A 66,390-nucleotide genomic window follows, 5' to 3' on the forward strand; every position below is an offset into this window, starting at 1 on the left:
GAGGTGATGGAAACATTTCTTGATGGCAGACCAAAGTTGGATTCCAACAAAGTTCTCCGAGGAGAACTCATAAGTTTATAGAGTGTGTATAGGTTCAATTTTCTTAACCAATATATTTTATTAACAACTCAGTCACTGAGCATACGTCACTTATAACCCAACTAACCAAAACTATAGGAAATGAAGATTAATGGACACAATAACAAAACCGTAAGGATATCAGTTCTGAGGAACGATTCTCCTGGCACAATCTGCAGGGTTTCTTCTGCTGGAACTTGGAGTAACCAGAACCCAGAACCTCAGCAGGAGCCGGAGCCCCGAAGCCTTCCCTTGAGTGGTTCTCTCTAGGAGTGTCTCGAAGTGCAGCGATGAACAGCCAGAACTATCCCAAGTCTCCAAAAAACCCCGCCTCCAGTTTTGGGCTCATTTATATATCTCCTCCCAGAGTCTGTTCACGGGATCTTTTCAGCTGGCAACAATTAAGCTCCTGCATGAAGTGGTTGCTCTTCCAGTGGATTAACCTCACCTGTTCTCTCACGAGGCCGTTCCAATCCCGCACTTGGGATCCTAAAAAACAGGTTTCTCTCTCCTTCAAGTGTGAGTGAGGAAAGGGGTCACAACGGGTGTCCCCGGAGCAACGTCTTTGGAAAGTCCTTGCCCACCAGGGAGGAACACCTCCTCACAGCCCCAAAGAAGGAGTTCCCAGTTAACCTTCCTAACCTATGGATTCTAACTCCTTCCAAGACACCCTACCCCAAGCCATGTGCAATTACAGCAGAATTGCACACAAATGGCTGAGAGGGGGATCTGGGTAGTCAGCAGAGGGCCCTCCTTCTGAGGACATATCTAGCCCACCGGCCTGATAGCAAGGGCTCTTGCAAGGAGGCACTAATGTTCTCATGAAGATGGTGGTGGTTTTGCTCAGATGACTGTGTTTTACAAGATAGAACTCAGACCGTGGTGCCTGCACAGTCAGTGCTTCACCGAGCATGTGTTGTCTCTCCCCAGCTCTGAAGAGCTCGAGAAGGCTGGCACAGACACCATTTCCCATCATGATTCATGTTCAAGGGCAACAAGGCACCAGGGACTCAGTGCTTGAAGGTTTCCACGAGGGTCACTCTAACTGCCTCGGGAGGTGTGGGGACAAGCAGCCATAGTGAGGTGGAAAGGAGACGGAGTATAGAGTGCTCCAAGGAAAAGGAGATAAATGACTTTAGATTCAACATGATAAGAAAACGATCCCTTGGACCCAGAAGGGGCCAAAGCTGCATCAGGAGATGGCTTGAACTGGCAGAACTTTGAGCTCAGGGGTAGAGTCCAGGTGGGTAATGATGGCTGTCTTCCTCCTACACGTGGGGTACGCTGGGAGGAGTCTATTCCTTGGGATTCCCAGAGTTCAACATAAAGGTCTTCTCTCTCAGTAAAGTTTACCCCTTTAAGAAAGCAGCCTAGCCAGGCAGTGGTGGCGCACGCCTTTAATCCCAGCACTCTGGAGGCAGAGGCAGGGGGATCACTGTGAGTTTGAGGCCAGCCTGGTCTACAAAGTGAGTCCAGGACAGCCAGGGCTACACAGAGAAACTCTGTCTTGAAAACCAACCAACCAACCAACCAACCAACCAACCAACCCAACCAAAACAAAGGAAAGCAGCCTAAACAATAACCCTAAAAATCCGAGTTCAATGTCTGAGACAGCTGGTTCCAAAAAGCCGTGCCCTGACTTGTGTGCAAAAGACCACATATGTGAATGCAAGTCACTATAGAGTTGGTCACAGACACAAAGGGTACTGGGAAGGGAAGTCTCAGAGAAATGACAGAGGGAAGCTTTAAGACATGGGTTTTGTTGTTGCTGCTGTTGTTGTTTTCCCAAAGAAGTTCTACAGTGTTAGGCCTGCCTAAGGGTTACTTCTTAGTAGTTAAACAGGCCTGGTGGGGCAAAGTACCCCCACCACATCCTTGACTGAGTCATGCTCCAGGCCAACCACGCTGGAAGGGACTATAAGGTCATCCGAGTGGTGACAGGCAGAGCTGGAACTCGAGACATAGGGTGCTGAGCATGGCTTGGCCAACGGGAGCCTCCTGATATTGGTACAACCCATGACATCTTGTGATACAATCTTTCAAGCACAAAGCTGTCCTGAAACTAAATGTTCACTAAGGCCTTTTGCTGCTGGCATACCAAAAGCCATTCTACAGTGTGTCACTAAGTGACTCTTGCTGTGCCCAAGTAGGTAGCTGAGAGCTAAGAGGCTCTTGATTGGAGAGTGGGTGTCCCCAGCCACGGTATCTCTCTCTACAGTCACCCTTCACTTTAGTTCTCTTGATGATCAGGCAGTTTTTAGCCCTTCCTTGCCTTATTTTTACCTCCCCCCCCCCCATTTTCTAAATCTGTGGTGGGAGTAGGAAAGATGAGCTGCTAAGAGGGTACGGCCCTTCCTCTTAGGATCCCGTGGTGGTGGGGAGTGTGGCTCCAACTTCACCAAAAGAAATCTGGGGAAATCCAAGGCTTCCAACTACCAGTCACAGCAAGAGGACTTTTTTGTTTAAAGATGGCCTTTGGCCTGGCTGCAAAACCTGAGGGGACCCATTGGGTAGGAGGCCAAGATGCTCACCTCTCAGAGCTTTGGTGGCTTTCATCATTAAAAAAAATGTATTTATTAATTATATAGTATTTTGCCTGCTGCCAGAAGAGGGTACCAGATCTCATTATAGATGCTTCTGAATCACCATGTGGTTGCTGGGAATTGAACTCAGGACCTTTGTAAAACAGGCAGTGCTCTTAACCTCTGAGCCATCTCTCCAGCCTGGGGGTGTGGAGGAGGCTCTCATCTTTAACAGGAGGCTCAAGATAAACTACAGGGCTCTTTGCTTTGCTAAATTATTTATTTATATGTATGTGTATGTGTACAACATGTGTGCAGTGACCACAAGGGCCAGAAGAGGGCATCATGTCCCCTGAAACAGGAGTTTCAGGTACTTGTAATATGCCTGGTGTGAGTGCTGGGAACCCACGGAGGTCCTCAGCAAGGGTGGTGAGTGCTCTTAACCTCTGAGGCATCTCTTTAGCTCAGGGTAAACTTCCAAAGGAAACCCTGAATTCATTTTAAGGCAGGGAAATCAACAACTCTCAGACACACAAACATGTGTGGTAAAGGCCAAGTGGCATCTCACTGTCCTTCTGGCTCACTCCATGGCCTGTGCTGCAGAGGACCGGAGAGAGGGCTCACTGCCTGGGTCTAAGTCTCCGTGTCTAACTTGGCTTTGGAGGCAGGTTACTTAACAGAAATGAGTTTCTTTTCTTTTGTTGAGATAATGGGAGAGTAGAACTGGTCTCGCCTCATTGATTTTCAGGTGGATTAAATGAAATTAAGTTTGCAATGGGTTTCTGAGCTCACGGTGAGGGCTTCAGAATGTTTAGCTAATATTCTTAAGCTGCATGCAAATTTTATGCAAATGACCAGTGACTCCCCAGACTTCTGCAGTCAGGAAAATGGCTTCTGATAAGATCTCTCTGGCTTTCAAGTGCCTGGGTGAGAGCTAAAAAGTCACACCCCCCCCTCCTATTATTAGAACACTTGGATGCTTCACAGAATGTTATCAACATCCCAATCACCTGATTGGCATAACCATGAAGAGACACAGGTGTGCTGACCAGTTCAAATTAAGTCTTGAGTCCAGCAGCCAGAAACTATCAAAAGTTTGTCTGCTTGTTTTAATATTCCTAAGCTTTTGTTTACCATGTTGTCTTAGAGAACGAGGTGGGTGGGTTTTAAGAAGAACTGAAACCACAGACATCTGCATGTGTTTGTATATGTGAGAGCTAGCAGACCAGGAAGAGAGGGCTGAGGACATTCTGAGGCAGGAAGAAGTGAAGCCTTACATGTGTTTGTGCATGTGGGAGCTAGCAGACCGGGAAGAGAGGGCTGAGAACATTCTGAGGCAGGAAGAAGTGAAGCCTTCAAGCTGGGCTTCCTGCCTGCCTGTGCCCTCTGTAATTGGGAATTTAGTTTTTGGATGTCAACCCCACATGTTCACTTTAATTCCAATCCTGGACTGTGTCTTCCAGGATCTGGCCAAACTCACTCCCTGTAAAAAGCTTCCTGAATATGGGTTGCAGCTGAGCTCCAGGAGTTGCCCCCACCAAACTATTGGAGATAATAAACACACATCCACACACACACCCCAGCTGGGCCTGACGGGTGGCTGGCTCTCTCCCACCCAGGAATGGGAGCAGCTGCCTGATTTAGGGCCATGATCCCCGTGTCTGATCAGTGGCACCACAGCAGCCTCTGCTGGCTGCCCCTGGAACTACAGGAAGTCTGGTCTGGAGTTTCTTTGGTCCATCCATTCTGGATTCTGCCCAAGTCGGCCTACCTGTGATGTCATTGCTACCTGCCACTGGGCGTGGCCCTGCCCACTTCACCTCTCTCTCTCCCTCTGCCTCTTACTGCTCTCCCTCTTACCTCTCTCTTCCTCTCTCTCTCTCTCTCTCTCTGTTCCTCTCTGGGGTACCCCCTCCTTTTCCTTATTTCCCCATGTTCATTTAATAAACTTCTGTATATCAAATCTGTTGTGTGGCACATATTTCACAAAATTGGTGGCTCATATGGAGAGAGAAGAAAAGGGGGGATGGGAGAGAGAGAGAAAGAGGCAGAGAGGGGGGCAGAGAGAGAGGCAGAGAGACAGAGACCGAGAGACAGAGAGAGGTGAGAGAGGGGTGAGAGATGGAGGGGTGAGATGGGCCTGTCCTTTTATATACTGAGCAGGGCCATGCCCAGTGGCAGATAGCAATGACATCACAGGTAAGCAGACTGGGCCAGAATCCTAACCCTGGGTCTAATTGAGGCTGAAACAGACTTTGGCAGCAGCTCTGAGGCTAGGTTGATGCACATGAAAGGCAGAGTTCTGAAATGTTGTGTTTACCCTGAGAATGCTTCTCCCATTCCAGAAGGTTGGGGAGCTGGGGAGAGGCAAGGGAGAGCATAAATACATTATGCTTGAGATGTTTTGTTTTGTTTGGGACAAGGTCTGACACTATAGCTCAGATCTCCTGGAGTTGGTTCTATAGATGAGGCTGGCCTTGAACTCAGAGATCTGCCTGCCTCTCCCTCCCAAGTGCTGGCAATAAGGCATGTGCCACTCTGCCCCAGGTGAGATGTCTTTTTTTAAGGCACAACTGAAGATGCTGACTGGGCCTCGCTCAGGGGAGGTGACCAGGCTGGATATGGAGCCCTAGGTGACAGAAGGTGTTAAAGAATTTAAAGCGAGATGAGGTCAGTTAGGAGGGAAGAAAAGAACAAACAAACAAACAAACACACAAACACACAGACTCCCCATATTTCTGAGGCAGTCCCTGGGGAACTGCACTACAGGAAGGAAGTAGTTGCCTCAGGGACCCAAGAAAAATCTGTTGCAAGAAGAAAGAGTGGTCAGAAGCTGGTCAACAAGACGGGGGAAGTCCACAGGGTTCTGTAGTGTGGAAGTGCAGGGGACCACAGTGACAGAACTGTCAGCAGATGGATGATGCAAGGGGCAGAGGTCCCTCTCAAGTGGGAGGAGGGAAACTGGAGATAGGGAGGCAGGCAGGTCTTTAACAGGAAAGAACCAGCAGGCTTGTCTCTTTGTTGGGAAGAGCCTCCAATGCTGGGGAAAGGAGCAGATATTTTAATAAGAACCAATGTTTATTAAGCGTATTTTTATACTCTCTGCACTGCATTTAATGCTGCACATGAATTATATTCCCCTCAAACACTTCTTCCTCACCACAGTCTTCTGGAAAGTTCTATCGTTGTCTATAATTTACTGACAAAGGAGTCTGAGCTATGAAGAATACATATTCATGCCCATAGATACAGCCAGAGGGATGGGAGAGGCAGAGGTCACCCTAGAGCCGAGGGCTCTAACAGAAGAGATCCTTCTCACCACGTGAAGCTCCCGACTCTGAAGCCCCTAGCCAGCATGGGGGTGCTCGGCATACACACTTGAATGCTGATGGTCCCCCAAAGGAACACAATAGCAATCAGCAATAAGTTAAAGCAAATGGCCACTGCTTTGCACAAGCTTCCCAGGATCCCCTGCACTTGTGTGGCTGTGTGCAGGACACTTACTGCCTGCACCATGCCCAGGGCTCCCATACAGGACTGCAGGGTAAAGACGCTGATTCCACGAAAAGCACCTGACTGTTCAGATGTCCTCCTCCACCCCTGACCCTGAATTGCACCCCTCTGTACCAGGCTGCAGGTCTTTCCAGGGGTGATGGGCATACTGCTGTGACAGTCTGTATCCTCAGTAGAAGGCTCGCCCATGCCTGGGTGTCATAATCAGACTTCACATTTGTGAGAGAGGACATTTCTCTTGTATTAAGACACTAAGTTTGTAGTGGTTTTTGTTGTTGTTTTTTTTCAAGACAGGGTTTCTCTGTGTAGTCCTAGCTGTCCTGGAATTCACTCTGTAAACCAGGCTAGCCTTGAACTCAGAGATCTGCCTCCTGAGCGCTGAGATTAAAGGTGTGCACTACCACTGCCTATCAAGGAAACTAGCAGAGTAACCCCCAAACCTGTCAGTAACCTGAGAAGGGTGTGTGCCCCTCCAGCCCCAATGTGAGTTAGAAAGACTGGATTGAAATTGCCATTAAGAATACACCAAGGGCGCTGGAGAGATGGCTCAGAGGTTTAAGAGCACTGTCTGCTCTTCTGAAGGTCCAGAGTTCAATTCCCAGCAAGCACATGGTGGCTCACAGCCACCTGTAATGAGATCTGGTGCCTTCTTGTGGTGGGCAGGCACACGTGTGGGCAGAATACTGTATAAATAATAAATAAATCTTTAAAAAAAAATACACCAAGGAAGCTGGGTAGGGGTGGCACGTGCTTTTAGTACACCAAGGAGAGGCCCTGCTGGGAGGCTTTCTGAGGATACTGTGATTCTGAGCTGACTTTAAAGTCAGGAAGAGTAAAGTTTGGAAAGAGCAAGGGCCAATCCCAGGTCACATGGTGAGGTGGCAGAGGTAATTGCAGGTTTTGCACCCACTTTGGGTCACATTCCTCTTGGTGTCCATCAGGGGATCAGGAAACGTTTGTTGAGTGAATAACAATCACAGTGCAAATGTTCAGCTTCTTCCCGAAGCTCTGGGCTGGCGGGATAAAGGGCAGTGCTGTTTTGTCGAGGTTGGATCTGCTTTCCTTCAGATGCTCAGGGCTATCATCTCCTGGCTGCAGTGACATTATTCTGTCAAAAATGTCAAGGATCTTTGGAGATGTGGCCAGAGGAAATTTCTAATGTTGAAGCTCTGTAGGTTCTCCTTTACCACTGAAAGAGGACTTCATGGGCAGGCAAGATGGCTCAGTCAGTAAAGGTGCTTGCTGTTACATCTCACAAACCTAGTTCCATCCTAGGATGCCACGGGGGAAGGAAAGAACTGACTCCTTCAAGTTATTCTGAGACCTCCACATGCACATTGTCGCATGTGTACCATCTCCTAGTAATACTAAATAAGTCATTTAAAAGCTAAAAAGAATGAGCTGGGTGATGGTGGCGCGTGCCTTTAACCCCAGCACCCAGAGAGGCAGGCGGATCTCTGTGAGTTTGAGGCCAGCCTGGTCTACAGAGTGAGTTTCAGGACAGCCAGGACTCTGTTATATAGAGAAACTCCGTCTTAACAAATTAACAAACAAACACACAAATAACAACAAAAGTTAAGAAAAATAGGACTTAATCAGTTGGACAGGTCTATTAGACGCATGATCATGCCCCACACCAGAGCTCAGGAGTCTACCAGCCCCTGACTCCCGTCACCATAGTCCTCCCTGGGACTCTGGCTATGCCAACTCACTGAGTACCTCTGTACCAAGGGTCCTAACTGGTTGCTGACCAAGGACACAAGCAATAAAACCAATAGTCAGCATCTATCAAAACAACTAGGGGAGGCCACATAGCCCTTAAATGCATGTTGTTATGCTACCACCAATTTTCACTATAAAAATTAATGATGTGGAAGACACCCAGCACCCTGCCCTGGCCTTGCAGCCTAGGGTGACAGAAGACACCTAGTGCTCTACCCGCACCTCACAGTGGGCGACACTACAATGAACAAATACGTGATGGAGAGGTGGGAAAGATAGAGAAACAGAGTAGTGTGTGTGCCGTGGAGAAAAGAGAAACTGGAGACATGATGACAGGTGTGTGAGAGAGAGGGCTGAGGTGGACATGCTGTCATTGCCCAGTAGGGTCAGTAGGATGGTGTACGACAGCCTGAGCTTCTGCAGAGGCAGACTCAGCTTCTGAACCTGCTACCCAGCCGCTGGATTGCCCTGGCTCTGGGTAATGACAGAGGTCACACATAAGGAAAGGTTCACTTTCTGGATTGGGCCTCCTTGAAGGACCAGCATGATTCACAATGTTATCAGAGGAGATGTTGATGTCTGTGGTCCATGTTGTGGCCCTAGGCCACAGCGAAGCCTGAGATCTATGTTGACATGTGTAGTCTGCTCCGATGCCTGATGCCTTGGAGATATCCTCGGGCTTTGCTGCCTCAGGGGGCCATGCTGATGTGAGTGACGTGTGTAGCCACCTGAGGCTGGGTTGAGGCTCATGGTCCATGTAGCCGCTGAAGGCCATGAATGGGTCAGTGACTAGGGGCTGTGTTGATGTCTGCAGTCTTTGTTACCAGCAAAGCCCATGTGAATGTCCATGGTCTGGGCTCCTACCTGAAGCCATATTGATGTCTGTGCACTCTGCAGAGCTGGCCCCACCCCTCTTGGGCTACCTGGCTCACCCTAGTTGATGGCTTCTGTGGAGGATGCAGGCAGAGAAAGACATCCTCCTTTGTGGGGCTGGCCACTTGGAATTTGACCATGTTCTAATGAGCATATGGATAACACAAAATGGACTTGTTTTTCATGTGTGTGTGTGTGTGTGTGTGTGTGTGTGTGTGTGTGATGGGGGGCATGGACATGGGAAGATTGAGAGGTGAGCATGATTTGGGTGCACGATGTGAGATTCCCAAATAATCAATAAAAATGTTAATGATAGACCCTGAGGTATTGATTGCACCTCTACTATTCAGCCACCAGCCACCAGATGAGCGTTCCTTGGAGGACCAGCAGTATCAGTGGCATGCTGGAGCAGGGCAAACATACAATATAGAATGTCCATTCAGAGTTTGAAAGTAAGAACTTACTTTACAGACAAAGTCTCTCAAATGAGCCAAGAGAATGATTTTACAAAAGTGCTTGCAAAAGCAAAAGATAGAAACATCTAGAATATACTTCTATGGAAGCTTGTTAGAGAATACCAGCTGGAGCTGGAGAGATGGCTCAGTGGTTGAGAGTAGTGACTGCTCTTCCAGGGGTCCTGGGTTCAATTACCAGCACTCACATGGCAGCTCGCACCCACCTGTAACTCCAGCTCTAGGGGATCTGACACCTTCACAAAGACATACATTTAAGAATACCAGATAGCTACTCAAAAAAATAAGGTTTATAGATACAGTTATAGAAGACATCTAAGATACAGGGTCTGGAGAGAATATACAGGAAGGAAGATGACGGGAAAGAAAGATGGGGTAACATTTGTGTAAAATAAAGACATTTTAGCGGAATAAATGTTGAAAGAAAGGAAAGGATGGAAAGGAAAATTCTGGAAGGGTGTATCAAATGCTGTTAATATATAGAGCATAAATGGGGAGCAGGAGGTGGGCAGCAAAGAATCGATTGTTTTTTCCTTAACCCAAAATCCTTCTATACAGTTGATATTTTTCAGACAATACACTTGCGTTACCTTGCATTACAATGTAAAAACTGGTAATTTAAAAAATAGAGGGTATTTGGCTTGTTATTAACACCACTGGAGTCAGTGAAGAGACCACAAAGAAACTGTGTGAGCTTATTTCCATCTGTATGCTCTGACAGCAAGGAAGGCTGAGTGTGTTAGCAGAGTTGATATGGATATATATATGCTAACACTAGTTAGGAAGGTGTTGAGAATAGATCAGAAAGAGCAACACGGCGTGTGTTCAAACCGTTAGAGGGAGGCCATTCCAGGGCCCAAATGTGGGGAAAACGGAGGTATAAGATGCCTCCCAACAGGTTCCCAACAGGTTATAATGCTTCAAAAGACACAGAAAATGGTCTATGTAGCATGAATTCCTCCTTCTCCTCCTCTTCTCTTTCCTTCCGTCCTACTCCTCAAGAGACATTCACTTCTGAATTCTTTCTCCTGCTGCAGCGGTCTAATACGCATGCTATTAGTTATTAAGCTAAAGCTTACCAAACCATTAACAAACCACTCTGATAGTCAGTGCTGGTTCTCTTTACCAGGCATGTGAGCCCTTATAACCTGGTGAGGCAGCATGCCCACAAAGAGTCAGAGAAGTCATTTATTCAAGGCCATTGGTGAGAAGGTGGAAGAGCCTCCATTCTGCCTCTTGTTGGCTAAAGCTGCGCATCTCAGCACAGGGTGTTACACAGAGGTCATGCCAAGTGGCTCTGGACCTCAGGGAGTCATGCTGAGTGCTTGTTTCCTGCTTCAACAAACCTTTCCTTAGTCTTGCATATATAGCAGGTGTCTAAAACAATAGTGACAAGGCCCACACTAAATACAGGTCCTTTCCTGATACCCGTACTCTCCACACCTGAATACACACTGTTTGGTTTTTACCCCTTTCAATCCTCAAGCACCATTAGTTCCAGTCTATGGACAGTGGGCCAAGTGGGCCAGGTACACAGTGTCATTTACCTTTCATCTCCACAGGGTGCTTGCTGGTGACTGTGCTCTCCTCCAGCCTGTTTTGAAGAGCCCCACTGATCATGTGGCTTCATGCTCTAACAGTCCACTTCCTCTCAGAGGAAAAAAAAAATGCATCCCCAGCTTTGGTTGGCAGGGGGATGGATCTGCTGCCTGGCACCAGCCCACTGGGCAGCACCATCAGAGTCAGGCTGGGCTGTTTGGTCTGCTCAAAGGCACGCAGTCTTCTTCTTTCACAGCCTTTGCTAGGGCATTGCATGAGCCAGGAAACATCCCTTTATTACCACCATCCCCGAGCCACAACTTCTTGCTTTGAATCAGCTGAAAGACTATCTTCTGCTGAGTCCCAGGTGGCCTTTGTTAGTCTGTCCTCCCTCCTTTCCTTCTTCTGTCCTTCCTCCCATCCTTCCTTCCTTCCTCTTTCTTTCTGAGACAGGGTTGCATATATCTCAGATTAGCCTTGAATTCCCTATGTAGCTGAAGATGACCTTGAACTCCTGAGCTTCCCCCAAGTACTAGGATTACAAGTCTGGGCCATCATGTCTCATTGATGTGGTGCTGCGGATTGAACCAAAGGACTTATGCACACCAATGAGGCTGCATCTGGTCCCGGCTGGTGAGCTTTTGAGACTCTTGTCACACATGTGTTTCTTGATCACAGTGTATGTTTCTCCAGAACACTCTGAGGTTTGGAAGAGCAGGGACCACACTGATCTTGTTCATCACTCACAATATAGTGATGCCTTTGCAGGCACCATGGCATGCAATAGAATCCTTTGGCTAGGCTTGGAATGCACACCTTTAATCCCAGCACTCAGGACACAGAGGCAGGTGGATCTCTGTGAGTTTGAGACCAGCCTGGTCTATAAAGTGAGTTCTAGGCCAACCAGGGTGACAAAAGACAGACCGTGTCTCAAATAAAATAAAATCCTTAGGAAAAATTCTTTCTCTGTTTTGTTACTTTGTCCACACCTTCCACTATTTCTTCCCAATACTTTCTAAAGTCTTCCGCCTTCCCATTTATCTGAATTCCTCTGTATTCTAGAAGTCAAGTAGCATATTATCTTCTCCTATCAGGTAAAGGGCAAAGATGCCAGATAATTTCCTGAAGCCCTTCCAATCAGTATTCATTTGTCAATGGAAGGGTCCAGTGAATGATTGCCAGTTTGGGGACAGGCTCTATTTCAACTGCTGGGGATGGAAAAAGGAGGTGAGATGGGTAAGGGCTCTGCTTTCACGAAGCTGGTGCTCAGGTGAAGGGACCACACAGTCCTTCTACTCTGCTTGAGACAGGGTCTCTAGTTGCTCAGTGTGTCCAGGTGTCGGGTGCGGGGGGTGGGGTGGGGGTGGGGTGGGGGCGGGGGAGGGGGCTCAGGAATGGACTGCTTGAAGTCTCCAAAAGCGCAATGAATTTTGCACAGAAACCTACCATGCAGAGAATTCTTCCAGATGCTTCCCTTCTCTTAGGGCCAAGCTGTTTCCTAGAGACCCCTTCAACTGATTCACTGGTACTCAGGACACTTGAGTGCTCCTTTTCGAATGCCTGAATGGGAGGCAAAGCAGTGAGCCCAACTGTCAGAAATAATAAGCATCCAGCAGCAACACGGGTTCCCCAGCATATGGGGTGACATATGTGTATTTGCATATATACATCGCCTGACCGATAGTTCCAGTGACAATGTGAGCACTCAAGAACACGGCTGGAATTTAAAAGGCCCTGACGGAGTTTCATTCCTTAAAGAAAATCAGCGTTAAGAAGTCTGCAGACTTCCGGAAAACCAAAACTAATAGTGCTATTGAATGTCAAATCCTCCTCTAGAAACATGCAAGCCTCCGTTTCTAGATCAGCTGCTTTTAGCAGCTCTTCTGGAAACAGCCTGGACGGGCTTGGGGATCTACTTGCATTCATAGCTCTTGCTTGCCCGCCTTTGCATGATACCTCAGGCCTATTCCTTCTTTCTCAAGTAGGCCACCTTGCTGTACCTTTCTTCTGTCTTCACGCATACTTCCAGGAGGTATGGGGTGAGTGAACTTAGTTAGCACCCTGACACATTTTGTTCCTCTAATTGATGGGGAAGTGGCCTTGCTGCATACTGCTTCTGGCCTATAGATTTCATTATTCTAAGCCTAAGAAGTGACTCAGGCTATAGGTAATGTACCTTTTAAAAATACATTTACCTCAGGTTTTATTTTTACATCTTATTGTGTGTGTGTATGTGTGTGTGTGTGTGTGTGTGTGCGCGCGCGCGTGCACGGGTGCACATATGGAGGGTAGAGGACACATTATGGAAGCCACTTCTCTCCTATTCTGTGGGCCCTGGGGATTGAACTCAGGTTGGTAAGCTTGGCAGCAAGGGCTTTAACCCACTGCATCGTCTTGCTGGCCCTCATCTCAGGCTTCTGACTGCAGTGGCAACCACTTGTGTTATTAACCTTGTCTGCTTAGCTGAGTTAGAGTCCACCCAGACTGGTGAGGCACACCTCTGCAAAGGCGTCTCCAGAGAGTCTGATGCACCCTGGATGTGGGTGGCATCATTGCATAGGTGGGGAGCTTGGATGGAATCAAGGAGGAAAAAGGAGTACACTAGCTTGGCACCACCATTCCTGCCTCTGCTTCTGTGATCTGCTCAGGTGAGTGAGCTCTTGCCTCCTCACCTTCCCCACCGTGATAGACTGCACTCTACCCCCTTCCTCCCTTAGGTGGCTTTTGTCAGGTATTTGGTCACAGTGACAAGACAGGTAATGCACCCTAACCCAGTTCTGGGTGCTGCTGGGTAGCACATGGGTACAGCTTTGGGAAGCCTATTGCTTCTTGATTAAAAAAAAGAAAAGGACTCAGCTGCTGTCTTCTGTCCTCTTTACCCTGATTGCAGAGCCCATGCTGGAGGCGGGAGGGTTGTTGTTAGTGGGTGCTGTTGGCACCCTGCCTATAAATCTCTGCCCTTCACTATCCCTTCATCACCTAAGTCCTCCTACTGACAGACTTGAGTCTCTCCCCAGCACATTCATCTGTTAAAAGACCAGGTGGACTCAAATCCCAGGGTGCTAGAGACCCGGAGAACTGCCTGTAACTAATAACAGAACTTTGGTGGGGGGGGCCGGGGGGGCAAATATCCCAGCTTGCTGGCCTTTGGGCCAGAGAACTCTAGATGGGACTGTCCTTTGAAGGCAGGTACTTACAAAGTAACCTTCTCCAAATTGTTCCTGTACTGGTTTCCTTCTCCTTCATCTCTCACATCCTCACATTTATACAATCATCTCCAAAATAAGTTTCTCTCTCTCTCTCTCTCTCTCTCTCTCTCTCTCTCTCTCTCTCTCTCTCTCGTCCTTCTAGAGCCCAACTATGACATCTTGGGACTATGAGAATGAAACCCATATGCAAAAATGGAGAGGTGTCTAGAAGTCAAGCCCTCAGCAGCAGGCCTGGGCCCTTGCACCAGCTTTGACCTGCCTGTGCTGGAATTACTTGAGAATCGGTCTGCTTTTGGTAGGCCAGCATCCTCAGGTTGCCTCAGCAACAGCCAGATGCAATTCTGAGAGGTGTGAGGAACTTGTGGCTGGCAGCACTAGTGCAGCCCTTGTACTATACACCACGCTAAACAAACCATGTTTCCTTAAGCTGCTCCAGCTGGTCCTCAGGCGGGTTTTACCACCAAGTAGGCATCAGCTCATTATCCTCAAGCATGGAGAGTAAATGCTGAAATGTGTGGTGGAATCCCCAGGCTGAATTTACATTTACTCCTCTGTAAAGCAATGAACACCAAACTCCACATACGCATCCTTGTTTACCAAGCCAGCAGTGGCAACAGGATCATGCCTTTTGCCACTGAAGTCAGCTGGATCTTCACTCCATGGAGCCTGTGGCACCTAAGTAATGAGCTTATGTCCCATCCTTGTTTTTCCCCTTCTCTGCTGGGCTCTGTCACCAGCACTAACCACACACTTCTCCCGGAGACAAGGCTCCCAGCTCCCAGCTGAAGCTCATGACCATGCACACTGGGAACACACACCAGGCCTCTGACCCCTGGGCCTTCGTTGGATCTGCTTCCAAGTCATGGAGAGTTTTACTTCACAAGAGGGAAGCTGTGCTCTTTGGGTCCAGAGTGACTGTTACCTGTTAGTTTGCTGTGGGGACAGTACCCCCACCAAAGCGTGGCTCATGGTACCACACAGATTAGGAAGAGAACACTGTATTGAAACAATCACACTGAATTCAAATCCACTCTTGTTTACAATCAAGATCAAACTTCAGGGGCTGGAGAGATGGCTAAGCACTTACAAGCACTGGCTGCTCTTGTAGAAGACCTGGCTTCAGTTCCCAGCCATCTACATGGTGGCTCGCAGCCATCTATAGCTCCAGTTCCAGGGGACCCAGCATTCTTTTCTGACCTCCTTGGGCACCAGGCATGCACGTGGTACACGGACATACACACAGGAGAAAAACCTCATACACATAAAATAAATCTGAAAAAAGATAAAACTGGATCATATATGAGCAGAAATCATCCTGTGGTCTCAAGTGAATTCTCCATTTAATGTACATCATTCAACACTAACTTTTTAAACACAAGTGCAATCAAACAACACTCATTTCCTGTCCTAAGGCAGGTCCATAAGCACCCATACGTTTTCACGAAGACTGTGGCTCTGAAAATAGGAGACACTAGAGTTACAATGGCTGGTGTGGGGATGAGGCCAGCACTGTGCTGATCTGGAATCTAGATGGCAAACATGGAGCCTCCTGGGACAGTCAGGGACCCAGCTTGGTCTGCTGTAGGGTGAAGCCACATGCAGGGCATAGAAAGCATTGGCCCAAGGGCTCCTGAGGTTGGGAACAGAGGAGCAAGTAGCAGGGGAAGGAAGGCAAAGCAGCAGCAGGGGCTTTCCTCAGAGTTGTCCCATGGTCAGGAGTTCTTACCATGTTTATATCAATACGCAGTGAACAGGAGATAGACAAGCTCACTGGGCCTGACTCAAGAATTATGCCTAAAAGCCAGGCAGAGTGACACAGACGTCACCCTAGCATTTGTGAGGCAAAAGGATTGCTCCAAGTTCAAGGCCAGCATAGGCTACATACTGAGATAAAGGCAGATGAAGGCTGGCATGGTAGCGCATGCTGTGTGTGAGCCCAGTATTCAGAAGGTGAGACTAGAGCAGAATAGGTTTGAAGCCAGGTTGGACAAACAGCAACACTTGCTTTTTAAAAAAATTATTTAGACCATAGTAGACATGGCTTTGACAACTGGGGTTACCAAATGCTATAAACACAACAGAACATCAACTCACGCAGTGCATGTGTGGAAGGAGTACATGAAAATACCGAAGTGGCAACTTGTGGTAGATTTATTTTACAAAGCCATTATTTAATTCTGTAAGGACACTGAATTCACAATATGGCAACAGACCTATTTTAGACACATTTTGCTGCTCAAAGGCATTAAAACAAACACACAAAACAAAACTAACCTTTATAATTCAGCCAGAGAGAGAGATAGATGATGACACCAGCTGGTAACAGACTTTCAGACTGTGGCTTTAAGTTCATAAGGTAAAAGGTTTACAAACAGATGAGATTGTTAAGTCCATTTGGTTTGATTAGACACAAAATATTAACAGCTGCCCTCTTCACTTTGAAAACTAGCTTTACAAGTTTGTCGCGCCTCCTGAGTTTGACCTGTCCTGTGGTGATGGAACTGGAAGGCTCAAAGCAGGACAGTTGCTTTGGCCACCAGTTAGGATACCACTGGTGATGGGCTTAGGGCATGCAGGAAAACTGACCCCTGACTCTAACGACATGCCTAGTGGTTAGTTTTTTGAGACAGGATCTTGTTAGATAGCTCAGGCTGGCTTAGCACTTGCAATCTCCTTGCCCTGTCTTCTGGTGCTTGGGATTACAGGCATGTTCTGCCACACCCAGTGCCTGCCTTATGTTTGTTAAAACTGACCAAAGCTATGGTGGAGTAGCCTGTATTAATTCTGTCAACTTACTCATCTGTTTGGTAATTTCCATTTTTGCAGAGTACCATTTTCTGAAACTGGTCATTAAATATGTCTTAAAGTTCAAGACCTTAATGTCCCTTCTAGGAACATGTGGGGGTAAAACCAGTATTTAAGGCAACAAATTTCATTGTAAAAAGTGACTCCAACCTTGCTTTATTAGGCGAGGGATTGCAGATCTGAGGAACATTTAGGAGACTGACCCCACAAAAGAGATTTTTAAAAAATTTAATATGTCCAGAGAACAGTGTGGGAAGGGCAGACAAGTTCTATGATTTAGGATATTCATAAGAGCCCTTGTTCTACAGCCAAATGTACAAAAACAGCTTTTCTTACAGAAATATACATCTCTGAGCCAAGGCAAGCTTCTTGGTCGAATGATTGGTAGCTTTTGTTTGGCTCTGGAGGTTTCCATGGAAACAGCCTGAGAGACAGAAAAGGCAGCATTACCATATTATCCGTATGCCACCTGATGTAACTGCACACTGATTCCTTCACGCTGTCCAGAGCAGAGGAGTCGCATCTGATAAGCCTGGATAACGGCAGGCACTGAGTTCACTGGTTATACTCTGAATTTCCTCTCCTCCTGTTTGTTTGACACTTGAAATGAAATTCCAATCAACACCTCCTCTGCACGCTTCCCTCAGGACCTTCTAGCTCAAGCAATGCTTCCTCAGCCAGAAGCCAAATGAAGTAAAGCATCACACTGAGCTTCACGGCCGTGATGTTAAATGTCTATGGCATGAGCTTCCTGCAGCCGCGGAAACGATTTAAAAGACTCCAGTCTGCCATGCCACTCTCATCACCTGTCACTTGCTTGTTATGTCTGGATTATCTGCTTTAATATAATAACTCACTGACCACAATGGTCTCATCTGATTTCAGGTAAGTGCTTCCAGAAAGGCTACAGAAGCAGCCCCCACTCAATGGAATGCATCTGAAGACCACAAACACCACCAGCGACGGGGCTCAGCAAGACAAGAGGAGGTGTTCCACCTCTAGCACCAGGTTGAGGACCACAGAGGGCAGGAGTGCTGCTGGGCTCTACAGCGGACTCTGCAGTTCTGGACCCAGACAGAGCCCACCTGGGAATTCAGAACTTCTAAAAAGAGAAAGCCTGAGACATTGCTGAAAAGTATCAAAACGGATGATTTGCTAGAGAGGTGACTCCATATCATTCCTGTTCACAGAACACAGAAAACATTCTTCCTTTGGGGCAGCAAGGCCAGCCTCGATGGACTAAAGGTCTTGGTAAGCAAAAAGACATAATGCACTCCCAAGAAGAATACATTTCTCATGGAGAGTGGTTTTTCTTTTCTTCCTTTTGCCCCCTTCAGTTTTTTGACAGGGTTTCTCTGGAACCCTGACTGTCCTGGAACTTGCTCCATAGACCAGGGTGGCCTCGAACTCAGGGATCTGCTAGTCTTTACCTTCTGAGTGCTAGGACTAAAGGCGTGTGCCTCCATGTCCCAGTGAGAGTGCTTTTCTAATGGCAATTTGCTTTCCATTCTGTGTTACACAGTGCTGCCTCACGGAGATGATCGGCCCCAGCACATGTGAGGCTGCTTACTGTAGACAACTAGAGTGCAGAATAAAGTCGCAAAGGAGGAACCAAAGGTCTGGTGAAAGGCTGATTTAGAGGTGTGACAGGTAAGAAGTTTTGGCTGAAGTCTCAACTTAACTGAGTTTCATTTCATTGATGGAGAAGCTCAGGCTTCAGTGTGTCACCCATGAGCCAAATAAAAACTGTGACCAGATGTCTTATCTTACTGTGTTAACAGCTCAGGCACCTTTCAACTGTAACACACATCACTCTAGCACCCTTAAGGAAAATGACCAAATACCAGGAAAATGCTGCCTTTGCATGATGACTTTGGCAATTCATGCTCTGGTGTGCTTAAGGTTAAAGGGAAGACCCTGGTCATTTTGTAATAATGCTATGTCCTCAATGCAGGCTCGTTTCCTGAGCACTGGGGAAGCTGTCTGTTGTCACAAGCTCACTCTCTGTGGTGAGTGATGCCCTCTGCAGGTGCAGGGTCATCGGGTGGGCTGAAATGACTGCTGTCTTGAGAATCTGTCCCGATACTTTTAGTCTCTGACTGAAGGTGGACAGACACCTGCACTGCAATCTCTTGGCCTTGCTCACTTAGAGAGCCATCATCTGAATCTCCACCAGGTGAGTTACTGCGCCCTAGCTCTGGGTTAATTACATAGATGCCACTTTGAGCATCCAACGCAGGTCTCTCCTTAATTCTCTCTCCCATGTCATCAGGGTCATCCACTCGCACAGCCTCAAACATTTCCTCAACAAAAGCTCGGCAGTTCAGAATGAGGGGTGGGAGAGGGACACTTCTGGCCAGCTCTTCAATGTAGCGGGCAAACTCCATGGTCTTAAACTGTGTGACCTTGGCCAGCTCCAGGGTCTTAGCCGAGGTGATGATGGGGATGCGCTTGGCAATCTCAAAAGCCTTCTGGAGCTTTTCAGCCCCCTCAGTTCTGAAGAATTCATTGATGGCCTTCTCAGTCTTTCGGAGATGGGTGCTCATCAAGCACAGGCGAGTGACATTCAGGATGAGTGTGATTGTGAAGGCGATCAGGCAGACAACCATATAGTAGACACTCATGTCTCCAGAGGTGAAGATCACACGGAGGGTGACCGAGTAGGAGGCATGAGTTGGAGAAGTGACAATACACGTATAGAGCCCACGGTCATCAAAGGCTACGTTGGTGATATTTAGGAAGTTATCAGAAACCAACCATTTTCCACCTAATAAATCCAACAGAAATGAGAAAAAAAATTACAGAAAAGGCCAACTGCTTTGCCAATATTAGCCATTCTTAAACTACTGCTGCTTGCCTATTACGTTCTACTGTCTAAATCATGTTAGAAAGAGAAAGAAAGGAAGAAAGAGAACAGCAGACCATCGTGTCCGATCAGAATTCTATCAGCAGAAAACAATGAAAAGTGATCTTTCAGTTATCCTAAGGCCAGCATTTCTTTCTCGCTGCCAGACAGGAGACCAGCCTTTCAAGGACATGCTCATCCGTGTGTGAGCCTCCACCATGCTGCTACCTACACATTTCATACATGAGAAGGGCATGTCTCAGAAGTACAAAGACATGTTTATGGGGCGATGGGCTACACACTTTTATCTGTATAGAGATGTTGCTTACTTCCCGTGATGAACTTATATGACAAGGTTCACAAGTTATTTTGTAAAAAGCACCTAGCCTGGGGCCAGAGATGGTGCAGTGGGTACAGGCACTCCTCACTAAGCCTGACGACCTATAGCTATTGCGCTGAGCAGCAGCATGCCTTCACTGCTCTCTGCTTCTTGATTACGGATGGAGTGTGACCAGCTGTCCTGAGCTGCTGCCACTGGCTTCCCTGCAATGACAGGCTGTAACCTGGAGCTGAGCTAAAACAAATCGGTCCCTCCAAAACTCCTTTTGTCAGATTATTTTATTACAGCAGCTGAAGAGATTTTTTTTTGTGTGGTGTTAGAGATCCGAGCCATGTTTGCTAGGAGAGGACTTATCACTGAGCCATGCTCCCCTGCTTAGAGAAGGGGAGAACACTTGTCTCTTCTGGGTTAACTTAAATGAGGAATACCCTCTATGTTTTAAGGATAATACCGTCTATCTTGATAACAGCATTTCTTCAAAGTTTAGCTCACAGAGATCCTAGGATTTATTATCTTTTTGGGTTTCATGGTAACTTCTTTTTGAGGTACTTTATATCTCAAGTACTTACCACAAAGGTTTTTCCTTTCTTTTCTTTTTAATGATTGATTTTTTAAAAAATGTGCATTGGTGTTTTACCTGCATGTATGTCTGTGTGAAGGTGTCAAATCCCCTGGAACTGAAGTTACAGACAGTTGTGAGCTGCCCATATGGGTGCTGGGAATTGAACCCTGGTCCCCTGGAAGAGCTGCCAGTGCTCTTAACTACTGAGCCATCTCTCTAGCCTTCTTCCTTCCTTTTTTTTTTTTTTTTTGAGACAGGATTTCTTTGTGTAGCCTTGGCTATCCTGGAACACTCTCTCTAGACCAGAGTGGCCTCAAATTCAAGAGATCTCCTGAGTGCTGTGAGGATGGTAAGCCTTGATTGGATTGTCAGTGTACAACTCTAAGAAATATATATTTGTACATACAAATACATATATATGTATATACATACATATATGGTATGAATAAGTCTATATACCGCAGTGTATGTGTGGACATCAGAGGACAACCTGTGGAAGTTGGTTCTCTCTATGTTGGTACAACTTGGCAGACTTGGTGGCAAGTGCTTTTACTTACTGAGCTATCTTGGTGACCCATCACTGTGCAATTCTTTTTTCTAATTAATTCATTAATTAGGGTTTTCCAGCCAGGACTTCTCTGTGTAACTTTGACTGTCCTGAACTCACTTTGTAGATCAGGCTGGCCTCCAACTCACAGAGATCCACCTGCCTCTGCCCCTTTTGTGGTGAGATTAAAGGCATGAGCCACCACTGTCTGGCTCATCATGCAATTCTTAAGACAGAAATAAAGATTAGAAGAGAAACTTTGTTTTCAAGTAAATTAAAGTTAGATTAGGAAAAAAAAAAAGCTGAAGTTGAGCATGGTGGGGCATGCTAGTAATCCTAGGACTTGGGAGTGTGAGGCAGGACCAGCCAGAGTTCAAAGTCATTCTTGGCTATGCAGAGCTCCTGGTGAACTTGAACTATAATACTTTGCTTAAAACAAATTAAAAAGAAAAAAGAAAAGGGAAACTCAACAGGAAGGAAACTAATTTACTGTCATGTGATCATTTTTAAAATTTATATCTATCCTTTTTATAAAACATTATAATTATTGTTTTGTTTTTTTTTTTAATATGTATAATACTTCAGACCTTAACCCCTACCTCCATGCTAGGGATCAAACCCAGGGCCTTGTGCATTCTAGAAAGCTGCTCAACCACTGGATGGGTATCCCTAAGCCCCTTTGGAGCACGTCCCCTTGACATCTTGTCTTGGAGAATTCTTGCTCATTATGTCATAACCCCCAAGAGTCACCAGGCTGATCACATCTCTCAGGATTACCTCTGCTGTGCAGCTGCTGTCCTTTTGAGTTGTACCAGTGAACATCTCCATACTGATCCATGGTGAGAAGACACTCCAGGGAAATGTTTGTTCCCTCTTTGGCTATGATGACATCATCACCTGAGTAGGATCCTGCTGAGAGTTCAAAGCTCGGGAGAAATGATACATTGTAGGAACTCTGATTTGCTCCCAGTGGGGCCACATCTTCCAAAACCAGAGCAGCTGGCACAAGAGTGACCACAACAAAGATGGACAGGCAATGATGCAGCTTCATGGGAAAATCAAAGGCAGTTCTGTTTAGACTTGGAAAACCCGGAACGTGGCTACGCTGAACAGGATTGCAGTGAATGACTTGTTGCTGGTAGAAAAGATTTCCAAAGATGTGGTCCAAGAGTGTTCTGTGCTTTCAAGATTAAAAAGATGAGTGTGGAGGCCAGCCTAAAAGAAAGCCATATAGTGTTTATCCTACTGAGACTTGTCATGGGATAAGACTGCATGCCCCAGAAATGAACAGCCATGAGACCAATTCAATACCTAGTGCTGAGAGCAGGACTGACTAGAGCACTACTCAGAGACGGTGAAGCAATGCGGAGCCAGGTATCAGCAGACTTCTAGTCAGGCAAACCTTGTTGCCAGTGCCCCCACCAAGGCAAGCAGCTTTCTCTGGGCTCCTACTTTCTCATCTGCCCACTGAGGAGAAGGACGACAGACTCTAAGGATGCTTCTGGCTCTAAATGCTGAGGGTCCGTTTCATTTGGAAAATTCTATGCACAGGGAGCCAATGAGAGCTGGAATATAATTCAACGATCTTTTATTTCACCCTGCACCACAACCATATGCCAAATCAGTATGTAAAGGAACTGAAGTGTCTTATTCATTGCCATGGAGATCAGAATCTGTACTCCAACTACATCTGTAGCTCAAACAAATAATTCAGGGACAGCTGAGGTAGAATCTGGTCTTGTTAGGAAAAAACCAAAACAAAAATACTGTGTGACCTACAAAGACATTGACTTCTGAGGCTATATAGCCTCCCCCTCAGAATGCTATAAAAAACAAAACAAGTGCTGGAGAGATGGCTGAGCAGTTAAGAGCACCGTCTGCTCTTCCAGAGGTCCTGAGTTCGATTCCCAGCACCCACATGGTGGTTCACATGATGATCTGATGCCCTCTTGTAGCATGCAGGTGTACATGAAAATAGAGCCCTCATATACATAAAATAAATAAATCTTAAACAAAACAAAACACAAAACAAAAACTTCCAACTTTTACATTTAAAAGACAAAACAGTACATTTAATAGTATGCACAAATAACAAATTTCTTGATGGAAATCTAACAAAACTAATATCTTAAGTGTGTAGTTGGTAGAAGTACAAAAATACAACTACAAGGAAAGACTATTAGACAAATTTGGAAGAGAATAAAATATGACTGAAAAGCAAAATAAAAGTCTAGGCTGAGTCCAGGTGCTTATGATTTTCTTCTTGCTAATTTGATTCCCCACGTTAAAGCACCAACTCACAAGGAAAATGTCAACTTACACTTCTATAAATATGTGGCGAGACACTCTGCTTTATTTCTTGTCAAAGTCCAAGGTAATTAGCTTTGGGGATGGCATTTATCTCCTTTTATACTCACAGGAAGGCTGCTTGATCATAGAACATAAAAACCAACGGGTCATTGTATTTTGCCATTAAACCCTCACAGTCTGAATTATAAGTTTTAAAACGTCATTTAATTTTCATTATGCTTCTAAAGAACTGGATGAATAATGACAATAAAAAAATCTCAGTCTTTAAACTTGGGGAGAGACTACTTAGAATAAAACAGAACTTCAGACTTTGGCTCTGCAGGAGAGATTAAACGTGTTTACTTCCATTTCCTCATAAAAACCGACTAAAACAACACTGAAGAAAGCAGCCTTGGGCATTTAATAAACAATTTAGCTTAATGGGAGGCTAATCTAATAACCAAGGTGACAGGCACGGACAATGAAACACTGATGAGGACCAGGAGCCGGTTTTGTGCTAGTACAAGCTTCAGGTTCCTGGTCCCTGAAGACGAACAGATCTGACAGAGCAGACTAGCAGTTCTCACGGTGAGTATTCCAAGCTTCCCCTGAACTCCAACAGGGACTTCCCCAGGTCCATCCGAATCACCCCACTGCCGTACTTTTTACTATGTGCTAAGGCAAAACCTTTAAATCCACTCATTCTCTTTGTGTGTATTTATTTTAAAGGGAGGCTGTGGAGAAAATCACCTGTGTGGTTGAGTGTAAAAATGACTCACTTCAATTACTGCCACATGCTTTAGGCTCAGAGCCGAACATCCACTATCTTATCTGTGCAGCCTTGTGGTGTGAGGACGGCCGGCTCAGCAGTCCTTGTGGGGCCAGCCACTGCCAATGTGCTTGTGCAGAGAAGGTCTGTTCCACACTGTGTTCTCTCGCTGCCTTGATCCGCAGTCATGCCCATCCCACAAGGAAGCTGTGTCTCTTGAACTACTCTATTCTTTGACCTGATCTTCAATTCTTGTTTGAACAAGTATCTCTTTTACTTACCCAGCCATTATAATCCCCAGAGTCCGTCTCTGATTTCATGTCAGAGCCAAGAATCCAACCCAGTCTCTTTCTGTCCAGAATCAGGATCCAGCATTCTCTGCCCCTGAGTCTGGTTGTTAGGTCTACCTGTCACTACGACGTGTGGCTCTTTCCTGTAAACCTCTTGACCAGTGACCCCTCTGCCTTTAGCTTGTGCCTTGCCTTCTTCTACCTGAGCATTCCATTCTCGATCTGCCCATCCCTCAGATCTACTGCGTTGTTTACACTCCGGGGAGGCTTCCTGCTTAGCTCCACACTTTGAGTCTTCCTGCATTTCTGCCTTGGGTAGCATCAAGCACAATGTAAGTCTTCTGACAGGTTGGCACCTAGTAGACGCTCAGTAGAAACTTGAATAGATGAGAATGTGGGTGTCTACACTGAAACTCAGTGCTGGTACAGGTAGAGAGGAAGGTGCCAGGATAGGAAGAATTAGCCCAGACTAGAACTGTGGAGAGCTTCTTGGTTTGGCTTTTGTTTTCCCTATCAACATGGTGGTGTCCATTTCAGAGCCTGAAGCAGGTGGCAGTATCTCTGGAGTGAGTAACACTGAGTTTCTGGGTGTAGCCTTGGCTGTTCTAGAATAGCTTTGTAGACCAGGCTGGTCTCGAACTCACTGTGATGCACCTGCCTCTGCCTCCCGAATGCTGGGATTAAAGGTGTGCGCCACCACACCCGGCTGAGTTTCTGTTTTTATACACAAGTGTACAGGCATTTCCCAAACAGACTTGCAACCTCTTCATTACCTGGTACTAGGGGGAAAATGTGTAAGTTAAAAAAAAAAAGTAAAATAAAAAACAATCGCCAAATTCAATAATTCAAAGTATTATCATCACTTGGAGTGCTGTTAAAAATCCAGATCTGATGTGGGCTTAGATCAGCATCCTGGGTGATTCTGAGGCAAGGGTCCCTGGACTGACATCTGGTGGCACTGATGTAGTTCTTCTCTCTGACAGCACTGCAATGGTGCTCTACACTGCTAGAACGCTTCCTACCCCAGAGCTGAGCGGTCACACCCATCCCAGTTCTGGCTTCCTCTGCACTGGTGCACCCGAATGCCTGCAATCTGATAAAGCCAGGGTGACAGAGGTTCAGAGTGCAGACTTGATTGAGCCTGTTTCCTGGGTGGACATTCAAGCCTGGATTCTAACCAGCCCTGTAGTTTTTATGAAGGACTTAAAGTCTGTGCCTTGTCCCTTCATTCTTCTAAGAGAGTGACACCTAGAGATAATCCACGTGCAGCATAGTCTGGCAACAGCACCCACTAAATGCACTCTGGTTATTATTGCTGATGGCTATTTAGATGTTGTGCTTAGATGCAAAGCATCTGACAGTTACACCATTAAGCACTTTTACTCAGAATACTATAACTATGTAATAATCTAGGGTGGGGAGGTACCACTGCAATTTCAATTTTTAATTCAAAATATCACTTTTCTTACAGCCTCACCACAAATCAGTATTCCACAACAACAGGAGTCAAAGGGGGTGCTGTATGTCTCATTATCCGAGCCCTGAATTTGTGGCAGACAAGCTAGCTTCCTCATGATCCACTTGTCCTGTGGGTCCCTTTTCAAGCCCTGCCTCTGTCTGCTTCAGTCAATCCCTTAGTGAAGTAAGCTAATTAAAACCTTTGTTCTTGGGATTTCGAATGGAGACATTTGTAGTTCAGGGTCATTTGAGAAGCACCCAGGGTGTTGTGACAGTTTGGTTCAGCCCTCCTATAATGGAAAGCTGGGAGGCAGGACAAGGGGGATCAGACTGAGAGAAGAGAAAGGTATGAGATGGAGGAGGAGGTGGAGAAAGAGGCTCGTGCATGCTGTTTCAGCTCTTACTGAATTCAAGTTTGGTACCAATAACTTTTTTCCTTACAGAAATAAACATCTTTATTTTAATTAAGTAATTAGTTAGTTAATTAATTTAGAGGGTTTCTCTGTGTAGCCCTGGCTGTCCCTGGAACTCACTCTGAGAGCAAGCTGGTCTTTCTCTGCCTCCACCTCCCAAGTGCTGGGATTAAAGGCATGTGCCGCTGTTGCTTGGCTCTCTATTTGGTTTTATTCAAAATTAAAACCACAAATCAATAAAGCTTTCTTGGAAAAAAGGAAGCAAATGGGGTAAATGGTTAGGTAGGAGAAGGAAGGTTAAGCCTTGTAAGCTAACAGAGCCACAGCTGTAGTCACCAGGTGACCCTGCTGCCATCATCCGCAACTAGTCTCTCTCTATAGACGGCAGTGGTTCTCAACCTCACAGGGCTTGCTATCAGATATCCTGCCTATCAGGTATTTACATTACAATTTATAACTAACAAAATCACAGTTATGAAATAGTAACGAAAGCAATTTTACAGTTGGGGAGGCCACCAGAACGTGAGGAACTGTCTTAAAGGGTTCAACCATTAGGAAGGTTGAGAGCCCCCGCACTATGGGGTGTTTTGAACAAAGTGCCCTGGGGCCCGTATCTGCGGTCTCTGTTCTATATTGACAGCCATTTGTGTGGGCTAGGGGTTCACAAACCCCTTCAAAATAGGGTCCAGAGACACACCACAGCCACCCTGAAGCTGGGCCTAGGCCAACGGGAGCACAGCGACTTGAAAAGGACTTCATGCTAGGACATGGGATCTGACAACAGCCTGGAGTGGCTTAGTGAGCACCAGCCACTTCAGACCCGTCACAGGCATAGGAACACGAAGGCCTTCTGGTATCAGCCATGAAGAAACAGAACCCTGCTGCAGGTAGGAGCTCTTGAGCAGATGGAGACAAAAGTGGCCGAAGTCCAAGGGGACAGCAGAAGGGGAGGGAGTGAGGGTTTAGACACCATGGCTTATTCCTCCTATGAAATCTCAAGTTAGCTAGGTGGTTTCTACTACCTGTAACTAAAACTCTGGGTGGCCATTCCCTTTTCCAAAGCAGTGATGATGGACGTTAGCAACTGTTGTGCCGCAACTCATAGCCTGACTTTACACCACTGATTAAATCCGGAACTCCCACCCAAAAGGTGAAGTGGCCAGTGCTTCAAGTGCTGCGCAGGTGAGTCAGACTCGGTCTGCGCACTCAGGAATTTACAAACTAGTTGGGAAGCCGGGGACAGAAACAGTTAAACACACACACACACACACACACACACACACACACACACACACACACACACGCATGAGCAGCGCTGAAGGGAAGTGCAACTGTGCTGCAAATGCAAGAAAAAAAAAGAGGCATTCGTGGGTTTTAGGAGTGAGACCCACTTTTAAATTTGGCACTTTCAGTACCGTGCCTGTTATTCTCGGTGTAGCAGCTGACATGTTAGGATCATGAATAAGCAGAAATGTAGATGATTTTACCCCAGAAAACCACTCTGAATATTGACTATTATTTTAAAAGTCAGGAAGAGAAGAGCCTCCGCTGTCATCCCTAGCAGACTGCTTGGCTGCTGTTCCTGCCAACTGTGAGTGAAGAAATATTTCCATTCGGCTCCAGTTCTCAACAGAGGAAAATACAGAAGCAATGTGGCTGACTTCCATGCCGGTGCCTCAGTAGTAAGCTGGCGGTGGCAAATGCCATTTGTAGAAGTCATTCCGGGATAAGTCAAGGGGGGAAAACACTGGCGCCCAGATGGCAATGTTTTTCACTCCAATTACAGTAGGATACTAATGTCTTATCCTCATAATTAACTGCTCCTTGCTGTACTTACAGCGCATCTGCTCTGCTCTGCCTTCAGTCACACTTGTAAAGTGGAGGTGCGCCTACGAACTGCCACACCGTTGACAAAGTGGCATTCTGAGCTGGCAAAGGGGGAAAGCAAACGGAGAGCAGCTCATCCTCCATCCACTGCGAAGAGCAAACACAGCTGTGCTGCTTACCTCTAGTGCTACCATGGGGATCGGTGACAATGCAGTTAGTCCTGGGGCCAAAGAGAACTGCTGAGCAAGCCTGCAGACCTGAATTCCACCCTGGGACCCACAGAAAAGTAGAAGTAGAGAACTGACTCTACCAGGTTGTCCTTGATTTCCACATACACACCTTGCCTGCCACACATGCTGCCTGTACACACACACACACACACACACACACACACACACACACACACACACTTATTCAAACACAGGTCATCATTTTGAGAGCCATTCACGTAGAAGTTGCTAGTCTATATTTCCAGTCATATCCTGGGGGCCCATCACTCTACCCCCCTGACAGTCTCAGCTCAAATGTCAACATATTTTCTGGCACAATAAAAAACACTCTCTGCATTCATCCTTTTTGGAACTTTGTCTAAATGCAAAAACCACTCTGACTTGTATCCTTTTTATTTTTTCTTTTTGGCACCACAACGACTGGAAGTGGATGGTAAGATCATCTGTGAAATGGGCTTAGACTCAGGGCCTTCTCGTCTCCTTTTCTTTCCTCTGTAGTGTGAAGCTGAGGAAGACCCCACGGCATCTTTAACTTAGGAGCTATAACCCCTCATGGTAACCCAGAACTACTTGTCCAACATACACAGCTTAGAGGGCATCCACACAGCCCTTCCAGTTTCGTAATGCCAAAACTATATGACTATGTAGTTCAGTGCTTAGGAGAACGGGCTCTGGAGCTACAGGTACCGGGTCCTTGCTCTGGGTGAAGCCCAGGCTGGAAAAGCCTGTGTTTTCCCATCTAGTGAATGAGGCTAGTAACAACCACCTCAGCATGCCTGGAAGCACGAATGTAGGCACATTATAAGTACCTTTATACGTAAATAAATATTATTACGCTTTTTACTTTCCAGTTAGGTTCTACTGTATCTGCCCAGATCACAGTCTTTTTATTCCATCTGGGTACCACGCTCTAAGTCCAACCTAGCCCCCTTGTGAAATATCCAAATGCTGTCTTCCAAAGAAAAACAAAATCTATTAGGGGGCTTTTCACTACCCAGGAGATGAGCTTAAAACCTCAGCTAGCATCTGTAACCCTCTAGGAGATGCATATGTAGGCAGCAGTGCCTGAAGTAGGTGTGTTTACAATGTGGTATACGGCCTTTAGCTGCACTCCATCACTGCCTCTGCTGTGCTCTAGGACTCTTAGTTTCCCTGTCTGGAGGTTGATGCCATCGCCAGCCCTTTCTTTACCTAAAAGCACACGATGTTTCCAGCACCCCCCCACCCCCCCCCCACATCTCCCCTCCCCCGCAGCTCCTGTTCTGTGTGTCCTATTCTCTACGGCTAACCTTCTGGCGCTAGTTGCTCTTTTTGCTTATCACTTCCCTTCTCCAGAAACATTTTCCCATGAGAAATTCTATTTTTGTTTTTTCTGAGAAAAGGTCTTGTGTAGTCCAGGCTGGCCTTAAATTTGCACCCCATGATAAACTTAAACTCCTCTTCCTTCTGCCTGTATCTCCATCTCTTAAGTGCTGGGATTACAGACATGTGCCAGCACTTCCACCTGGAAAATATTCTTTATAGAAATGTCAGTTATCAATGAGCTTACTATTTTAAAATAAAAATTGGAGTGATTTTGATTTCGCAAATGGAAACTACTGGTAGTGGTAGACTACATAAACAAAACCCTTTGACACTCTTGGTAGTTTTAAGTGTAATGGACTCCCAAGCCCAAAAAGTTTCACAACTGTTGCTAGATTAATAACAGCAACATGTAAAAGATAAGACAGTTACTAGCTGACCAAGACACACTATTTTATACATTTTTTTCTTTACAAAATAAAACCAGAATAAATCCATTTTATACTTCTAGCTTATTTGTTGGACCAGACATTTTTGTTTGAGACAGGATATAGTTACTTAGCTCTGGCTGGCCTAGAATTCACCATGTAACCAAGGCTAGCCTTGAACTTGAAATCCCACTTCAAAGGAATAGGCATCTAGCGAGGTCCCAGGTAACATCAAGGTACCAAAACTTAAGAGAATTGCCATGGAAAGGAAAGGAAGATATTTGAAGTGGCTGTTACACTTGGGCACTGATGTAAGGGACTGAATATAAGGGGGAATCTAGACACTTTTTTGTTTTTAGGTGCCAGGGATCAAACCCAGGGCCTTGCACACTATAGGCAAATGCACTACTACTGGGATACACAACAGCACACTTTCTTGACACTTGAACCCAAGTCTTGCCTCCTTAGGCTTCAGGTGTCCCCATCTTTACAAAATTACGTTTTAATGCCTTCTTGGTTCTGTCTTGTTCGAGTTTTGTGCATTCAAACTGCCCAGGGGCAAATGAAGCGACGCACTACGCATTGGCGCAACCCTAAAATTACAAATCAAAAGCACGCCACTCTCCTGCTTAGAAACCTTTAATTACTCCTCACCGAGGTCCAAATTTAAAGTCAAACGCCTCACTGACCTGACAAAGGCTCAGTGCCTAGGTCTCTCTCTCCCTCTCTCTCTTTCTGCTATTCTCTTTTGCAAAGCTCTGCTCCTACTCCAGATAGGCAGGCTTCCTCCTCACTTCCTCCCTCAGGGCCGTTCCATCACTCCATTTAAACTTTGAGAACGCACCACCGTTTTGACTTGGTTGTGGTCTCCTTTTCCCCCTCACCTTTGCAGTGAGCTGAAATCAGGGCCGTCACTGGTTTCCCGGACGTCGCCGGCCCCCTCTACTCTTCTGTAAATACTTCCTGGCGGAACCCCAAAACCCACACGAGGCCTTCACGGAGGGCAGACATCCCGGTACCTTCCGTGTCCACCAGCCCCAAGCATCCCTTGTCTCTCAGGAAGCTTAGCTAGCTACCTGAGCAGAGCATTCACTCACCTCACTGGAGTCAGCAGCGCCTCCCGCCCCGGCGGATGCTTGACCCGGAAGCACTCCCTGAAGGCACCCCCGCCTCCGTGCGGAGGCCAGGAGTACTTCCGCGACGGTCGGAGCGGCGAGCGGGCGGCGGTGGCCGCGGTGAGGGGCGGTGTCGGGACTGCGGGGCTTCCGGGGGAGGGCGGCGAAGGGTGGGGTCGCGGTGGTCACGGGCTGAGGGGCTGCTGCGCTTCCGGCTAGGTTTGGTGTTCTTTTCTGCCTAAGGGGCAGAAGAGCTTGTTTACCTCCGGCCTGGGGGTGGGACCTGCGTGTTGACGTGCAGAGCCGGGAGACTTGGCCAACGTTAGCCCGGGAGCCGCCGCCCGGGATGCGGGATGCAGTTCCCGGGGACCGGCAGCGGCGCTGACACCCGGTCGGGCTCTCAGCTGGTCGGAGACCCCAGCCGCGCCGCCGCCGCCTCTGGGTAAATGGGTGGTGGGGACACGTGTGCAGTGAGGCGCCTCGTTCGATTTCTCCAGTTATCTGGATCTTTCTCCTCCAATCAGAAAAGCACAGTTACCACAGACTACCGGGAAAACATTAAACAGTACAATTCCGTATGTCTGGTATGTGTTTAATTTTACTTACATGGACGGTGGAGAAAATCATCAGCACACACACAAAAATCTTGTCTCCTTGCTCAATCTAAACGCCAGGCACGACCTCGGTGCTTATTAAAAATCTTCGTTGCGCAAGTGAAAGAACAGGGGCAACCTGAATGTACCATTTCGGAATGTTCCAGTTTCATAAGATTAAATGAATTTATGCAGCATTTATGTTCTATTTGCTCACATATAGCACATCTGTGGACTATTATCACATGTTGTAACGCGGAGAAAGAAGACAATGGTAGGGTTTTTGGTGTTTGGTGTTTCAAGACAGGGTTTCTCTGTATAACAAGCCACAGCCGTCCTGGACTCTGTAGACCAGGCTGGCCTCGAACACATAGAGATCCACCTGCCTCAGCCTCCTAAATTCTGGGATTAAAAGCATGCGACACCATGCCCTTTGAAAAAAGATAGTTTTAAAATACAATTATTATACAGCGGCAAAAACACCTTCTGGACTTTGCGCGAGCATGTTGGTGTCTTTTCATTAGATCAGCCTTTGGACTGACCGGGGCAGAAATTGCCTTACGTATCTTCCCTGTCTCCGGAGCTGGGTACATAGTAGGAATGCAAAAGATGCTTGCCATGAATAAGTAAATGAGTTTTTATTTTTTCCTGAGTTGGTTTACATGGTGATTGGTACTTTCATATGAATTATTTTTCTCCATGAATTTTGGGACTGCTTAATGTATGCGGTATTGTTTACCTACATAGTCTGGGCAACACAGTGTGTTGTCTTAATCCACCTTTCTAGCCTCCTGCCTCCCCTTGCTTCTTCCCTAATGTATTTATTACTCTACGTGACTATCTCATGGACCACTGACCTTTCTTCTGTGTTGTTCCTGTACTCTTTGTTTTAGTTGCTTTCCTGCTGCTGTGGTAAAACACTCAGACAAAAACAAGGAAGGGCGGTCTTATTCTGAGTCACAGTTCACTTGGCCGTCCATTGTGGCAGCAAGGTCACAGAGGAAACTTAACTGGTCACGTTGCATCCACAGGCAAGAAGCAGAGAGCAGCGAATGCTTGTGATTAGCTCTCTCACCTTTATATACAGTCCAGCATCCCAGCCTGTGAAATTGTGCCACCCACAGTAGGCTGGCCTTCCCACATCTCTGAACCCCATCATGGCAGTCTCCACAGATGTGCCCAGAGACTCTCTCTCTGGTGGTTCTAAAGCTCATCAATTTGGCAACTGAGATTGACTGTCATCCCCTTAAATTCTTTCTTGTACTGGCGTTTTCATTTGTCAAAATCTTGAGGGTCTGTAAGGCAGGCATTGCAAACACATGCATACAGGGTCTTATCAGATAACTATAAAAGAATAATATGGATTTGGAGATAGTGGAGTCTGAGAGAATACTGTTCTCAGGCAAAACGCTCAGAAGCCATGTGGGACCAAATAGTTTTTACTGAGCCAGATGCCCCTGTTGCCTATATTTCACTTTTACAAGAGAAATTGGAAGTTTCCATTTGTTTCTATGGAAGATGAGACTTTAAATGCTAGTAACTTGCAGGGCGCAGTGGTGCACACTTGTAATCCCAGCACTCTGAGAGGCAGGTGCATGTCTGTGAGTTTGAGGCCAGCCTGGTCTACAAAGCGAGTCCAAGACAGCCAGGGTACACAGAAAAACACTGTGTCGAAAAAATTAAACAAAAAGTTAGCAACTAATTAAAAAATGATTAAACAATGTAGTCCAATTAAAAACATCTGTAGGCGGGGCTGGAGAGATGGCTCAGAGGTTAAGGGCACTGGCTACTCATCTAAATGTCTTGAGTTCAATTCCCAGCAACCACATGATGGCTCCCAACCATCTATAATGAGATCTGGTGCTTTCTTCTGGTGTGCAGGCAGAACATTGTATAGATAATAAATAAATAAATCTCAAAAAAAAAATCTATAGGCTGTAGTTAGCTAACAGATTTCTAGTTTGTGACTACTGTACTGGACTCATTTTAAGTAGACCTCTGATGCTTATGTCTTCTCTGGTGTGTGTGTGTCTGTGTGTGTGTGTGTGTGTGTGTGTGTCTGTGTGTCTGAGACAGGATCTCACTAGTAGCTCTTTTTGTCCTAAAACTCACTATATAGACTAGGATGGCCTTGAACGCTCAGAGGTCTGACTCTGCCTCCCAAGTGTTGGCAAATAAGCACATGAAAAGATGTCTAGTATCTTTAGTCTTGAGATGCAACATAGAAGCCATAGTGAGCTACTACCACATACCTATAAAAATTATAGGGAAATTTAGGGATTGGGGGGAAAAGCTGGTCAGAATGCAGACATTTTTGGTTATTTGTACTATTCTGGAAAAGGTGATGGTTACATATAAAACAAAGCATGTACTTACCATATAACCCTTATTATTAATATGGTCTTCATCATTTATTCCAGAGAAAAAGCTAATGTTCACATAAATACCTGTCCGTGAATTTTGAAAGTTGTTTTAGTTGGCAGTGGCTTCATGTTGGAAACTGCAGATTACCTTGAATGGGCAAATGCACTGTGATGCATATATATAGTGATGCCCCCAAACACTTGAAAGGGACTTTTGATCCAACCATAGTGGAAGGGAGGGACTTAGGCTGAGTGAAAAACGTCACTCCAAAGGTAATCTGTATGCTTCAATATATAGGACTTGAAAGTGCCAGTGTCAGAGAACAGATCAGTAATTGATTGCTATAGGTTGAAAGAAACGTGGGACGTGTCTGGCTACACAAAAGATGAGGCAGGGATCCTTAGGACTGATTTGTGCCTTACCTGTACTGAAGGTCAGGAGAGTTAGGCAGCTGGCCCTCTGTAGCCAGGAATCAGCACTCGTAGGCTTAACCAATCATAAGTGGAAGACGGTTGGAAAAAGTCTCACCTGTACTAAACATGTGTAGACGTGTCGTTGTTCTAAGACAGAGCATTACACGTAGTGTTGGGCATTACAGATGAAGTAGAGGTGACGGAACCATGAGGATGTGCTTTGGTTATAGACAGGTACTGTCTGTCTTATAGAAGGGATGTGAGCACTGGGATTCTGTTGTGTGCAGGGCTCTTGCAGCCAATTCCCTGCAGATCCCAAGGGACAGCTGTGTATGGGGTCACATTTTATGTAACTACATATATGTGGGCACATGTAAAAACCGTAAACTTGGGAGGACGTTGGGGAATTGTAACAGTGTAACTCCTGATGGGGAAGTGGGTGGAGCTACATAGGGCCTCTTAGTGTTATTGTGCTAGTATATGAACCCGACAGTCACAAAAACATTAAGCAAGTAGTTTATAGCAGAGAAGCCAGCATCAGTAGATTGTTGTTGGGCTTTTGTTTTAGCAGGTAATGTTCTAGTCATGTCGGATAAGGATGCTACAGAGACTCCAGAGGTAACCGAAGCAGCACCAGTCCCCGCAGATGGGAACTGTGAGCCCGCGGAGAAGCCGGAGAGTGACTCTCGGCCTGTAGCGTCCACACGGAAAAGACCAGAGATCAAACCTTCCAGTGACCTCGAGGCTTCCGAACCTCTTCCTGATCACCTTCCTGCTCAGGTGTCACAGGCTGTAGGCAATGTAGCATAGCTGTTAAAATTTTGGGATTTAAAAATAAAAGGCTTAAAAGGGATGTGGTACTGGTACTAATTTATAGTGGCACTTTTTTTTTTTTAACAGCGATAAAGTAACAGCTTTTTTGAGTTCTAGAAATACCTTTCTTAGTAACTGCATCTGCTGCAGGTATTTATGTGCTAATGGCATTCATCTGTCAGTCAAGCAGCGTTCACCCAAGTCATGGCTCTGCCCACCTGTGCTTGTCTAGTGATTAGATACCTTGTCTGTGCACTTCTGAGTTTCTAATGTTCTTGTTTTCTTTTGACTTGTTTTCTCTCTCACTGGAATCCGACAGGAGACTGTTTCTAAAGATGCACCCCAGACTGGATGGGGTTACTGGGGCAGCTGGGGCAAGTCCCTCCTCTCTTCAGCCTCAGCTACAGTAGCTACAGTAGGTAAGACCGTTGGCCATTTCCTGATTTTTTTGCGTGCACTGGAGCTTGTTGTTCCGTGCTCTGTTAGGATATTGATGTCTAGGGATTAATTTAAGCTTACGTTTTAGTGAGGATAAGTCAGTGAGGTTTTTGTTTTGTTTTGGTTTTGGTAAGGAGATAATGACAGGGATGCATATTTTATTAAAATAATGTGTCTTGCAACCATGATTTTAGAACAATGCAGATTTTATTATTTTTTTTGATTGTTTCTTCACTTTTAGTAGCAACACGCAGCACACAGGTGCTAATTGTTTCTCTCACTAGGACAAGGCATTTCAAATGTCATTGAAAAGGCAGAGACTTCTCTTGGGATTCCCAGCCCCACTGAGATTTCAACTGAAGTCAAGCAAGCGGCAGGTCAGTATATGTGCTTGGGGTTTTGGTTGAATCGGACAGTTAAGTCTGTTTTCAGTTCTAGCCCTCAGTAATGATACTAAGTCAGAAGCTGACACGGAGGGCGTCTTGAGACTGTGTGAGGAACAGGTTTGGAAGCTTGAGCTCCAGCTGCGCCTCCTGTAACCATTCATGTCTCTTTTCCCTGTGCTTTTGCGTGGATGAAGGGATTCTGAGGAGTGGTAAACTTTCAACTGTGAGGCCACGACGCAGAGAGTGAGCCGCGCTCGGCCTTGTGCTTCTCACAGTCAGGGTTAGCTAAGTTGAGTATGTCGCAGCAACACGAACAGGTCTTATGTGCTAGCTTGTTGGTTTTCACTTGGATTTTTTTTTATGAAGGTGAAGTTTTATTCTGGTTTGTGTGGATCAAAGGGGAATGTGCTGTCACTTAACCCCAAAGGACACAGTTATCACTAGGGATCAGGAGGGGCAGGGGCGAGAGAAGAGAGGTTTTTTTTTAAGGTCTGTTTATTTATTATTATGTGTAAAATGTTCTGTCTGCATGTACACCTGCACACCAGAGCCAAAAGAGGGTGCCAGACCTCATTATAGGTGGTTGTGAGCCACCATGTGGTTGCTGGGAATTGACCTCAGGACCTTTGGAAGAGCAGCCAGTGCTCTTAACCTCTGAGCCATCTCTCCAGCCCTCCTTATGCCTATTAAGGGTCACCAGATGATACTGTAACTGGAGTATGGAATTCTAACAAAATGTCCTCCAAGTCAGGAAAGAAGTAGAAAGGAAGTGACTTTTTTCCTACACATCTCTCTCCCATTGGAAAGAGTCATTTTTTTTCTTCCAGCATTTCCTAGCATAATTCTCAAATGGCACTGGTTAAGAATGGGGTCTTAGAAAGGTGGCTCAACCCCAAGAGTACTTCCTAAAGTAAGGTTTCCAGCACCTGTGATAGGCAGCTCACCTATGATCCCAATTCCAGGGCATCTGATCCTTTCTTCTGGACCTCAGGGGCATCTACTCACTCAGCTACCTATAAAGAAAAGCAGATCTAAAAATAGCGGAGTCTTACACAGATGCTCTAGTGGCTGGAAGTAAGGCAAGGGTGGGCTTGGGAGGTAGAAGTGCTGAAGATGTAAACTGTATCATCTTTGTAACACTGGAGGCTGACTGCTACCCAGGACCATGGGTCAAGAAAGGCATTGACAGACAAGTCCTCCACCGCAAGCTCCCTGGTGGAACAGCTATGGAGTTAATGTCTTACGGGTGGAAGTGTCATAGTGGATATGGAAACGTGAGGACAGGAGAGTGTGTGTGTAGGTGCTGCTTCTTCTTATGTCTCTGAAGATGAAGATGGAGAACAGGGCTCAGGCTTAGTGTTTGTGGTTCAAGGGGTGAGAGTAGCTTACACTCAATGCAAGTTATATGGGCTTAGATTGTCGTTCAATAAGAATAATAGCACTTTGCCAGGTTAGAATAGACTGCTTTTTGAGAAGTCCTTTCCATGTTTAGAAGTCCTTCCCGCGCCTCCATCTCATGTGCATGTATGTGTGTATATGTATGTGTGTGTGTTAATTCCACCACCAGGATATTGTCATCATGATGATGAATCCTTGCAGAACTCTGAGAAAGGCTGATGCTACCAAGTAAATCGTTTGGTTAATTTTTTTTCCTCTCCCCAGACAGGTTTTCTCTGTGTAGCCTTGGCTATCCTAAAACTCACTGTGTAGACCAGGCTGGCCTTGAACTCAGAGATCTGCCTGCCTCTGCCTCCAGAGTGCTGGGTGTCTCTGCCACCACCACTAGGCTCATTTGGTCATCTTTTAAGGTCTGTGTTTCTTTAAAGGACCATGTTCATCTTTGTTTTTGTTTGCCTGTAGTTATGGTATGTGTGGCTTAAATGGATATCTAAGGCCTGCGACCTTGTGTGGAAAAACAGTGTCTAATTTTTAAGACCCACATATTTGTTATTAAAGCAACTGATGATCCTTTCTTTCATGTTTGCACACCTTCTCTGTTTCAGGAGAAACCAATGCCAGTGGGAAGGAGAGCTCACCGGTGCCTGGGCCATTTGGGATGTTCTCGACCATCTCAACAGCTGTGCAGAGCACGGTGAGAGGATGTGCGCGAGCCTGCTCTGTGCTGTTATGATGGGCTGTGTGCTTGTCGCCCTTTCCTGGCATGTTGTGGGTACTGCTGCGCCTCAGATCTCTGGCGGTCGCTCACTTCTTAGGGCTAGAGTAAGAGCCAGACAAGTGGAGTGTGGATTGCAGAGTGACAGATTATTTTAGGGACTGAAAGTCTTGATTTTGTGCCCTTAGGGAGTGTTTCTGCTTTACAAAGGCATTTCTCTTATAACTTTATCTTTTAAGTAGAAGGGACACATCTTTTTGGTGGACACTTGCTAATGCCTTTTCTACACGAGGGTAGGTAGCTAGTATTTTTATTTTTTTTATTTATATTTTTAACTAAAGCTTTTTTTTTTTGCTTGAGACAGGATTCTTGCTTTGTAGCCCAGACAGCCATCAGTGTGCAGTCCTGCCTTTGCTCCCAAATGTAGGAGTTGCAGGCATGTCCTGTGTGACCCCATTTTAACTTTTTAAAATATGCATGCATATGGACCGTGAATGACTTCATTTGTGCTTAGTTGAATTTTTATAGCACTCTAACTTTCAACCATAGTAAGAAACCTGTAAGTCCGTTGCCCTCCTGTCTTGAGGCATGTGCTCTTTCCTCAACTCGGGTAGCTACCGTCCAGACTACTACTGTCATGAGTTAGTTTTGGCCAGCTCTTCTGCTTTGTATAAATGGGGCCCTAGATGGGCATCCAGTATCTTTCATGCATTGTGTCTGTTATACGTCCATGTAACAGCTTTGCTGTATTCATAGTGACTTGGCCACATGTTATTGATCCTACAGTTAGTAATCAGCAAGGCAGTCTCCAGTGTAAGCTGTTATGGAGTATTGCATTGCAGACTCTTGAACATGTCCTCTTGTGCATCTCGGCACACATTTCTCCCGGGGTACGTAGCCACGAGTGGGCTGCTGGGTAATGCAGCTGCAGTTAATACTGACACACAGTTTCCCAAAGTGGTTCTACCTCTGTATTTGTGTGAGCATGTATGATTGTTTCAGCCGCTCCTCAGGCTGCCCAGGACTTGGTATTGTTGGCAGCAGCTGCTTCTCTCTCCTTCTTCTTCTTGAGATGCCTGAGCTGGCATGGAGCCTAAGGCCTGACCTGTGCCAGACAAATACTCTGACATTAAACTAGCAATGCATCTCTAGCTGCCTTTTACTTTATATTTTGGGGAGGGGGTCTTACCATTCTCCCAGACTGGCCTGGAGTTTACTGGATGTGCCTTTGCTGTACCTGAACATTCTCCTCCCTCAGCCTCCTGAGGAGCTGGGGCTGCAGGCCTGCATCACCAGCCCCACACTATGTAGCCATTACTGACTAGCCAACTTGCTGTAATGGGATTTTGCAGAACTTTGTTTTAATAGAATTTTTTGGCTCTCCTAGGGCAAGAGTGTTATCAGTGGGGGTTTGGATGCCTTGGAATTCATTGGGAAGAAGACAATGGATGTCATAGCAGAAGGAGATCCTGGATTTAAAAGAACCAAGGGCCTGATGAACCGGAATTCTACATTGTCACAGGTGCTGTTTCCTTTACTGTCAATTCCTGTTTGTGCTTTGATGTGATTTTTCCCAATGTTAACTTGGAAACCTTATTAGTGTTTTTTTTCCCCCTTTGCGTTTGTGGGGTGGGCAGTGAGAGCTCCAGTGTGTAGGAGCTTCAGCTGTTGGTTCCTTGTGCCGCAGCCTCCTGTCAGCAGACAACTGCTAAGCCCTGTCAGAGCTGCTAGATTAATGTTTAAACCACCTGCAGAGCAGCACCTGGTGTCTTGGGCGTTATTTTTTACACCGTCTAGCATCAGAGTCTGCATGATAACTTTTTCCTGCTGTTCCCGAGCTTCTTGGGTTTGAACTGCGATGGCAGGACTGAAGGGGCGGGCTCCGAGCAGCTGTCTCCCTTCTGCTCTGTAAGCTCACTCTTGAGCTCTCATTACTTTGTGCAGTACAATGCTTCCATCTCTTTTTAGGTTTTACGAGAGGTGAAGGATAAAGAAGAGCAGTTGCCCTCCGATGAGGTAACCATGGAAACAGACAAGAAAACTCATTATGGGCTACTCTTTGATGAGTTTCAAGGCCTTTCACATCTAGAAGCTCTGGAGATGCTTTCTCGAGAAAGTGAAATAAAGGTAATTCGCCACCCCAAATCATCCTGAAAAAGTCTGCATACAGAGGGATGATGCAGACGCTTTTGTTTTGTGCATGTGGAAGGTGAGGTGTTTGTGGTGGAGGCTTGAGATTTTGAAAGCTCCCTACACAGCAAGCAGAAACCAATGTATGAACTAAGTGATGTTAAGGATCCAGGATGATTGTCCTAAATATACAGAACAGGATCAGAGAGGAGTTCTTAACACATACGTCAGTTTCCGTCACCTGTCTGAATTTCTGCAGTGTCTGGCTTTAGCTGCCAAAAAACTGACTTACGTTGCCAATTTGCATATAGTTAGCTATTGTCTTTTAATTGGTCCTAGGCTTCTTATTTATTTTTTAAAGAGTGTTGGGTTGGAGAGATGGCTCAGAGGTTAAGAGCACTGTCTGCTCTTCTAGAGGTTCTCAGTTCAATTCCCAGCAACCACATGGTGGCTCACAACATCTATAATGAGATCTAATGCCCTCTTTGGGTGTGCACATGTACATGCAGGCAGAGCACTGAATACATAATAAATAAATTAATATAAGACTCTTTAAAAAAAAAGGTTGTTTTATATTGAGGCCGGATCTCATTGTGTAGCCCTAACTGGCCTGGAACTTGCTGTGTAAACTAGGCTGGTGTCAAATGCACTGAGATCTGCTGTCTGCCTTGTGAGTGTTGGGATTAAGGGTGGACATCATCATACCTGGTTAAAATTTTGTTTTTTATTGTGTGTGTGTATGTGTGTGTGCCCTGCCCTACCTGCTGCAGGTGCCTATGGATGCCAGGATTGGGTACCAGATTCCTGGAGCAGGGGATGTGGCTGATAGTGAGCAGCATGGTGTGGGTGCTGAGATTTGAACTCAGGTCCTCTGGAAGAGAAGCAAGCACTCTTACCTGCTGAGGCATCTCTCCAGCCCAGTTCAACACCCGTTCATTTCTTTTTATTTCTAAGCTTCTGCTAAGCACTAATAGTTTTCAGATTATCTCTAGGCCATGTTACCTTGGAAAGTACAGATTCTCCCAACTTTTCCATAGGAATTAGATTCTTGAGTTAAAATTATTGTTTTTTTTTTTTGGTTTTTCGAGGCAGGGTTTCTCTGTGTAGCCTTGGCTGTCCTGGACTACTTTGTAGATCAGACTGGCCTCAAACTTACAAATATTAGGTTGCCTCTGCCTCCCAAGTGTTGGGATTAAAGGCATGCGCCACCACGCCTGGTTTGGAATTAAAATTTTTAGGGAGTAGGAGTTGGCCGTGGTGGCACAGGCCTGCAATCCCAGTTCTCAGGAGGCTGAGGCAGGTGAGTTGGGAGTTGAAGACTAGTCTGGGCTACTTGGTGAGATGCTGCTCTTCCCTCCATCCCCAGAACCGCATGTGCTGACTGGTTAGTTTATAATTCAGATTTCATTTGACTTGTGGGCTCTTCTTTATTTGATTTTTAAAAAAATTTTGTTTGTATTATATCCCCTTAGGTAAAATCTATCCTTAGTTCTCTGAGTGGAGAAGAATTACAGGCAACAAGACTTGAGCTAGAGCAGCTCAAAGAAGCGTTTTCCCTAGCAGAGTTCTCTGAGGAGGAGGACGAGGAGGAGAGACAAGGTAACGCAGGTTCCACAGCAAGCAGCAAGCAGGTAGCTCCTGTGTTGGCTACAGTGGTCCCCTTAAAGTCACTTACTGGCCTGAAGGCACTTTCTCACAGAATCCCCGTGTTTTCCCTCCCCAGGGGTTGTCCACACCCTCTCCTGCAGGGCTTTGCCACCTCTCTGGGATGGTCTGTAGCACATCTCTCCTATTGCTTCTGTTAGAGAGCCACTCCTGCTTGACTGGTCATGTCTGGTTAGACACTTCAGCCATGCCTTTCCCACTCTGAGATCTCTGTTCCCGTCTTGAGGCATGCAAGGTAGTTGTCATCCAGGGTGCAGGAGCTCCTTTGTCTTTTCCTGTTTTCAGTTTAATAACTGTATGGTTAGAAAACGTAAATGCTGCAAAACTATTAGGGAACATGGTTTATTTACAGTGCACTTTCTGAGCAGGTGAATCTTAGACTCTGGTCAGGCTGGTTTTATTTGGATATTTTCATTGAAAATATTTCCAGAGCCAGGCATGGCGGCACATGCCTGTAATCATAACACTCAGGGAGGCAGAGGCAGGTAGATCATTGTGAGTTCAAGGCTAGCCTGGTCTACAGAGAGAATTCCAGGAGAGCCAAGGCTACACAGAGAAAACCTGTCTCAAAATACAAAAGCAAAACAAACAAACCCCCTCCCCCAAAAAAAGAAAAGAAAAAGTTTCCAAGGTTAAGAAAGTAGAGGTTAATGACTAGTTTTGCTTTTTCTTTATGAAGTAAGTAAGTAGAGACATTGAATCTCAATGGAAAGATTCCTTCAGGGGCGCAAGCTGCCGTGCAGAGCCTGCCGCCTGTGTGGCAGGTTAAGCGGGTGGTTTATGAAGTGTGCTGTGGAGATCCTTAGGTCCCTGTTACACTTCAGGGAGTCAGACCTGCACAGCACTGTCAAAATGGAATAGAACTTCCTTCTAAAGCAGTGCTTCCCAACATTCCTAATGCGGGGCCCTTTACTGCAGTTCCTCATGCTGTGCTGACCCCCAGCCAGAAGATCACTTTGTTGCTACTTCATAACTGTAACTTTGCTACTGTCATGGATCGAAAGTAACTATCTGATATGCAGGATGCCTGATCTGCGACCCCCACAGGAGTCCGGGCCCACGGGCTGAGAGCCACTGCTCCAGAGGGTTTTAGTTTAGCTTTCCCTGTTTTATCACTTGGAGGAGGAAGAATAGCAACAGGCGAAGCTGCTGCGGCTGCCACAGTGTGGATCTGTCAAAGTGGCAGCACTGGCTTGCCCTGCTGTGTTGTCTTCACCGCCGTGCACTCAGTTACAGGAAAAGGACCCTTGACGTGGAGGAATGAGATCAGTGATCAGTGTTGGGAGATCTCGCCTCCAACGTGCACTCGCATGTTCTGTGAGTGGATACTGAAGTATTTCTGTAGTATTAAAGATTATTCAGTAGGGGCTAGAGAGATGGCTCGGTGGGTAAGATGCTTGTTGTGCAAGTGTAGGCACTACATTTGAGTCCTGAGAAGTCATGTGCAAGCTGGGTGTGGTAGAGAGGGCCTCTGTACTCTCAGCTCTGACTGGAGACGGAGATGGAGACCCGAGACTCCCTGGACGCTTGCAGAGCAGCTAGCCTAATTCACTGCAGTGAGCAACGAGAAGACCCTGTCTGAAACAGAAAGGTTGTGTCTGAGTTGCACACATGTGTGTCTCCCTCCTCCTCTCCTCTCCTTACCTCCTCCACGCCATTTGCCCCCCTTCTTTTCTGGCACCCACACACACAAGATTATTCAAGGGTAGTTGTTACTGTTATCTGAAAAGTCATTAAAATGTAGCTTCCCTTTGCAATAATGCACCTGTAAGACTGGATATTGTCCAGGAAATTAAAGCATCCTGTCTTAACAGTCTAAGTGTAAAGCTGTGTAAAAGAGTCTAACTCTGTTTCCTTAAGCTAGCTTTATTTATTTATTTATTTATTTATTTATTTATTTATTTAAAGCTAGCAATTAGACATGTAACAAAGATATAAAACGGCAACATTGTTTTCAATATATACCTAACTTTAAGGTATGTTTTATTGGGGCTGGCAGTGCAATTCAGTGGATAGAGTGCTTGCCTGCATGCATGAAGCTCTGCCTTCAGTCCCCACAACCACATAAAATGGGGCATGGCGGCCCATGCCTGTAGTCTCTGCACTTGGGAGGCAGAGACAAGATCTTCTGTTCAAGGTCGTTTTCCATTAGTTAGGCCTTGCTTCAAAAAGTTTGTTTTATTAACAAGTAGTGGGGTTATTATCTCTCTTTCCCTCTCTCCCGCCCTCCCCCCATCTCTCCGCCCCTCCTCTCTCTCTCTCTCTCTCTCTCTGTGTGTGTGTGTGTGTGTGTGTGTAGGTAGGTAGGTAGGTGGATGTGGGTTTGTGCCCATATGTGCATATTCTTATTAAAGATGATGTTGGGTCCCTTCTTCTATTGTTTTCTATTTTCTATTTTTTAAAGATAAAATCTCTCAATGAGTCCGGAGCTCCAGTTTCTGCCAGGCTGGCTGGCCAGTGAGCTCCCAGTATCCTTCTGGCCTGCCTTCCAGTATTGGTATTACAGGTACAAATTGTCACACCTGGGTCTTTATGTGAGTGCTGCAGATCTGAACGCAGGTCATCATCCTTGCACAGTAAGCACTTTACCCAGGGAGCTAGTTTCTCAGCCTGGGTTTGTTATCAGTACTATTATTTTATTATTATTTGCATTTTTTCTTTTATTGAAATCTTTTATCATATTATATATCCTGGTTATAGTACATTTATTATTTTTAATGTAAATACTTTAGACATTTTAATTTTAAATATGTGTAACTTGCATTTAAAATAAAAGCTCAGGTTGGAGAGATGGCTCAGTGGTTAAGAGCACTGACTGCTCTTCCAGAGGTCCTGAATTCAACTCCCAGCAACCACATGGTGGCTCACAACCACCTGTTATATAATCTGATTGCTTCTTCTGGCCTGCAGGTGTACATGCAGGCAGAGCTATTGAATACATAATAAATAAATAAATCTTTAAGAGTAAAAGCTCCTGGGAGGCCACAGAGTTTTATGGTTGAGAATGTCTGGACTGCTTCTTAGAACTGTGTGCTCCTGCCTCCTCTGTGTGTTTGTCTTTTATTTCTGTTGGGTATGGGCAGCTCTCAGTCTCACGTGACTCTTCATGTCCACTCTGCTGTGAGTGGGAAACCAAATAGCTAAGTCTACTGAGAGTGAAGCAAAGACCTCCCGAGACAGGATCTGGGAGAGAAAAACAGAAGTTGTTTTCTCTTCTGATTGTGTTCCGAGAAGTTATGCTGGCCACATCTGTAACGTCTCACTAGTGACTATTTATGTAAAGGTTCAGCTCTTGATTAGAAATGGTTTTACATTTTAAAAATTGTCTGGAGATCTGAGATGCCAGTTTAGTCCCCCAGGAGAGACAATTTGAAGTTAGCCCTGGGATCCAAATGAAGACTTGCCTCACAAAGCCATGTGACCCCAGAAGTGTCTCAGCACGGAGCCTCTTTCATCGTGATCAGAAGGTGATCTGACTCCTCTCCTGGGGTTATGAGGAGCTGTGAGGCATATAGTAGGTACCTAACAAACGGCCACGGTTATTTTCACTATTTAGAAAATAGAAATAAGTAGATAAAATTTGCATTTTAAAAGTCTCAACGGGAAACAAAAAAAGCAGTTTTGGTTTAAGTTGTTCCAGGCAAGGTATGGCATTCCCACTTACTTGTCAACCTAGTGTAGGTTATTTGTACATGGAGCAATTAACAACAATGTTCCATTTAGTCAACGTCTGGACTTTGCATAATAATTAGAAATCTTTATTTATTTTTTTACCATTCTGAAGGCTCCAAGTTTTCTGAACAGATGGAACAGTCTGTGATATTCCTTCTTACCTCTGCTAGGAACGAAAGCTTTGGAAACACCGTGGTGGCTCCCAGCACACTTCTCCTGCCTGCCCCGCCCCAGCGCTCCTCTGTCATTCTCCTGCCTCTGTCATTCTCCTGCCTACCCTGCCTTGGTAGTTAATGTGCGCCACTGATCTGTTAAGACGGAAACTTGGGAATGGCAGGAGGAGATAGTGCAGAGCCCAGCTCCGGGTGTCTTTTCCCATGGCCCCTGTGATTTCTACACTTCACTTAAGAGCCCTTCCTTATGGGCAGCTCCAGCCTCTACCCACAGCCTCTTTTAATCAGTAGTGCCACGCTTCCTTCCCACCCGCGCATCTAGACAAGCTCTTGGCCACTGAGCCACACAGCCCAGCAGCTACTCATGCAGCAGGCGTTTGTACAGTTGGTTCTGTGTAGCAGAACTTGACAATTGGCAGGTTTTTTCACTACTTTGATAGTAACACCTTTTTGATCACTCAGACATAATATACTTGAATGCTTATAAATTTAACATATACACTGCCATCTGTTCTGTTAATAACAACCTAAAATACATCTCAGGGTAGAATTGTTAGGTGAGGTGAACATAGATTCCTGCTCTTTCCTCTGCACCATTGGTTATTTTGTGAACTCCTTGACCGCCTGTGTCCCAGGTGGATTCTGAGTCCCCCTTACACCTGGTCACACTTAGAGCTTAGTTGGGAAAAGCAAATGGCTATGGAAGTCAGGTTTTGGATGCTCTCGTGGTACATTGTGACTAGGGGTCGTTGGCATGAGTTATGTGTGTGAGGGCTGTGTCAGTGAGAGCAGCTTTGCCCAAAGCCTCTAACACTGGGGACCATTCAATAATTTTTACTCTTGGCCTTAACTCTCCAGAGAGAGGGCAGAAGTACAGATGAAAGAGGATCAAGATGGCGCCCTGGAATCTCTCTGGGGATATTTCTGGGGCTATGCTAGTTCTCAAGGAGAACCAACTGGCTCTCACGCAGCATGGACTTATAATGAAGAAATACTCTTACAGATGTTCATGCTCTACGGTTTCTGGCTTTAAGGTTTCACTTCTGTACCACATGGGCTGGCCTCAGCGGGGCCCAGTGGACAGGGTTTAGATGAGAAAGAGAGAAGGCACTGTTGTTTGTTTAGATGTTTCTAGTGTGCTGTGGCCATGACTCTCGTTTGCCTGCATGTGGTGTGTCTCCTTACCCTAGAGAGGGTTTTTACTCTTGTGACAAATACCACAACCAGAAGCAACTTGAGGAGGACAGAGTTTATTTTGCTTACACTTTCAGGTAACAGTTCATTGCTGAGGGAATTAGAGCAAGAACTCAAACTGGGAAGAAACCTGGAGGTGGCAGCTGATGTAGAGGCCATGGAGGGGTGCTGCTTACTGCCATGCTCAGCCTGCTTTCTTATAGAACCCAGGACCACCAGCCCAGAGATGGTTCCTGCCCGCAATTGGCCGGGCCTTACTCCATCAATCACTTAATTAAGACAGGGCTGGACAGGCTTGCCTATGTTCTACATCTCCCCTCAGATGACTCAGCTTGTATCAAGGTGACGTAAAGCTAGACAGCACAGCATCCTTGACAGTCTTCCCTGAATGTTTTGTTTGGGTGTTGATTTTTAGGGGATGAAGATTTTACCAAGGAGATAACAGGACTGTTTGCTCAGCTTCACGTCTCTTCTAGACCAGAGAAACTTACCAGGGTAAGGTACCCCCTTTGGGGGATTTTAATTAATTAATTAATTTATTTATTTATTTATTTTTCTTCTTCTTTTTTTGGTTTTTTGAGATAGGGTTTCTCGGTCTAACAGCCCTGGCTGTCCTGGACTCGCTTTGTAGACCAGGCTGGCCTTGAACTCGGAGATCCACCTGCCTCTGCCTCCCAAGTACTGGGATTAAAGGCGTGTGCCACCAGGCCCGGCTCCTTTTGGGGGTTTTCATTATGTTGTTTCTAAGGTTTTAATGAGTAGTTAGGTGTGATGGCAAATGCCTGTGATTCCACCATTTGGGAGCCTGAGGCAAGGGATTGCAAGTTCAAAGCCAACTTGGGCCACATAGCAAGACGTGTCTCAACCTCCTTTGCTAACACATATACATAATGAGCATAAGATTGCAATTTCCTGGACAATGGGATCATTAGCATGGAGGATATATTCTTGATAGTTCTAGAAAAGGAGCCCACACATTTCCCCTGCCTCCTGTTCTCCAGGGTAGTGTGTAGAGCCCATGTCCACCTCCCCAGCACGTGTCCCATCCTGACCTGTATCTACAGAATTTTTTGTTTGAAGGCTTCATTGAGCCTGTAGAGTTTGTTATTTAAAGTTGGTGGTACTGACCAAGCTTTATGGGACCAAAGTGTCCATTGAGTGAGGTCTCTGATCATAGGATGAGGCATGGGCCCTACCTGCTTGGAGCTGTGGCCAGACAGTCACTGACAGTGACTCTGCTAGTGACCATTTAGAATGAATGAGAAAGTCCCATGGCTGAACCTGGTCTTTGATGTTGACTTTGAGCTGTCCTCATGTGTTTGGAACAGAGCCTTATCAGAGCTCAGAGTGGGGAGCCCCCATATATTACTCTGTCTGCTCTTGAGATAGTTTGTAGTCATGTACTGCTGCCTGCCTATGCATCCACCTCTCCCAACCCTGAACAATTCCAGCAGCTGTCAGCAACAGGCAGGCATTGTCGCCTGGCCACCAGAGCTGCGGGCTGTGTGGAGGCAGCACAGCCATCTTTTCTCCCCTCTCAGCAGGTAAGGAATGAGAGGCTTTGTGTCCCAGGGTGCTGGCCTGGGGAAGATGGTATATTCCTAGGGGAAGCCTTGCAGGCTGTGCTCAGCTGCCTCCTCCAGCACTCCACCTCCTGGAGTGGAGTGCAACTTTTACATCACTGCAGCCAACTGACATTCTTGACTCCAGCAGCTCAAGGGAGGAGAGTCTTATTTAGCTCACATTTTCAAAGGGTCTTAGTCTACCATAGTGGAGAAGCCAAGAGAGTAAGGAGGAAGAAGTATGTCCCTTTGCATAAGCACAGTACAGATGTCACATTAGCAGATTTAACATTAGGACAAGACTTTGATTTCATCTGTTGTCTGTATCTGTCCACTGACTGTCTTAGAGTTATGGTGCTGTTAAGAGACACTCTTGCAAAATCAAGCTGAGTGGGGTAAGATCTGTAGAGGGTTAAGGCTGGGCTGTAAGATCCATATTGCACTGATCTTGGAGACTGAAGAGCAGTGACTGTAAGGATGGGTGAAGAACCAGAAGATCATGTTTAAAACAAAACAAAACAACACAAAACAAACCCCGAGAAACTAGAGAAAGGTTCATTATCAGGAGAAAGGAATATTGTTGAGCTTTTATGGAGTGACAGTCTTCAGGCACTGTCAGTTAGTACATGTGACTGTGGGTGTGTCTGACACTGGCTGTGCTTTAAACATGCGTGCACAAATGAAAATTAGTCTAGGGCCCATTTTTTTATGAATTTTAAGAAGAGTTGAGGCTGTTGATGGTGAGCCAGGGTCTCCTGGTTGAGCAGGACTGAATGAGGGGTGTGGAGAACTGTGCTGGGAGAGTGCTCTGCAGCTTGTCCCAGCTTCCGGTTTCAGAAGCACAGGCCTGTGAACAGGGCTGATGTGTGCTCCACATGCTTGGACCACAGAACTAGGGGGCCTCACAAGGGGCCACTGGACAGGGTTCGGTGTAAGAGTTTGTATCTAGTAAGACAAGGACTCAAGTCACACGTCTGTGCTGTGAGAAGAGCTTGTCCTTCAAGGTGCTGGTGGGTTCCTGGTAATCACTGCATTTAATTACTGGATTATCTCTCTTATTTAGGCAAGAAATACAGCCTACGAGTGGATCAGGACATCCCAGGCTAAGCTGGTTGCAGAGAAAGAAGAAGGAGAAGAACAGTCGGAGGCCGAAAATACTGAGGAAGCCAAAAAAATTTTAATAGAGGTAACCAAAGCAACTAAGCTCTTTTTAAAAAAAGACAAAACTAAGAGGGCTGGCAGATGGTTCAGTGGTAAAATGCTTGCTGCACAAGCATTAGGACCTGAGCTTGGGTTCCCAGCATCCACATAAAAGGCTGGGTGTGGTATCACATAGTTGTAACCCAGTGCAGGAAGGTGTGGGGGTGTGAAGGCAGGAGGATTTCCCCAGATCTCACTGGCTGGACAGTCTAGTCATAACAGTAGGCTTCAAGTTTTGTAAGAGACTGTTGAAAAAATTAAAGTGTAGATAGAGGAAGACATTGGACATGGTCCTCTGCACACACAGGACAGTGCACCATCCTCTCCCCCCTCCCGCTCTAAAATAGAGATGACATTGCAGTTGAGATCAAGGTCCTTTTATTTGTTGTGCTGGTATCAGTAATTTCAACATTATGATTCAGGTTGGTATTATTTAATGCCAGACTGTAGGAAAAGAATGAAGAAAAAATAGTGAAGTGAAGGAGAGAGGGAGGGAAGTTGGTTGTAACTCAAGGTAAGTTACCAGACACCGCAGTCCTTTGGCCAGACTTAGTTACAGGGTCGCAGCCGTGCAGGAGCCTCTGTGGAAGGTGCCGTACTGCAGAAGAAGAGCAGGTCTATTACATGTTTATTTTCATCTTTTCCGCTTGGAAAGCACCATGTTCTAGTGTGAGGCGCAAGTTACTGTCATTTCTACTTACAATGATAAACAACATTAACAATATTCTGATTGCTTTGTTTGCTTTTTAGGATATCCATGCATTTGCAATCCGGAGCTTAGCGGAACTGACTGCCTGCTCAATTGAACTGTTCCACAAAACAGCTGCGTTGATTCTGCATGGCCAGAGGCAGGAGGTGACAGCCTTAGAGAGGAGCCAGACACTCTCCCAGTAAGTATGATGCAGCCTGCATCTCTCAAAGGAAACTGCTGAGAGGGATTTCCTGTCCTCCCACCCTTTAGAAACTTGCTTTTTAACAAAGTGCTGTTCCCACTGCACATGGGTAGGTGTTAAAGGCTTGCTCAGTTAGGGTATTGTCCTGAGCAGGGACAAATCTACATAGAAACCTGCCCGTTTCCATGAACTGAAAAGCATTCCTTTGCAGATTGTTAGTCTCAGTGGGAGTGGAACTTGGTATAAGTAACACCAGGAGGCAGTCCTAAGAACCTCAAATCACAGTTGTTAGTCACCAGTGCTCATTGTGTGCCCGGTGCTGTGCTGACGGATTGATGTATATTACTTCTAATTTTACATCCGCACAAAGGCAATTGATTAGCACAACTTTACAAACAAAGGAGGCTGCCCAAGCTCCACATGCATATTTTTTTTTCTGATTTTGAACAAATGTATTTCAAAATAGTAAAATGTAAGTAATTCTAGAGGAAAGGATAAGCCTAAGCCAGGTAGTTTCTAAATCTAAATAGATCTCTGTGTGTGTGTGTGTGAGAGAGAGAGAGACAGACAGACAGACACGCGCGCGCACACACACACACACACACACACACACAGAGAGAGAGAGAGAGAGAGAGAGAGAGAGAGAGAGAGATGTAGCCTAAGACAGCCTTGATATCCATAATGCCCCACTTTCTGAGTGCTGGGATTAGACACCTGCAGTCTGAGAATCTAGTGTTGATGTTCTCCAGACCCCCAGCTGCAGCATCCTTGCAGCCCTACAGGGTTTCTAGTGTAGCCTTGAACATCCTTAAGGATGAAGGACACAGGCCCAAAGCAGCCTGTTGTGTGAAGAGCGGCCATGCCTGCAGCTTAGGGTGCCCTCCCATGCCTGCCTCCTTCCTTAGCCATCTACTCCGTGCTACCTCAGGACTATCCTCACTACAAGTCTAAAACAGCTTCTCTCATTCTCTAGTCCCGTGTTTGCTTTTGTCTTTGTAGCTCATCTCACCTCCTACAGTGTGTGTTTCCGTATACTAGTGTTTGTATGTTTGTGCACACACACTCATGCATTGGTATATTGGTGTGTAATCTCTTTTTTTTAAATTTTATTAATTAAAAAATTTTTTACGTATACATTTATATCATTATACATATATACAATAAACTGCCTAAAGCAAGAAGAACCATGACATAATCAGGAATTATATAAATGTTACATTCTTAGTGTTTTGGCTATTTTTTTTTTGACAGCCTTGAAGAAAACATCTTTCCTATCTTGGTGCATCTAAAAGACTGAATATAAATATCTATATATCTCGTCATTATCAACTTAAAACATCTGTCTAGACCTAAAAACATCTTAACCCCTAAGCAACTGAGCTTAATTGTAAAACTAAAGTATCTGGTCTTCCACCCCATCAGAGACTTGAGAAGGAATAAAATTGATTCCCTGAGTATGCTGGGAATATAGGTTAGTAGCTTTCCAAATGAGAAGATGACAGAGACAGTTGGCTACTTGAATAGTCACCCAAAACTCTCTATAGCATTGGAGCATCTTACTCGGCCTTCTGGCCCAGTCTATCTGACAGACATATTTGTGAGACAGGAACTATTGAGGACTTGCTTGCCCTGTTTGGCAGAGTTTGGCTGTCAACTCTGCCTGCATCATGTGCTCCTCTTGATTGGCCAGTAGGTTAGAGTCTGTGAGAGCTGGAGGAGCTCTTTTCACTGCTGTGGGCCACAGCTTGCCATGGGTATTTCCTAATGAGTGCCTGCTTAGCTCTGCTTCTATCCCTGTGGTGGGAAGTAAGGTCAGTGCTTGGGTGCTAAGTTCAATGACACTTCTGCCTTTTCCATAGGAAGTGAACAGGCTTCTAGGAGTGTGCCGTTATTAGGGAGAGACGACTGCATTTACCTACTCACTGAAACTCATAATGAGAGAAATAAATTCTGCTATGCCTCCTAGAGCCACACAGGACACCATGGGAACAGTCAGGAGACCAATAGGCACCCGAGAATGTATAGGTTCTAAGGAGACTTTTCGTGCTGGGATGTCTTGTTATTAATCTATTGGAGCTGACTATTATTTATAAGTTGAGTGACAGTGGCCAGGTTCCTTAACTTTTCTTTAGTTTCATTGCCTTCCCAGCATTTGGAGGCAGAGGCAGGAGGATTTCTCTGTGAGTTTGAGGCCTGGTTTACATAGTGAGTTCCAGGACAGCAAGAGCTAGATGACCCTGTGTCAGGGGAAAAAAAGGCCAGTAATAACCATGCCTGTTTTAGAGTGGTGTTGGGAGAGTAAAGGAATCAACACACGATAAGAAGAATTTGCTAATGTTTGGGCATTGGGAAATTGTCACATGAGGTGTGGAAGAGATGAGTAAGGGCAGGGAGCTGTTTTCCCAACTCAGGATGGAGGGACTTGGGAAGAAGGAAGGGAGCTAGAAAAGGGAGGGGCTGCCCGCAGGGACTAGAACCTGCGAGAAGTCCTGATGAGGGAGACTTCCTTCTTCCTTGTTACTAGGAGTGATCTACTTAGTTAATTAAATGAATAGACACAGCCAGAAGGAGAGCAGACTCTTTTGACGTTTTCTTCTCTCCAGGATGACAGTCATGCTGTGTAAAGACCTGGGCTCTCTGTCTAAAGAATTCACCACCTGCCTGACCACTGCTGGGGTAAGAAGGCCTGCCTCCTGGGCTGCTGTCTCAGTGCTTCCTTTCACACACCAGGAAGTTCACCTGTTCCAGGGTACGGGTTGGTGGTTGGTTGTGTATACAGAGATGTGCAGTCATCATCAGAATCGGATGTTAGGGCATTTCGTCACTGCCCCCGAGTTTTCCACACATTAGCACTCCCCATTTTCTTTTCCACACTCCCCCATTTCCTAGGCGGTGATGGTGTATTTTCCTTCTCCATAAAGCTTTCTTACTCTGGGCATTATATCAGTGGTAGTTTTAGCATGTGTTAGTACTTCCTGTTTTTATATTTCCTTCCTGTGTTGTTTTATGACTGGGTATACCATATTTTATCTGTTTTTTTTAATGGGTAGACTTTTGGATTGTTTCTATTTGTGGTTGTTGTGAGTGTTGTTGTCATGAACATAGTGTGAGTTGTTGTGTGAACATGTTTTCACTTCTCTTGGGTAGATGCTGAATTTCTGGGCCTAAAGCATGACATAGTAAACATCACATTGCTTCCAAAGTGCCTCCGTAGTTTTACATTCCTCGCCATGTGTGAAACGCCAGCTTTCCTGCATCTTCACCAGCACTAGCTGTCTTGGTGAGTGGAAAGTGGTGTCTCACTGCTGACTAGATTTGCATTTCTCTAGTGTCATCTGAGCGTCTTTCCACACTTCTTGGCCATTTGTGTGACTTTGGAGAAATGTTTGCTTCAGTAACTTTAATTGGGTTGTTTGCTTTTTATTACTGACATGTAGGAATGTCTTGTGTCTTATGAGTATAAATTTCTTGTCCAGTATGTGTAGACATAGACTTTCCCTCAGTGCATAGGTTCTTTTCACTTTTGTTTGTTTGCTTTTGCAGTGCTGGGGATCATACCCAGGGACTATTACACATAAGGTGAGCACTCTACCACTTGAGTTATAGGCCCATGTTTTGGGTTTTTGAGACAGGATCTTTTGTAGCTCAGGCTGGCTTTGAACTTGCTATCCTCCTATGCTTGTTTCCTGATCACTGGAATTATAGGTGTGTACCATGATACCTGAGTTCCAGTTTTATTTTCTTAGTAGTGTCCTATACAAGGTTTAAAATTTTCAACAAAATTCTACTTTCATTGGTCTTCATCATCACATACAATTTTGATGTCTTAACTGAGAGGGCATCAGCTAACCCAAAACCAACTTTGCATTTTCTTTGATGAGTGTCAGTGGATCTGTGATGAACCTTGAGTGAATTGTGTGTGGTGTGACATACAGAGTACAGCTTCATTGGCTTGCGTTCTTCTATCTCTTGCACTGCTGTAAAGGTCACCCTTTCCCCATTGCCGTGTCTGGTCCCTTGCCAGAAGTCATGAGACTGTAGACACAGGGTTTCATGTCTCATGTCTGTATTTGCATACCATGTAGTGTACTGCGGTGGTCTGCATGAGAAATGTCTTCCATAGACGAGTGTGTTGACTGTTTGGTCCTCCGTTGATGGCCATATTTGGGAAGGGCATAGGATTTATAGGATGTTGAGCCTTGCTGGAGGAAGTATGGCACTGGAAGTGGGCTGGGAGGCTTTGAAACCTTGCTGTCTGCTTTTGGTTTCCTGTGTGTGGCTGAAGGTGTTTCCAGCCAGTCTCCTGCTCTGGCTGCCTGCTACCCTACCTTCTTCACCTTAATGACCTAAAATTACTGAAGGTCTGTGAGTGATGTGGAAAGTGCTTGGAAAACCAGTCATCACACAGTGAGATAAACCGGGAGTATGAAAGTGCATGAAAACGGCTTCCCAGTGTGCTCATCACTCTTGTGGTGGCAGAGTGCTGTGGAGACTAAATTTAAGAAAACCATGGCCCAGATGAAATTCTAAAGTTGAGGTTCCGACATTTTCTGTTTGGAGTAATCCTAGGATGTAGCTTCTCTTCCCTCCTCCTTTTTCTTTGTATGAGCTCCTGTATATCCTGAAATTAGCTTAATGGAGTCTTTCTGCGTCTGGTGAAGGCCGCTAGAATGGTGAGCCAGCTGCACAGTGCTGCCGTGCTCAGTCGAAACTCACACTGTTTTTGCATGAAATGAGACTCACAGCAGCCTGTCTTCAAAATAGTTGAGGTGTCTGACCGTGCGCTTGCTTTAGAATTGTTCCAAGTTTGTAGTCAGGTTTCTGACTGTCCTTCTAGAATGAAGGAAGAGTCCTGTTCCTCTTATGGTTTCTCTGCATGTTATTTCATTGTTTGAGTTTCTGTGAGCAGACTGTCTTGGTTTCCTGCTGCTCTGATGGACAGGCGCAGCTAAGGGGGAAAGTGACAGCATTCTGTCCATCATGGTGGGGGAGTCACTGTGGCAGGGGTGGTGCAGCTGCTCGTACTGTCTGCAGAGATGACAGCAGTGATGCGTGTGTGCCAGTGCGAGCCTGCTGCTCCCACTGAAGCAGTGCAGGAGGGTTCCTTACCCCAGGTAAGATAAGCCTCCACAGGCACGCTCACCCTCGCAGCGGATGCTAGAGTCTGTCCAGTTGACAGCACCAGCCGTCATGTTACAAATTCACCCCCATTTCCCTCTCTCCTCCCTCCTAGAACTGGCTGATCACCTTCTGTCTCTAAAGTAGCCCTGCCTCCCCCATCTCGTTCCCACAGCCACAGAGATCTGTTGTCTAAGTTCCTTCTATTAGAGAAAGCATGGACATTTTCTTCCTCAGGGCAGCTTGCTCTGCTCAACACGAAGATGGTTCTGGGGAGTATCATCTCTCCTGCCAATGACAGACTTTCATTTCTCTTTTTGCCTGCTGAAACTGCATTTTTTTTTTGTTTGTTTACATCATGCAGACTGAGGATATTTTAAAAAGTTGATAAGTGACTCCAGGGTTGGTGAGATGACTCAGGGTAAAGGCACTTGCTGAGCAGGACTGATGATCTGAGTTCAATGTCCACAGCCATGGTGGAGGGAGAAGGCTGACTCCCGAAACATTGTCCTCTGACCTCCACACTCCACACACACACACACACACATACACACACAGTATAGAGACACCTACAGACACACACACACACACACATCCAGAGACACAGAAAGAGACACACACACACACAGTATAGAGACACCTACAGACATACACACACACACACACACACACACACACACACACACACACACACACACATTATAGAGACACCTACAAACACACACACAAGAGAAACAACAGCAGGAACTCCCTACCCCCCATAAAAAAAAACCTACAAAGCAGTGCATTCTTAATTTGGTGGCATAGGAAGGTATAAAAGGGAAGTTTACAACACTAACAGTTTCCTTCCAGAGAAGACACTTTGTCTCTCTTGGTCGAGATGTTCTGTGCTTGTTTACCCATGTCTGCTTCGAGGTGGGAGTCTGTTCTGCCTGTTGTTGTTGTTTTTAAGGCGTGCTGTGACAGAACTCTCTTCTTTGTTCCAGGTCAGAGAGAAGGCGGATGCTCTGAATCCATTAATCACTGCAGTGTTCCTAGAGGTTAGTAGTCAGGGTTCTACATCTCTGACTCCTGAGGCGTTTTGCATTAATTTGTTACATTCTTAGTTTTTGGCCTTTAAAAGCCAGGTTGCAGGTTAGGCTGCTGATGCAGATATGACTAAATGCTGTTTATTCAACGTGCATTCCCTACTCAGTAGTCAGAAGTTGTAACAAAGCTGAAGGGCGAAGTGGGATGGAAGAAGCCAGAGGCTGTCAATACTCAGTTCCTACCCCTTGAAGTTTACTGCACTATTCTCAGTAATGGAAACGCCTTCTGGAGACCAGCTGCTGAACACGCAGGCCTGAAACTTCATCAGACACACACTGCTTCCCGAAGGGCTGGGCCTTGCTCAGAGGTGTGCATGTGGCCATTTCTAAGGGAAAAGTCTTTCTCTGTTTTGACAGAGCTTGCATATCCTTGTCAGTCTGTGAGCATTAGGACCATAAGGTTTAAGTCTCCAGAAGAGGGGGCTGGAGAGATGGTTCAGCAGTTAAAAGCACTGGCTGCTCTTCCAGAGGCCCCTGAGTTTAATTTTCAGCACCCAGATGGCCGCTCACAGCTGTCTGTAACTCCAGTTCCAGGGTTACAAAGCCTTCTCACAGAAATACCTGCAGGCAAAACACTGACATGCATAAAGAAAAAGTCTCCACAGGAGGCGTGAGAGGGTGCCAGAGTTGATCAGATTGCCACCAGTTCGGGGTGCTTTCTGGAGGCCATGCTTTCAGAACTAAGACAGCTTAGACCTGTGATAGCCTATGTAATGCTAGGAGAGAAATATGTTGATAAGTGTCTAGGTTTTAAGTGTGAATTGAGGGTCAGTGAGATGGCTCAGTGGATAAAGGTGCTTGCTCCCAAGTGTGGCAGCATGGGTGTAATCCTCAGGCCCCCACATGGTGGAAGGAGAGAACAGACTCCTGAAAGTTGTCCTCTGACCTCCACATGTGTATTATAGCATGCGTACTCCCACATGTGCACAACTCATAAGTAAATAAAAACATAAAAAAGAAGTTTTTAAGAACCAGCTAGACTGCTTAGTTTAAGATTATATTAAGTTACGTCCCATGAAAATGGGATAGAGGGGAGGACATCCTATTGGGACTCTAGGTGAGAGAAGTATGGGAGAATGGGGAAACAGATGGATCCAGAGGATCCTAGAAACCTACAAGAAGAACATTATGATGGGTGGATTTTCTGCACAAACTATGGCACCAGCCAAGGACAATATATGCAGTAAACTTTGCCGAACCAGATCTAACCAATGGACAGGAGTCTCCACAGTTGAGTAGAGTGGAGAGTGGGAACTGACTTTCATACGAACTTGGGTGCACCATATTTGACCACGTCCCCTTGATGGGGAGACCTGGTGACCCTCAGAGGAAGGATAGCAGGCTACCAAGAAGAGACTTGATACCCTATGATCATATACAGGGGGAGGAAGTCCCCCTCAGCCACAGTCATAAGGGAAGGGAGTAGGGGCTAAGCAGGAGGGAGGGAGGAATGGGAGGACACAAGGCATGGATGGGATAGCAATTGAGATGTAATATGAATGAATTAATAAAAAAAGATATTAAAAATTATGTTAAGTTACTGTTAAAGAAATGCTCTTAACCATCCAGCTACACAGTTTTGAGTAGCTGAGAAATCTTGTGATAAGCTATTTTTAAGCACAAGACTCTAGTTTAGTACCTGGCAGAGTGAAAGCACTTTGCAGCCAGGAGGCCTCCCTAGGCCTCTCTCATGTGCTCTTCGTCCTGGTTGGAGAAGCCTTTCCTTTCCTGGCAGTCTTACTTGCTTTAAGTACAAGGAGCTGTAACTAGATGATCTCTGAGGTCTCTTTTGGCTGGAAACTGTGTTATCAAGTGTCCCACTGAAGTTCTGATAGGAGCGCCAGCCACTGATGAGTACGCAAAAGGCAGGCTCTCTTGCTGTGAGCGCCCTGAGGCCACTTTGAATGGCCTAGTCTTTTTTTTTTTTTTTTTTTTTTTGGTTTTTGAGACAGGGTTTCTCTTTGTAGCCCTGGCTTTCCTGGACTCACTTTATAGATCAGGCTGGCTTCGAACTCCCAGAGATCCTCCTGCCTCTGCCTCCCAAGTGCCACCACCACGTGGCAAATGGGCTATTCTTACATACAAATTTGAAAGACTCGTCCTTGGAAATGCACATCTTTATTTTAGGGTAGTACCATCTGCTGTTCTCTCAGGCTTCCCTTGTCTGTGTGTCCTTCACGCCAGGCAGGCCGTGTCTGTACTGTTCATTTCTGTGCGCAGTGCTTCCATGACGGCACTGAATCTGTGGTGGTTCAGAGCCTCGTGAGAGCATCTGCCAGCCCTGACGCTAGTGTGGGAACAGAGTGTACCTATTCAGCCATGGGACAGATAACCCTTGCGTGTCAAGTTTGAGCAGCAGTCCGCGCTTCCGTGTTTGATGGGCGAGTCGGGCATTCTTTTGGAGCTGCTGGATTACCTGAGTGCTAGGGTTGTCTTGGTCCCTATCAGTCCTGAGTGTGGTAGGCAAGTCTGTCCTCTACCTCACAAGCCGTGGCAGACACAGTTCCGTGACTTTGTTGTGTTCAGTGTTTCCCCTGTCGTGTGATTGTGACAGTTTCTTTTTGGTGTTTTGTCAATCCTGCCAGGCCTCCAACAGTGCCTCCTATATTCAAGATGCCTTCCAGCTCCTTCTGCCTGTACTGCAGATCTCTCTCATCGAGAGCAAGGCAGAGGCACCCAGGGGTGAACCACCAGCCCAGAGACCTCTGCTGGAGCACTGAGGATCAGATGAGAGTCTGCCTGAGATTGTGATGGCTGAGAAGCCCGACTTTCCTCAGGGAAGCCCTGCAGCCAAGCGCGGTGTATTCCTGACTGTGTGAAACCCAGGTGGGGCGCAGGCTCACAGGGATGCTTGCTTCTCTACGTGGCTGATGCTCTTGGATCCTCACACTGCTCTTCCCAGCCTTATAAGTAATAAAGTATTTGAAAAAACACAATTCAGGAAAGTCAGCGGGACATTTTGGCAAAAATGCTGGACTTGCTTAGAAATACCAGAAAACACTAACAAGTTTCTCATGGATGCAATTTGCAGCCAGGGGGGAGAACTGCTAAATAGGACAGAACAAAACCTCAATCTGGTAGCCTGGGCTTTATGATCACATTGGTACCCTGGGTTTCCTCCTTCCCAGAATAAAGAGTGTGTGGCTTTTAGAGAACCGAGACTCCATAAGCCCCAAGTGAGATGACTCCACCGAGTCCTCTGCCCTTTCATCTCTGTACATGTTTCACATGAGCTGTGCGTCTGAACCACAGCAAAGTGCCCTTTGGCTTCAGATGACTTCCCAGCGAGACCCCTGCTCAACCCCATTCAAGGACATGCAGCTGTATGTCTGCAGACGCCCCGAGTCTCTTCAGGCTGCACTGTGCACACCCTGCCTGAGGCGGCACTCAACGCAGGGTGCATTCCTCAGCCATGTCCCCAGAGCAGGAGGGGCTCTGGTGATGAGGCTTTTGTTGAGTCCTATGAAAATGTTCACTTACAATGGGATTTAGCGCCATTATTCCTCTGCTTTAATGTGTTTGTTATTGTGCTTTGAAAAGAGTTCAACCACCATCCTGTTCTCTTGAGCCTTCATCACAATTTTCAAAAATTAAAAGCTATTTTGGTATCCAGGCTTATAAAAAATGTTTGTTAACTTTGTGGTTTCTAGTGTCTCTGGTAACTTTTGAGAGCCCCGCCCTTCATCTTTGAAAGCCATTACAATAAAATTTAAGTATACCCTACTTATAAGTGTGGTATTTAAAAAAAATCAAGAGTTAAGATATTTTACTTTTATGTTGTCCGATTTCATAAAAGGCTTAAAAATTAAGCATATGAGAAACAAGACAAGCCTCATAGGTAGCATGTCTTTAAGGCCCATGTCAAATCTCTGAGGGGAACTTTGAAAATCCAGCTCCTGGTGTGACCCTGGCTGCAGTCCGCTCCTCAGATGCCAGTCTGCTTGTTTCTCTGCTTATAACCCTGGCTGCTTCCTGTGCTGTCTGGAGGAATCCCATGCCCATAAGTCCTCTGTGTCTGTCAACTTTCCCAGGGGGCTTGAGGGACACCCAGATGCTCTCTGAGCACTTGCTGTCGAGCAAGAGATAAGGAAAAGTCATGGGTGTTTCACTCACAAGTCAGTGCTGTACTTGCCAGAGAGTAGTTTCTGAGTGGCCCACCCTTGAGCGAAGACCTTGAACAGAAGGGAGGTGAAGTCAACACCGTACTTGTGTTTTTTGTACACACCGCAGTTGCTGTGTACTCCAGCTGGTTTTAAAGTGGAGGTCAAGTGACTTTGCATGCATTGATATTCTTGAAGTACTTTTGTGTTTGAGAATTTCACGCATGTCAGCGGTGCATTTGAGTTCTATGTGCTCCCAGCTCCTTTCCTAACTTTCCCAAGACCATCTTCATAGTGTCCCCTCCCAGGGCCCCGTTAGTGCTGCCCACAGTGCATGTGTGTGGGGCCGTCCACTGGAGCATGGGCAGCCCACCAGCGGCCACACCCCGAGGAAAACTGACTCACCCCTTGCACAGCAGCCATCAGCAGCTGCTCAGCTAAGACTTGGGCCTCACGAGCCACTGCCATCCATGTTGGACTGCTGACTGGCTTGACCTTGCTCAGGTCCTGTGCAGGCATCCGCAGCTGCTGTAAGCTCATGAGCGCGATGTTCCTGTCATGTTCGGAAAACATTTTCACGGCAGTCCTCCACAAACTCTGCTCTCACTCTGTCTACTCTTCCGAGCTGTTTGTCCCCTAGCCGTGTGCGGTTGGGTGTGGTATGGGTGTCTTATTTGTAGCCGAGCATTGCACTATCACTTAATTTCTGCATATTGACCCAGATATACTCCTCCCCCCCCTTTTTTTTTTTAGAATCTCACTCTGTATCTGTGGCTGGTCTGGAGCTTGCTGTCTAGACAATCCTGGCCTCTAACTAGTAGAGACCCACCTGCCTCTGCCTCCCGAGCGCTGGGATTAAAGGCATGTGTCACCACGCCTAACCTGCATAACTTTTGAAAGCATATTTATGAGCTAGAAAGAGCAGTCTTCTCTGAGTAATTTACAGTGACCGTGAGGATTTCAGTTGAGATTTTTTTAAGCCCCAAGGGCTTCAGTTTTTAATGCACCCGAAACTCCATTTACCTCTCATGTGGCACTGAGTAGCTCAGGCTGCATAGCTCAGCTGTGTTAAAGGAGAAGTTTTGAAAACTGAATATTATGTATACATTGCCTTCAGTAAATCCAGATGTGCTTCTGTATCTAGCACAACTGTATTAGTAAAGGCTCTCTAGAGTAATAGAGCTTATAGAATGAATATATATATATATATAAATAAAATGAATATATATAACTATATAACTATATATATACATATACATATATATGTATATATATAGTTTATTAGGATGGCTTATGGGCTATGGTCCAGCTAATCCAACAATGGCTGGCTATGAACAGAAAGTCTGAGAATCCGGTAGTTGCTCAGTCACAAGGCTGGATGCCTTAGCTGGTTTTCTGTCTATGCTGGAATCCCAAGGAAGTAGCATCCAATACCAGTGAAGGAATGGACCTGCTTGCAGGGCAGGTGCAAGTAGGCAAAGAGCAAAAGCTTCCTTCTTCCGTGCTCCTCTCCCGTCTCCCCCCAAGACAGGGTCTCTCTCTGTAGCCTTGGCTGTCCTGGACTGGATTTGTAGACCAGGCTGGCCTTGAACTCACAGCAATTCGCCTGCCACTGCCTCCCTGAGCGCTGGGACCACCATGCCTGGCTTCTTCCATGCTTTTATATAGGCTTCCTGCAGTCCCTCTGTGATGGACTGTGACCTGGAAGTATAAGCTGAAATAAATAATAGTTTCCTTCCCTTAGTTGACTTTGGACAGAGACCGCGCCCTCCCCCCAGTAGTAGATCTCAAACTCGAACAGTGACCCTTCCATTGTCCCAAGCAGTGTGGGTCCCGACCTTAAGGCAGGAAACGTCTGGAAAACAGAGGCTCTGGCTGGGGAGGGAGGAGTTAGGTGTGAGGTGTGGGAGATGGAATTTCACAGCTGGCAACAGGCGGGCTTCAGGGTCTGTAGAAGGTTGGAGACAAGACAGGTGAGGGGATGGAGCTACCAGGGAGCTGTGAAGCAGCTGAAGGATGGCGTGGTGTGGGCTTTCTCATGTCCTGGCCCTCCGGCCTCTGCCTGTCATCTTGGTAAGGTCTGACAGCTTATTACATAGAGCCAAGAAGTGATGGCCAAGAGACAGAAAAAACCCTGCCTCAGGACCTAGGTGAAAGGTGTTCACAGCCCGGGGGTGGGGTGGGGGTGGGGGGTGAAGACAGAAGGAAGTGAGAGAAGGGGGAAGGGCAGCAGTAAGGGAGAAAGGCCACACAATAGCACAGCTGACATTAACTCGTTAAGCTTCTGTGTTTGTCTCTACCATTCGGTTTTGACAGGTGCTATGTGTACATGCAAACCTAAGTTTCTCTGGCTTGTTAGCCTGAACTCCTCTGACTGGTAGCTCCCCCTCCTTATTCCTTATTAGTCTACCACAAGCAAGCTAGAATTAGATCAGAGTACCCTGGGTCTATCTGCTTGACCAGCAATCCTGCTGGCTGTGCAGAAGAGGGTAGGGAAAGGGATAATGGCTGGCCCTAGGGTCTAGCGTTGACAGCTGCTCGCAGCTGGGAAACCTCAAACACATCTCTTACCTTTGTGGCTTGGTTTCTGCTGTCCTTGTAGCTTTGGAAATAAAAACTGGAAACAGGAGACAGTGGATGGCACAGCAGTTAAAGGTGCTTGACACCTGAAGAATTGAGTTCAATCTCTGGGATCCACAGTGGTGGAAGGAAAAATTTGAAAGTTGTCCTCTGACTGCCACACAAACACGCCGGCATGGCCCTTGCAAGCAAGCAAACATAAAAACCAAACAAAATGATCACCACCACCACCACCACCACCACCACCAACAACAACAACAAACAACAACAAGAACAACAATCTCCAAAACAAATCCCTCAAATCCTACCAAAATCCAAACTAGAAATCTATTTAGGATTCCAAGGTGCTTGGCTCCATCTGCTGGCCAGTTTTGGTCACTGCACCTTTTTTGCACTCCTGTCTCTTGACTGTAAGTATTCAGGAAAGTAATTCTGTCTGCTGCGGGGGCTGGGGAAGGGCTGAGCATGACTCAGGTGTCCTGAGGGTCCTGAGAGTTGCTGTCATCTCTATTTACACTGGTGATATTTTCTGTCCTCTGTAAGCTGTCATGATAGAGAAGTCCTAAGTGTCAGGCCCGATGTTTCTGACGTCATAGAGGCCCACACAAAAGCAAGGACTCACTCCAGGTCACTCAAGCAGGTCCTAGTTTTCCAACACCAAATCCACAGTGCACACCTCTCCAGCTGCCTCCAGTGTCTCCAGGATTCCTGTCCTGGCTAAACCCTCTTTTCCTTTCTCCCGGAAGCAGGGAGGGCTAATAGCACAGTGCTTTAATCCAGTTGTTACCATGACAACCCCCTAATCCAGTTCCTTGCCCCAGGGTGTTTGTCCTCTCCGAGCCAGAGCATCCCTGGAGGGAGGGGCCGTGAAGGGAGGAGGGCCCTGCATTGCCTACAGCCTCACCAATCAGCTCTGTGAAATGGCGGAGGAGGCTGCATGTCAAGCGCTCTGAGAGTCCGTGAGCCTTCTGTGGACCTGGAAGCTAACTGCGGTCCAGTTAGCACAAGCTCTATGGCGCCTCAGAGCAGAGGGGTGCGCGAGGAGCTGGAAGGCAGTTCAGAAAGCTCAGCGAGAAGAAGGGAGCGTGACAGCAGAAGATGGAAACACTTCCCATGTTCATGGGTTGGCAGACTTCACATCGTGAACATGGACATATTACCAGAAGTGCAGACCCCATTAAAAGCCCAGTAACATTGTTCACAGAACTAGAAAAAAAAAAAAAACAACCAAACAATCCTAAAACTCAGAGGGACGCACAAACACTCTCCATAGCCAAAACAGCATTGAGCTAACAGCAATGCCGGAGAGATGACAACATCTACGTCAAGCTACATGACTCTTACAGGGACAAAAGCATATGGGCACTGGCACAAAGCACGATCAGACCAGCAGAATAGGACCTAGAAATAACCCCCCAAAATCTATAGGCATCTGACTCTGACAAAGGTGCCAAGACGCACACTGGAGAAAAGCTAGCCTCCGGACATCCCTGAGCAGAAGACTGAGCTGATCTCTGGCTCGTGTTCTACAAAAATCCGCTCAAAGTGGACCAAACACCTTAATGTGAGGCCTGAAACCTTGAACTGACTAGAGGAAGATTCTTCAATCTACAGACAGGGGTGAGGGGTTCCTGAAAAGCTCCAACAGCGAATGGCGGTGGCGTGAGAGGGCACACAGCAGTGGGGACACACTGCTGAGTGAAAGGGACCTTTGCTGAGCACACAGAGAATTAGGGTAATCAACCCACATCATCCAGTCAACAAACGGATACACAAACCAGACTGTTCTCAACAGAGGAAATACAAGCTGGGTGTGTGGCGCCATCTGCAGTTCCAGCACTTGGGAGGATCAAGAGTTATCAAGAGTCCAAGGTAAAAAACAAACAAACAAACAAACAAACAAACAAACAAAGAGTCCAAGGTTATCCCCAACTCCACATCCAGTTTAAGTCTAGCCTGGGGAGGAAGGGACAGGAGAAGAGATGGGAGTTGGGAGAGAGAGAGAAGCCGGGAGGGCAGAGGGGTCTGAGAGGCCCCCCCAAATCTTTCCAGAGTGTCTCTCAAAGACACTTTCCCAGGCTTGGGGAGAGAGCGTTCAGTTCTTCAGGGCAAGCACACATTGCAAGCTGTGGCAAATGCTGCTGCACTGTTCTGCCCAACAGACTGGCTGTCACTCTGGGTTTCCTCCAAGACCCGTTGACGACTCTATCCTCAGACCATCCACAAAGCTGCCAGCCTCCCAGTAGTTGGTTTGGTCTCCTTGAAGCGAAGGATCTGTCCACAGGGAGCTCAGACTGTTGGTACCCAGAGGCCTTTGCTAACTGCTGCTGGTCTCCCAGGACTCCTGGCTGTCCATGCCGGGCCCAGCTCACGTTTTCAATCTGTTATGAAGTCTTCCCCGGGTGACCTGCAACACAGGAATCCTCCCTTTCCAAACGTCTCAGGACCTTTATGCCCAGTGTTCCAGAATTGTGCCACATCAAGGCCTCTTTACTAGGTTACAAGCCCATTAAGCATCCCATGAGAGTGGAAGAGGAAACTGCTAAATTAATTGGCGGTAATAGAAGCTGTTAAGTGGAGAGGCTGGGGCTGGGAAGGTGGCTCAGCTGGTAAGGAGCCGCGCAGGCAAGCATGGGGGGTTGTGTTCGGTCCCAAGAACCTTGCATTTAAGAAGCCGGTGTTTTCTTGCCTAAGACTTGAACTTTCTTGCTTAAACTCATTGTAAGATGCTTTTATTGCTTTTGAG

The 66,390-nt window shown here is 46.2% G+C and overlaps 2 protein-coding genes across 8 annotated transcripts; one reads left to right on the forward strand and one right to left on the reverse strand.

Annotated features, from left to right (window-relative positions):
• Positions 1-16,946: 16,946 nt before the first annotated feature.
• MFAP3 (microfibril associated protein 3) lies at positions 16,947-31,270 on the reverse strand. Of its 2 annotated transcripts, none has more exons than XM_084761163.1 (3): positions 31,132-31,270; positions 21,806-22,243; positions 16,947-19,501 (listed from the first exon to the last, which is right to left on the reverse strand). In XM_084761163.1, the coding sequence occupies exons 2-3, from the start codon at positions 22,077-22,079 to the stop codon at positions 18,732-18,734; spliced, it is 1,044 nt and encodes a 347-aa protein (XP_084617289.1). In that variant the 5' UTR covers positions 22,080-22,243; positions 31,132-31,270; the 3' UTR covers positions 16,947-18,731. The 2 variants fall into 2 exon arrangements, with proteins under 2 accessions (XP_084617289.1, XP_084617290.1); XM_084761164.1 differs by lacking the exon at positions 31,132-31,270 and adding an exon at positions 30,919-31,125.
• FAM114A2 (family with sequence similarity 114 member A2) lies at positions 31,184-60,687 on the forward strand. Of its 6 annotated transcripts, none has more exons than XR_014775303.1 (14): positions 31,184-31,269; positions 35,088-35,311; positions 35,652-35,751; positions 36,055-36,147; positions 38,160-38,248; positions 39,657-39,791; positions 40,238-40,396; positions 41,872-41,998; positions 47,519-47,598; positions 49,729-49,851; positions 50,616-50,755; positions 53,362-53,434; positions 53,906-54,038; positions 56,863-56,916. XR_014775303.1 is itself a non-coding variant. In XM_084761158.1 (14 exons), exons 2-14 carry the CDS (start codon positions 35,105-35,107, stop codon positions 59,682-59,684), a joined length of 1,515 nt encoding a protein of 504 aa, XP_084617284.1. In that variant the 5' UTR covers positions 31,184-31,269; positions 35,088-35,104; the 3' UTR covers positions 59,685-60,687. The 6 variants fall into 6 exon arrangements, 4 of the variants coding, with proteins under 4 accessions (XP_084617284.1, XP_084617286.1, XP_084617285.1 ...); XR_014775304.1 differs by lacking the exon at positions 56,863-56,916 and adding an exon at positions 54,302-54,337; XM_084761158.1 differs by lacking the exon at positions 53,906-54,038 and adding an exon at positions 59,550-60,687.
• The last annotated feature ends 5,703 nt before the right edge of the window (positions 60,688-66,390 follow it).

The sequence above is a fragment of the Acomys minous genome, assembly GCF_964271855.1.
Source record: "Acomys minous genome assembly, chromosome: 16".
NCBI classification, from domain to species: domain Eukaryota; kingdom Metazoa; phylum Chordata; class Mammalia; order Rodentia; family Muridae; genus Acomys; species Acomys minous.

Bases quoted from the DNA above. Each gene is read 5' to 3' on its own strand.
- MFAP3 (XM_084761163.1), bottom strand. From the start codon at position 22,079: ATGAAGCTGCATCATTGCCTGTCCATCTTTGTTGTGGTCACTCTTGTG. The intron at 19,502-21,805 runs GTAATCCTGAGA...TGGATTTATTAG, and splicing joins ACAGCAGCTGCACAGCAGAG to GTGGAAAATGGTTGGTTTCT.
- FAM114A2 (XM_084761158.1), top strand. From the start codon at position 35,105: ATGTCGGATAAGGATGCTACAGAGACTCCAGAGGTAACCGAAGCAGCA. The intron at 35,752-36,054 runs GTAAGACCGTTG...TTCTCTCACTAG, and splicing joins AGCTACAGTAGCTACAGTAG to GACAAGGCATTTCAAATGTC. The intron at 41,999-47,518 runs GTAACGCAGGTT...GTTGATTTTTAG, and splicing joins GGACGAGGAGGAGAGACAAG to GGGATGAAGATTTTACCAAG.